The 72,089-nt window shown below is 32.1% G+C and overlaps 4 protein-coding genes and 1 long non-coding RNA gene across 5 annotated transcripts in view; 2 read left to right on the forward strand and 3 right to left on the reverse strand.

Annotated features, from left to right (window-relative positions):
* Nucleotides 1-4,273: 4,273 nt before the first annotated feature.
* WRKY40 (WRKY DNA-binding protein 40) lies at nt 4,274-6,491 on the forward strand. The gene is made up of 5 exons (XM_007023368.3): nt 4,274-4,814; nt 4,922-4,981; nt 5,142-5,465; nt 5,599-5,715; nt 5,812-6,491. Exons 1-5 carry the CDS (start codon nt 4,740-4,742, stop codon nt 6,163-6,165), a joined length of 930 nt encoding a protein of 309 aa, XP_007023430.3. The 5' UTR covers nt 4,274-4,739; the 3' UTR covers nt 6,166-6,491.
* Nucleotides 6,492-7,759: 1,268 nt separating this feature from the next.
* Nucleotides 7,760-12,622, reverse strand: LOC18595431 (DNA glycosylase superfamily protein). The gene is made up of 5 exons (XM_007023370.3): nt 11,762-12,622; nt 9,101-9,158; nt 8,933-9,016; nt 8,607-8,754; nt 7,760-8,365 (listed from the first exon to the last, which is right to left on the reverse strand). The coding sequence occupies exons 1-5, from the start codon at nt 12,270-12,272 to the stop codon at nt 8,036-8,038; spliced, it is 1,131 nt and encodes a 376-aa protein (XP_007023432.1). The 5' UTR covers nt 12,273-12,622; the 3' UTR covers nt 7,760-8,035.
* A 30,466-nt stretch (nt 12,623-43,088) lies between these two features.
* LOC148761995 (uncharacterized) lies at nt 43,089-44,927 on the forward strand. The gene is made up of 3 exons (XR_016026894.1): nt 43,089-43,188; nt 43,837-43,920; nt 44,756-44,927. It is a non-coding gene; the product is annotated as an uncharacterized LOC148761995 (long non-coding RNA).
* An 18,534-nt stretch (nt 44,928-63,461) lies between these two features.
* Nucleotides 63,462-65,668, reverse strand: LOC148761996 (uncharacterized). The gene is made up of 3 exons (XM_088807344.1): nt 65,600-65,668; nt 64,261-64,866; nt 63,462-63,467 (listed from the first exon to the last, which is right to left on the reverse strand). The coding sequence occupies exons 2-3, from the start codon at nt 64,858-64,860 to the stop codon at nt 63,462-63,464; spliced, it is 606 nt and encodes a 201-aa protein (XP_088663470.1). The 5' UTR covers nt 64,861-64,866; nt 65,600-65,668.
* Nucleotides 65,669-70,511: 4,843 nt separating this feature from the next.
* The window catches only part of LOC148761997 (uncharacterized), a 2,229-nt gene continuing 651 nt past the window's right edge, over nt 70,512-72,089 (reverse strand). Inside the window, exons 2-3 of the mRNA XM_088807345.1 lie at nt 71,445-71,938; nt 70,512-70,539 (exon numbers count right to left, since the gene is read on the reverse strand). Coding sequence (XP_088663471.1) covers nt 70,512-70,539; nt 71,445-71,932 — 516 coding nt within the window. The 5' untranslated portion in view covers nt 71,933-71,938. The remainder of the gene's footprint in view (nt 70,540-71,444; nt 71,939-72,089) is intronic.

Below are 72,089 nucleotides of genomic sequence, written 5' to 3' on the forward strand. Positions count from 1 at the left end.
TTTTCTTTCAATTATGGCTGTCGGCTGTCGTTTGAGGACCATTTAGCTACAAACCGGGGGCAGCTTTTTGAGTTCAATTTTTGAAAGATTAGTAAAATGTCAATTAGTCAACTTGACTAATTGGTTTTGTCAAATGTAGGGTCGTGATCCAAGTTACTCCCAAAAGGGAATCTTGATTACCATGTTTCACAAACTTTTATTTATTTAATACGTTTTTATCATTAAATTATCCATCCAAATATATTTATGCAAAATTAAGATCGATAAAGAAACATCTCAATTATCCAAAAACAAAATTAATTAAGTAAAATCATGTCATATGTTAAATTTGTTAGTCAACATAATTATGATTTCATTTTTGATTTTATATTTTTAATTTTTCAAATAATAAATTAACAATTTTATTACATCAAGTGATCTTATTAAGACCTAAAAAAATGTATAATACCCAAAAAAAAAATCCTTGAACTATTTAGTAAAATTCAAATAAATTTTCATTTTTTTATTAGTTTAATTAAGTCATCATATTTTTATTTTGAGCTAAGATTAATAGTTGATTAACTGTTTATGTAATTTGTCATTTTATATTGCGGTGCTCATGTAGTATACTAATATATTATAATTTATAATAATGTAATATGATGACATGATTATATTTATTTTTCATCTTCCACATTAACACCATGTTAGCACCACGTAGGTATAAAATTACAAGTGGTATATTTTGATTAATAGTAATTAATCGACTGCTAATTATAAAGACTTATTTGACTTAAAATAAAAATATATGAGTTTGATTAAAAGTAATAGAAGAATAAAAATTTACTTTTAATTTGAATAGTTTAAGAGTTTTTTCTTTTTCAAATTTTATGTAAAAAAAAAAAAAAAAACCTTAAAGTTAGGACTACATGTATAATTCCCTTGAACAATTATTAAAATTATAGAAATTTTTATAGAGTAATTAATAGATTTAGAATTATGATTCCTTTGAATAAACTGGAAGTGCTATCCAATTAAATCCAATTTCTCCTAAAGCAATAATTACTCAACAATATTTACATTCAAACAAACTTTCAAAGAAAGGAATTAATTAATTAGAAATAATTAAAATGGGCAATAGAAAGAGACCTAACCTACTTGTACGTGAGGAGGGACTTTTGGTTTAATTTTTTGTCATTTTCCTAAAATGTGAAAGGAATAATACATATAAAGTCCAAATTGGTTGATTGATAGGTGCACCTTAATTTTTCTGTGGATAAGCAATAAGCAATTGCCCAAACCTAAATTCTAGATTTGACAAAAAGAGTCAATGAGAAAATAATTTTCAAACCCATGAGACCATTATTTTTGGATTTGTCTTTAAGCATTCTTACCAACTTTGCTCCTAAATAAATTTTACTCTTCTTCTTTTTTAAGCACAATTGAATGAACCTTAAAATTTAAGAGAAATTTGATAATGAAGACTGATAATTTACTATTGAAGTACTAAATTATTAGTATTGGATAGAAATTTTAGCATTTAAATTTAAATAATCAATCATTTTATCATATTTCACAGGATTGATTATTATATAAAAAAAAACTATGTATTGAACATTTTTATGGAAATTTTAACAGCTAAGCATACTAACAATTTCTCGTGTATCAAAAATAAAATATACCATTTCAAAACCATAATATTGAAAGATTTTTATTTTTATTTAAATAGAAAAATAATAGTAACTAATGCCATGGATCACAATAAATATGTTTTAAATGAGATTTTAGATAATATTAAAAAACAAGAAAGTTTACATGCATAATTTTTCAAATGATTTTTATTCAATATATGTTTTATTTAATATTTTAGAAATTCTCCTTGATGAATGATTTCAAATTTTTACATTTAAGATATTATTTTAAGTGGTTATTTGCTTACAAGAGTAATCAAGTATATTGAAAAAGAAATTAATATTAATTTTTTTAATTTTCAACAATTTATATAGTTTCTTTGTACATGTAAAAGCTTATTGAGCTTAGTCTACATGGCAAGAGGTACATTCCTCCCATCATATAAACTCTGACCTTTCTTAATATTCGAATTTGAGAATTTCAAGTTAAAAGTCTCGTGTGTGTAATTTCCCAAAGAATGCAACATCCTATACAATTACTTGAATAATTGCTAAAGTTAATCAGTCATTACCTCATCATATGCACATTTTGGATCACACCATGTTGTTATATGATTGATGGGTATAATCCCATTAATTTAATTGATGTCTTCATTTTGCTAAATCACCTAAAAAAGGAAGAGCATAAGATAAGATCAAGGGGCATAATAAATTATCCATATTACCATCATGTGGAATTCATGTACAAGGTCAAAATGCTTACTGCATTATTCTAATATGCAACTTTACCTTAATTATATTTTTTCCCATTTCATTGAAGCACCTTTTGGAGAGTCCTAGGTCCATACCATAAAAAAGATATTCCCCCATACCTTAAGAAACGAATAATTAACAAATAAAAATGTTCCATTGCCACTTGTTTTAATCAATAAGCATTTTGTTTGGATAAACTAATTTGGTCCTTTCTCATATAAGAGAAAACGTACCACATATTCAAATAATAAAAGTGGGGACGAGATTCATTAAATAGGGTATTTTTTTTCCGCGATTTCTGATCCCAACTCGAATGCTTTTGTAAATTTACCAAAAACATATATCTTTTAATTGACGTATCAAACATATATGATCTAATCATATCGATATGATCTATAAGAATTTTTTATATTTTAAAATTAAATTTTGACATAAATGTAAAATGTTACCTTCTAATATCACGACTCAGACCGAACTAATGACATGTAATAATTTTAGTATTGAAAGCTTACTTGAACTCAATAATAAGGAATCTTAATCTTATTTAATTGAGTTAGGTATTATAAAAGTATCCATAGACATTCTTAATTTTTTTTCTTATTACATGAATTAATTATAATTTCATAATTTATATTTAAAATTAAAAATTTAAAGTTATAACGATTAGAGTCTTGCTAATTATAAAACCATGAGGCCCTTGATTCACCACGACAATATATCTTATCACTTATCTAAAAGCATATTTTTTATAATTTTTGGAATTACAAAGAGCACTAAAATTAATTAAGGTAGCGTTTGGTATGAGGGAAGTGGGAACACATTTTTTGCAATGTATCCAATTAAATTACATTGTAGTGTTTGTTTTGCAATAGACCACTATAATAGAAGATTGTAATGCAATCACATTACAGTCAAGCAATGTAATGTGATTGCAGTATAAAACTAATATAATCACATTACATTATACTCTACAATGTTATTAAAGATATTTTTATCCTTTAACTTTATTACTTTGTTAAAAATATTTTGTAATGTTATAATTAAAATAAAATATATAATATAAAAATAAAAAATTAAAATAAAATAAAATAAAAGAAATTAAATTTATATAATATAGGTAAAAAAATTAAAATAAAATATATAATATAAAAAATTATATTAAAAAATAAAATAAAATATATAATATTATAATAAAAAATGAAAATAAAATATAGACATTAAAAATTTATTTAAAAGATGGTATTATATAAAAATTAATAATAAAAAATACAAGTATATTAAATTTATATTTTAATAAATAAGAGTAATTTTAAAAATTAACATTACATTTTCAATAAAGTATTTGTAAATCAAACGTTACAATGTTATTTTTTTTATATTTTAATCATTATTTTATTTATATATCAAATACTGTAATATTATTTTTTCTACAATCATATTACTTATAATCATATTATTTATAATCATATTATATTATAAAATATCAAATACCATCTAAAGTGTATCCAAGAAAAAGAAAAGAAATAGGAGTATGCATGAGGTAAAGCACATGAAAGTCAAGAAGAATTCAAAACATTCACTCCCTCATCGAGAAGCATAACAATAAAATAGTAGTGATTCATTTAACGTGGAAAATTCCTTGCAAACGTGACGAGAAAGCAAAGCCCACATCCATTGTGATTAATAAATATTTCAAAAAGAAAGAAAAAGCAGACCAAAGACAGGACAGGTATGGGCTCTGTAGACAAAAGATTGGTCAACAATAAACTTCTCTACTTGCTCTTCTTCCCTCCAAAAACAAAACAGCACCCAAGGTTTCATTACGCTTATGGTGTGCTTGACTTTGACAATAAAAAAAACCCCAAAAATACCTTTGTTGTACCCAAGGGATCTCCAAACCTAACCGACAATCTCGTCCATCCCCCCCCTCTCTCTCGACATTTTTTCTTTTATATATGAGCACATTCTCCATGTAATACTACTAGTATATAAATAAATAAAGCCTTATGCTCTTTTTACTCTATCACCACTTTAACCAAAAGCACATGCCAGCATCCTCTGACCTGTTTCCCTTATCTTTCTTCCTCTATTAATTTATTGCTCTCTTTCCACCAAGTTTCCCTCAGCTTGTTTTTTTTTCTTCTTCTTCTTTCTATATATAGTTTTCTAGATTTGGTTCTTTTTGAGCCGATCTGGAGGACTTGGTTTGGAACTTCAGTTGAAGGTTATTGAGCAAAGCTTCTTCTTCTTCTTCTTTTTCTTCTTCACTTGGTCAATTCGAGGCAACTTCCAGCTTTTTGGTGGATAGAATACTTGGTCTGGGTCTTTTGCTAGAAGATTTGAAAGAAATAGTTAGTTCTGGTTAGAGAAAAAGCAATGGATTCTTCTTCATGGGTGGATACTTCGTTGGATCTTAATGCTTCTGCCAGGTCCCTACGACTTGGGACACCGGTACGTTTAAAATTTGATCTGGAAAAAAAAATGAAAAGTTTCTCGCTGTTCTCACACTGTTAGTTGATTTGCTAAACTGAGAAGCTATTTGTTATGTTATGTATCAGAAGAAGGAGTCGACTAGCAACTTAATTGTGTTTGGGAAGAAGCTTTCGGCGACAGAAGAGGTGTGTCCATGGATATTTTATGAAAATTTAAAAGTCTTCTATGAATAGATTTCAATAAAATTAACATCCAGGAGATTTAATTTTATTGGAAACAATCATCAAAAGTTGCTCCTTTTGGGGTTCTTCTTAAGCTAATTTTACTTGTGTTTGTTTTACACAGACTGGTGCTTTAGTGGAAGAATTGAATCGTGTAAGTGCAGAAAACAAGAAGCTAACAGAAATGTTGACAGCAATGTGTGAGAGCTACAATGCTTTGCAAAGCCAGTTGATGGATTTAATGAGCAAGAACCCTGAAAAGGAGTTTAGCCCTTCAAAGAAAAGAAAGTCTGAAAGCAGCAACAACAATGATAATAAGTTTGGCATCATTGGAAATTCAGAGAGCAGCTCAACTGATGAAGAGTCATGCAAGAAACCAAGAGAAGAAATTATCAAGGCTAAAATTTCAAGAGTTTCTGTCAGGACTGAAGCATCTGATACCAGTCTTGTAAGTTAACAAAAATCCCCTCTATATTGAACATAAAATATGGCTCAATTTGATTCTAAGTAGATTAAATTTACTTGGTTATTTAAGTTGATTATACATGTGACTAATTGAGCAATCTTGATTTGTATTTCAGGTTGTAAAGGATGGATATCAGTGGAGAAAATATGGACAAAAGGTTACCAGGGATAATCCTTCCCCAAGAGCTTACTTCAAATGCTCTTTTGCACCAAGCTGCCCTGTCAAGAAGAAGGTAAGCCAAGCTGCACTTCCCCTTCTTTATTTCATGATTACATGACAAATATTTTGAGCAGCACACTAATTAAGCCGATTTTCCTGATGTTTTCAGGTGCAAAGAAGCGTTGAAGATCAGCTTGTTCTAGTTGCAACTTATGAAGGCGAACACAACCATCTCCCCCCGTCTCAAATGGAAGCAACATCAGGTTCAAGCCGCTGTATGACCCTTGGTTCAGTCCCTTGTTCAGCCTCACTTAATTCATCTGGACCAACCGTTACTCTAGACCTCACAAAATCTAAGTCCAGTACTGATGAAGCTAGAAACTCTAAGTCCAAAATGGAGTCACCAGAAGTCAGACAATATTTGGTGGAGCAGATGGCATCTTCTTTGACAAAAGACCCCAATTTCACAGCAGCACTCGCAGCAGCCATATCGGGAAGAATGTTTTCAACAAAGTCCAATTGAAAGAATGGATAAAATATCATCAACATAGATCAATTAGATTTCTCTTCTTCTTCTTCTTTTCTTTCCTTTCCCTTTTAGGATTTGTCTTGCTGGGAAAATATTCCAGCTGACAAAGAGTTGTATGATTTTATGAGCAAAGTAGATGGTTATGAACTTAGAATGTTGTAAATACAACATTGCAAAAGAATTGGGAAAAAGACAACAAAAAAAGAAAAACGAAAAATAGAATTTGGAATCTGTTCAAGCATCAGCCTCTTGTAAATATTCTTTGAAATTGAGTATCAACATCAAGTGTTATGTTCAAAAAAGAAAAATTCGAGCATCAAGTGTTCTCCACAGCTTTATATGTTTTCATGTACAAAACTTTGAGAGAAAATTCTATCATTACTTACGAAATTTCTACCCTTTAATCAAGGAGGGTGCTAGCTTGATGTTTAACGAATGGAAATGAGTTTAAAACTCAGTGAATGATCAGATGTTTTAAGCTCAATTATATTTTGTTCTGAAGGCATAATAGACAGAAGTCAAGCAAATCAAGCTAGCTGTGGTCAACAGTCAATTAGTCTTCCTTGATTTTTGTCTATTAGGAAGCCAAGTTCTGCCATTCATGTTCATTGGTTATGGGATAGTTAAATTAATCTAAATCATCAAGGTTGCAAGGTGAAATTGCACAACAAAAACCAGGGAGACAAAGGATTTATGGCCATAAATAACAGTCATGATCACTCGTCAATATTCACCAGACAAAATCTAGGTAGAAAAATTTGATTTTGCTTTCCTACTAGCTTACATAACAATTACTACTCAAAAATGATTCTTGATTTAGAAGAAGTGTATAGCTATAATTCCCTATTAGTATAAAGTCATCAGACCCGATGCTCGTTTCTTGTTTTTTTTTTTTAGCTTAAATGCTTTTCTTCTTATTTTTTAGATTTTGTATCATTTGAAGAACGAATATATTCATTCTAAAATTGAGAATTTTTCAACTTGTTAATACTAATTTGACGAAAGTTTTTATTAATATTTTAAAGCTTTTGAAGTTTTGTCATTACTATTTATCCATTAAAAAAACGATAATTAATAATAAAAAAAAGCGAGTAATATGATTAAGGAAGTGAACATGGAATGCAAAACACAACATGCTCTCTACGTTTGCAGACTTTCCAAGTTGTGCAATAAGACAGAAAAAGAGAGGACCAAGGCTCCCAACCAAGCGTGTGCGCCCACATCCAACTGTTCCAAGTCGTAAGGTGAAGCCAGCTGGGCACCTCTCTTTGTCATTGATGCAATAACTGCTCCGAAAGCATGCCTAAGCTCAGTCAGCCGACTATTTCTTGTTAAGGGTGCTTTCTTTCTTTCTGGACAATTTCCCAAATAATCTGTCAACGAATGGATTATTCTTACAAAACAACTTGACCTTTCGACTAGAATTAACTATCAATCAGTCCATGTTCTTCAATTAGGTCGCATTTCATTGCCCCACAATGCAGAGGAAGATACCCAGAGTTTCTAGTTTCTAAACTGGAAATATTCCCATTCTGGAGGCGAGGATTTTCCAACCACCACCTCACCTGATATGACAACTCATAAAGGGTTTCTTCAATGCATTTGTGGAAATTTCTATTGATTGAAAAATGTAAGGATCAGCTATCCTTTCCATCATAGTCACGGCATTTATAAGATGCAACATGCTTCCTTCTCCCTAGTTTCTAGACAAGTACACATTTGTACACAAATCATTCCCCAGCACTCACCAAAGAAGGTGTGGAACTCTCAATAAACAGAACAAAATTACAACCTCTCAACAAAAGCCCCATACACACACACACACACACACTTTGAAAGTAACTCCCAGACATCTGGTGATAGGCTATCCCAAGCCAGTTGTCTCCTCAAGTTTTCTGGTTTCACCATTTGCCTCACCATTTCCCTTTTCCCTTGATTCCAATCCCGTTATGCATTCCAGGAATCTAAAGCAACTAATAAGATGGTCATTAGTCAGTCCAGCCACCTGCATAAATGAATATATGACAGTCGGCCCCACGCTCCGGAATCCTCTTCTGACAAGATCTTTGCTTATTACCTCTGATTTTGGACTCTTGACTGGAACCTGGCGAGGGTACCGGAATTGACCAACTAGTGGCTTGTGATTCACAAAGCTCCAAATGTACTTGTCAAATGACCCGAACTCATCTATTACCTATACATAACAGAAAATTGCTGTTGAATCATTAAAGAGCAGTGAATCTCTTTAAACTCATTCTGAAGTTAAGGAATATTAGTTAATTATGACTGATGTTTTTTCTACTATAATGTTTTGCTAGTTAGGGCTTTCTTTGCCATATAATCAATGATTCAGAGAACACTCCAAGAATTTGCATTTTACTTCTGCTATGTAAAATGTAGAGATTCACAAATCAGTAATTAAAATAAGTTCCTACCTTGCATATTTGACGTGCATTTTCAATTATGCCTCGAATCTTCAGCTCTGATAGTGATAGAAGAGAGCTGGCAAGGCTTCCAGGAGCACCTATCTTTTTCTCACTTAGCTTTGAAATGGAACTTGGGTCAAACTCCAGAAAGATTTCCCTGCATACAAATAAAAGTGATGCTGATCAGCATCAGTCACAGGTAAAAGCCCCCCAATACAAATAAGTACTTACACACAATACTCTGGATGAATACTTGAAAGCTGAGGTGACAAGCACTACAGAATTTGCAGTTGACAAACTCTTAGACACAATTATTCATAAAGTATGACCAATACCTAAACATATGCCTTTTCCTAAGGATGGTAGGCCATGTCAGTTCAGCCAAAGCACCTGATAAGCTCAGCAATTCAAACAGTTTCCTGCATTTGCAAAATAATGAGGCTAAGGAAGCCAAGATCTGAAATTTTGTGTAGGCATTTAGAAAAGGTGGAAGACAGACATACCTGTCATCATGAACCGGAACTCCCCATTCTTCATCGTGAAAAGCAGCATAACAAGGATCTTTCAAGGAGCAACAGCAGTTAGTAGTTGCAAATGTTTATAAGATATTACAAGTGACTTAAAAACATACGCTAAAAGCGAGTGGTACATAGTATTGAAGATCAGTATAAGCCTTAGGAATATAGGATTTTCTTGGGGAAAGCAAGTCCCCAAGGCCTTAATGAATTGCAAAGGAGTAAGCTAGAGCAGAAGTATTAGGACTTAGAAGCGGCAAATCATACTTACTAAGAAGGAGCATGGATTTTAAGTAGCTGGATATGATAAATGAATGCATCTTGACACAACATAAATCAGCCTAAAACCCTATATGAAAATTAGCTACAGAAATTCTTTTCCACTACCTTACCCTATCTCTAAATACCACAACCAGTCGTTGTAATTTACATATAAAACAATTAGTAATTATGCTCTACATTTTGCCTTTTTTTTGTCACTTAACTGAAATCAGATAACCCTTCCTATTCACTGGATCCATAGGACTAGACTGCCCCACCATCTTTGGTGACCTTCTCCTTAATGAAGAATAACCATACAAGTTCTGTACAAGATCAGATTATCTGAAATTGCAAAGACAATCTGTAATTTTGGTCTAACTTTCATAATTTTTGTCACTGAATTTCAACGAGATAAGCCCTTCTTATCCAGCGCATTCACAAGTCCAGATTGCTAAAACATCTCTAGTTACCTTAGCCTTAATTAAGAATAATGATATAAATGTTATTCTTAATTCAAATCCATCCAAAATTACTGAGATTAAATGTAACTTTGGCCCAACATTTATGCTATAATTCAATTAACATAACTATACAGTACGTTCTTTGGTCTAAGTTACCAAACCATCTTTAGTAACCTTCCCTTGAAAAATTATATTCATAGTAATTCCATACATGATCTCATCAACCTGAAATTACTGAGATAACTGCAGTTTTATAGCACTCAGAATTCTAATTACAGAAGTTAAATACAAGTCATATTTTACAACTCATGAATCATGCAAACAAATGCACCCAGACGTGCGAGCAGACACAGCTGAGCTGCTGTTCTAGTTGAAAACAACACTGCATATTAAACATGAAGAGAAATGCCCTCTGGTTCTTTTTCTTCACATTTAAAACAAGATGCCCATACAGTTAAGTATGGTATGGAATATTGCAAAAAACAATTAGAGTTAAGATATGCACATTTAGATGCTTGGTGTCTGATAAAACTGGCTCAAAGTATGAGATGGTCCAGATCAGTAATCTAGAAGTTTCAGGATGGGCAAATCAGCGAGCACAGTTCTGGAACAGGTAGTCTACAGAATGATATTTCAGTGATGCTAATTTATCTATTAACTTCGTTATCAGCCATGCTAAAACACCAAATAGCATACTTTCTAGGTTAATCAAATGTTTGGTTCAGATAAAAGCTATCTATTCCACTGCCAAATCTGATACTAGTAGACACAAATGTAACTGAATAAACAAATTTGTGTGTAATGAATGGAAAAATAAAATGAAGGATACAGTCACAAAGTTTTCTTCTTGAAGAAATAGAGATTGCGGGCCCAGAATATAAAACTAAATTTTGCATGGTTTTACTCAATTACATAGGAATCATGTTAGACCCATCCTACATTTTAACAATTACTACTCAAGCCATCCCCCCTAAAACTAACTCTGCCGTAGCTAAGAGAATAGCAACTTTCACCTAAATAAGACTCAAAACCAATAACTTAATCTAAAATTGGACTTCTTAGAATGCCTTAAGAGTAATTATGTTGTCTCCAAAAAGATCCAACATCAAGAAAACTCAACTCCAAGATGTGAAAGAACATAGTATAATAGGAGCACAAACAGCCACATAAAGCATTAATCTTTCTTGTCTCTTTTGTTGTAAAAATCGTACTATAGGTCTAGCACAGTGCTCTTCACATATTACCTACTGATTCTTCCCTGCATATTCACTAACCAATATTTGTTGCTGGTAGTGTTCAAAAAAACAGGAAACGAGAATAAAAAGAAATAAATCTACATTTATATCCTATGGCAATAGAAAGCTACACCTCTCCTAGCAGTATAAAAATTTGTCCATAGGATCCAAAAGTTAAAAGAAAGCCATTCAGTAAAATTTACTTGTATTTCCAACAGAAAGGAGGACAGCTTTCTTAAATAGCTTCAAAGTCCTCAGAATGAAAATGACTGCAGATTGTACCTTCTGAAATAAGTGCCAAATCAGCAATGAGACAATACCAAACTCAGTTAGTAACCAACAAGCAATTTCATTTTGACAACTACTATAAATAATTCACCAAGCTTCGCCCCTTGCTACCCAATAAATAAAAAGACTTGACTGGGCTTAAGTGTAGCTTGTGTCAAGTTGTTTTTCCATTCATCTGTTGAAAATTAAGACCAACAGTAACAAAGTATACTACTTAGGCATATATCTGTTTCAGCCAATTTCCTCAAACTTGTCAGCAAGTTCTAACATAATTCAACTATTTTAACATAAAAATCAACTCCAAACTCCAAACCACTAAAGATATTAGGAATAAGATCATTGCCAATTACAAAAACCATATCATTTCAGCTGGAAAGAACACCAGAAAACATGCAAAAACATACCCGAATATGGTGTGACCCATCCACACCTTTTCTTGTCCTCCAAGCAACCACCGGCCCCTGACTCCACCTCCACCCCACTCTCAACTTTCTCCACTTTCACCCCACTTTGCTTCCTCCTCACACCAACTCCGACTCGAACCCCACCACCCCGCCGCCCTCCTCCAGTCCTCCCACTCGACGACGACCCTGCGGACGAAGACGATGCCCCACCGTCCGACAAACACGACAAGCTCATCGACAAATTCCCCGCCTTCCTTTCCTGCTGCCTCAAAATCGATGCAGTCAAAGTCAACGATTGAGGAACAGGCATTTGTTGCTTTTGTGGGCTCAAAAATTCTTTCTCCTTCTCTTTCTCTTGACGCTCACCAGTTTCTTGAACCGGTTTTTCCGTTTTTTTAACCGATTTAGGGGCCGGTTTTCGCGGACCTTTGTTCCCGGTCGGGCCCAGAACCGACCTCGCTTCCATTTCCGTTGCAATGTTAACCGACCTTACCCTCGGCGGTCCCGACATTTACGGCTCACTTGATTATCATACCAAAATTGCCCCGTAAAAGCTTCTAATTTAGAGCTTTCTGGACTAAACCGTAAGCTTTTACTAAGTAATTTGAGGAAAGGAACGTTAAGAATTGTAGCGCTGAGGTGAGAGACTATGGATGAAGAAGAAAGCTTGCAGGACAGAAATTTCGTGCTGCATTGGTGAGATTAGAGAGCTGTGTTAACAAAATTGGAAGTGGGTTTAATGTGGTTTTCGAGAATGTTGTTGTTTGGGAGGTGGGAAAGTGTGGGAAAGAGTGGGAAAATGGGGTGAGAGACTGAACTACTCCTTTTGGGGTTTGGTGTTTTTTCGATGGTCAGGGGTAGCTTTGGATGTTGGTGACGAAAGCAACGAGTCAATAGGTCGACCAATCAGAGAGCGCCGCGTCAAATTTGGGGTTTGGGTTTTTGAAAAGGTCGTTTTTGTTTTGTCTGACTCCGACCTGAGACGATGTGAACTGTAAAGCATAGCAGCCGAGGCGCCGGGCTATTATTGAATTTTACGAAGCTCTTTTCTTTTGTTTGTAATAATTTATATTGTATTTCCAGTTATAATTAGATCCGTAATTTTGGACTTAGACATGGTAACACTTAACATATTACGAAAAAAATATAAAACAGATTTGAATTTAGTTTTATATGTATTTTGTATTTGAATTGTATCACTCGTTTAAGGAATTAATTTTGTATCTTAAACACATTAAATACAGTAAAATATATTTAATTAATTATGTTAATTGTATTATTTATTTTATGCATATAAATGGACAAACGTATCAATAATAGTAAAAAACTATTGACATAATGTCTAAAAAAATTGTTAAATTATTTAGAAAAGATCAAATAAGTGTTTATTTTTTTTTGTATTCAATTAAGTTTTATATTTTTATTTTGAATTAAATAATTCTTCGTACACGTTTGATTCTGGTTCGTAGAATCTAATAAAATGGAGTATAATGGATATTCTATTAAAATAGAATAAAGTAGAAATATAATGAAAATATTATTATGTAGCTTGGTTAATGGAATGGAATAAGATAGAAATTGTTATTATAATTTATTGCAATATTTGGTTAATAAAACAATTTTTGAAATAAAAAAATAAAAAATAAAAAGATAAAAAAACTTTTATTATAATATCTGATTTTTATTTTTATTTTATTATTTAAATATTAATAAATTATAATTTAAATATTATTTATGATTAAAATAATATTTTTAAATATTAATTTTTTATTTATAATTTAAATATTATTTATGATTAAAATATTAATAATTTTAATTAATTTTTAAATTTAAAATATTAATTTTTTATAATATTTGATTTAAAACTTAAACCCTTTATTTTAAATTTTTTTTTTCATTTCTCTTACTTTTCTTTTGGTTGCCATTAGAGTTGTGGTTAGCGAAACAGTGCGTCGATCTAGTGCTCCTTGTGGCCTGGCCACAAGGGCACCAAATTGGCATTTCCTTTGATCAGATCTAGTAGTGTAGTTGCAAATTTGGCCAAGAGATCTAGTCGAGAAACACTAGATCAAACGTTTCCCGTAACTAGATCTAGCCGTAGATGCTGGATTAGGTGCTTTTCATGGCTCGAAACTAGTCTTCGCCATGACATCCCTTTCTGGTGGTGAGTGAAAGATTAGAAAGAGAAGGAAAAAGGCAAAAGCTGGAATGGAGGGAAAAGAGTGTCACAACCTAAACCTAGGGGCCATGATTGACATAAAGGTATAATGGAAAGGTCCCATTTAACCCAAGCAAGCCTTAAAAAAAAACAAATCCAATTACTTAAATTACATCATGAGGCGCATCACCATGGAATCATTTACAATACATGTACATTTACATATATCAAATATCAAAATATATTAGCTTGCATGATCCAACACTCACAGTGCAGAAGCAAAACATTTCAAAGATCAAAGTATAAACTAACTCATGGCGTATCCAAAATATGGTCACCTTGTGGCAAGTCCCAAAGTATGACATTTATTTACAAAACGTAAGACAAAGTTCAATATCTTATGATAATTCTATTTGATAAAATTATTTTAGTTCTTTTTGTTAGTAAATATTAGCTAAGTCCTCAATTTTTAATTATCATTTACTTAATTTTTAATTGTTTTTATAATTAGTTTATTTTTAAGTGAGTTATTTTAATTTTATGTTATTTTTTTAATTTAATTGTTATTTATTAGTTTTTATATTTTTCGTAAGAACTAAAGAAATTGGACTTAATTTTGGAAAGTAAAGTATTGAAAGACCTAGAAGTTTGCTTGTATATACTTTAGTGTTTTGGCCATATCTCGAGATATAGAACTCCAAATGATACAATTCTTGGACCATTGGAAAGCTAAGAGACAGAGCTACAACTTTTATGAGATAACTTTGCCCAGTTCTGCCTCAAAAATAGAGAAAATTGTATTAAAAAATAGCTGGATGTATTATGCAGAGAATGAAAATTTGTAAAGATTGTCAATTGATTTTTGGGCCTCTCATTACACTTTTAAGCCCAATTAAACCCAAGGTCAACTTGAGGAACTTTGGGTTAAGTTTATTAGTATAAATAGGATATGTTTTGCAACATTAAGGGAGACAACTTTTGGGAGACTCAAGAAGTTAGGAGTTGAGGTTGAAACTTGGAGATCAAGGCGGTAAATATTGTTTTGTTTTCTTCCTTGGCTTTTATTTTTCTTGTTACTTTTAATGGTTGAATTTTATACAATGTTATTTGTCTTTACAATTATGAGTAGCTAAATTTCTTTTTCTAGGATTGCAATTGAACTCACATGTAATCTAAATTATCAATCTCTTTCTTGCTTATCTTTAATGGGATTTGAGTTATTTATTCCAATTTGTTCTTAATGCTTTTAATTGCCTAGCCATCAATTAAATTGATTTAGGAACCTAAACAAACTTGGGAAAGGGAGTTTAGAGTAGACTAAAATTGTGATAGCATATGATCATATTAATTGATTTGCGTATAGGATAAAGATATACCTATAGTCCATATGTAGCCAGATTAGAGCCTGAACTTAATGAGTCTATTTTAATTTCAATTCACATAGGGATATAGTGCTTTAGTTAAAATAGATATTTTTATAAGATTAGTCGGGAGACCTTTATAAATAATTTAGGACTCTAGGTTAGCAATTCAACCCATTGAAATAAGTTAAGGAAGAGAGGAAAGATTAGATGAAGTGTGAGGGATATTGTAATCCTAGGCCTGTTTGATTTGATATTTTCTTAAGTTATTATTATTTTGATTTTTCTTATTGGTTTAAATTTTAGTTAATTAGTTTAGTTGATCAATTAATTTTGAGTGTTTGGATAGGATTAAATTGTTCTAATTTTAGTACTTAGTAAAATTTTAAATCAATTCTCTGTGGGATCAATACTCTACTTGCTAATATACTGTCTATTCGATACGTATACTTGCATAGTAGAATTTTAATTGACATCTTAATAACAAACAAAACCAGACTAGCTAAATACAACTTAAAGCAAATAGGTTAACATTTACTGGATGCCTTATCAAACACCTACCAATATCTAACCAAAGTAACTCCTCCCAAAGGATAGAGAGCCAAGTAACCTACTAATATAAAATAACAAATGCATTCTACATGTATGAGTTATAAATAACTTTGTGAGAAAATATGGGGAGGGGGAACAAGCTAAACGGAAGAATGTTTACCAAATGTAATTTCAAATTAATGCAAGTAAATCATTTTCAAAATATTTACAAAGTCCAATTTTCAAGCGTAATCAAATTTCTAAAGTTTCCAAAGTCTACTTCTTAACAGTAATCAAATTTCCAATATTTTCGAAGTCTGTTTCTTAAACGTAATCAAATTTTTAATATTTCCAAAGTTTCATTTTCAAAGCGTAATCCATCTTTTAAGAGCATGACAAATGAAAACAAAGTATTTGTAGAGTTTAGTAGTTTAAAACAAAACCATTTGTATTTTAAAGTCTTTAAATACATTTTGAATATTAATACAATTTAAACAAGTTTTCAAATATTTCCAAAAATTCACTTCACAACTATAACTCGATCATTGCAAAGTGTTTTCAATAAAATCAAGTGTTTATAAAAATTAATAAGGAAAACAAAATCATTTACATTTTTAAAACTATGAAAATTTGAAAACAAGCTTTAGATATCGATACATTATTCAAATGTACTGATACATTTCAAATAGAATCTCTTCTGGGACTTCCTGGACTCGAGGTATCAATACTTTTGTTCGAAGTATTGATACTTTCCAAATAGAATGCAATTCTAGGAATTTCTAAAGTGTAGGTATCTGTCACGACCTGGAACTCCCCATCGGGCCCGTGACAACCGCCGCGAGGCCTCGACAGACATTCTTCACCCCGAATGCCGATCGAAACCCTACAAGGCTCTCGTATCAGCTTTCGTACTTTCCCGGTGAGCAATAGTTATCAAATATCAAAATTCGAAGGATTACAAATCATTTCCAAATCAGAACATAACATATTGTTTTCTGGCTCACAGGGGCATTTTCGTCATTTTTTTTTCAAAAATCTCAAAACTTGCTAGAAAATGTAGTAGATAAGCAGAAAATATATATTTAATGATTTAAAAACAAATTAAGTATCTAAAATGTTCATTTGAAGTGAAAATTTGACCATTTGAATATAATAAAAATATTCAATAAAATATTCACCCCCCTACGGGGTTTACTTACCACTGTTACTTTCTCCTTATTCTTTTCCGGTTGTTCCCTTACATTTCTCCCACAACCTGGTGGAAAGTGTCGGACTACTGTCACGCTCTTCCTAAAACGAATACCTCCTTCGGCTATCCTTAATTTCCCCATTTCTTTAGCATATTCCTTAGATTCTCTTAAAAGGGAACCTCTCATGCTTACATTAATATTATTACTATCTGCACTTTTTGGACTACTCGGTTCGGGCTGCCATCGGCTCCTAACGGTAGAATCTAGCGATCCCTCGCTAATACTATGAGAGGCGTCGGGACTACCGTCTCTCCTAAACATGATGTGTGTGTCACCAGCGCACCTCAAAACCTATATGCAACCAAGTAGTAATTACTTAATCATTCATGTATCCCAAAAGTAGGTAGGTTTCTATATGTAGATGCATGCATTCTATTTAATCTAACCTAACTTAACTTATCTTAACTTAACTGGACTTGGGGCCACGTAATGTCAGTGTGGATTTCTTAAAACAACCTTAAAATCAAAAACTTTAAAATCCAAAGCTTTAAAATCAAAATATCTGATCTTTAAACCATGCTCTGATACCAATCTAAATTGTCACGACTCGGAACTCCCCATCGGGTCCGTGACAACCGTTGCGAGGCCTCGACAGACATTCTTCACCCCGAATGCCGATCGAAATCCCGCAAGGCTCTTGTATAAGCTTTCGCACTTCCCCGGTGAGCAATAGTTATCAAATATCAAAATTTGAAGGATTACAAATCATTTTCAAATTAGAACATAACATATTGTTTTCTGACTCACAGGGGCATTTTTGTCATTTTTTTTCTCGAAAATCTCAAAACTTGCTAAAATATGTAGTAGGTAAGCTAGAAAATATATATTTAATGATTTAAAAATAAATTAAATATCTAAAACGTTCATTTGAAGTGAAAATTTGATCATTTGAATATAATAAAAATATTCAATAAAATAAACTATTTTCTTATAAAATAATTTTCATAAAACTATCAGTACATAATTCTTATAGCGTAAAAGTTAATTATATTCATATATACTATAAAGCAAATCACCAAAGCATAAAATTTCTTTTACAGTGACACATGGGCCCACATCTAAACAAAATGCATCGAAAGCTGAAAACCTACAGCTTTTACCAGCTTGAGTCCAAATGAAGATCCTTGTCAAAGTCAGCTAACTATGAAATTCTCCGAGCCTAAAATGTGAGCAAATGAGGGTGGTGAGATTATAAAATCCCAATGAGTAAACAGATACCATCTAAACTACCTAAAGTCGAGTAAATGGAGACAATTAAAATAAGTCATCATACTGTAATTTCATTACCTTTCAACTCATTTCAACCAATTAAAATCAATCCGTATAAATCGAGTAATCAACTTGGCTTATGAATTTCTTAAAACTTTGGTTCGTGCCAAAACTCATACTCGGTGATACCTTACGCAGGGCATCCAACCGAGTCCGCCAAGGCTGTTAAAATTTTTGTATACACTTAAAATATATTTTTAGTTTGAGAAAAATACAGCCGTTCTTTGGCGTTGGCTGAGTTCCCCTTCACGTGGTGGTTTGACGTGAAGTGAACCCTAAACTTTACCCCAGGAGATACCTTACGCGCCTTTCCGTTCGAGGTAAGAATATAATGGAGTTTACTGTGCCCCTCTAATAGGCTGGTCCACGGAACCCCCTCTACAGTGAATAATTAATATATAATCCACCAATCAATAAAATTTATTCTAGCATGACATGGCAATTTATCGCAACCTAGCCTCTCAAGGCTGAATACACAGTATAAATAATTCTAACACCAAAATTAGTTTAGCCATTCATGCTCATATATTGTCATAAGCCATTCAATTTAAAACCATAAATTTGCAACACAAGCAGGCAGTCTCCAATTACTCTATTTTCAAAACCAGTATTCGATTTTCTAGAAAATTTATAAAATCATTTTACAAAATCACAATTTTTCCTAAAACATAGCAATTTACCATTTAAACCCATTTTTCATAAAATCACACAATTGTATAAAACTACTCTAGATAATTAAGACGATAATAAGTTCACTCACAATTTTAGGAGTCGATATACTCCTAATCCCAGTCTCCAAGCACAATCTCTGTACTTTTACCAGTGTACTTTGCTCACCATCTATCCACAATGTATAATACATAATTCACCACATCAATGCTTGACCATTATAAAATCAATTTAGGCTCGGTATATATGCATGATATGATATACAACTTATCCGATTACCGCTTAAATGTGGTGCTGACCTAATTCGGCCTATTATCTCCAATTTAACTCTAAATCAATTCTTCTCACTTTCTACACTCCAATTATACTTAAATTATCTTAATGACTGTGAATGAGATTCAATTTATCAGTCTCGGTAGTAAATTACGAAAATACCCCTAGTGGGTAAAAATTCGTATTTTTGCTTTGAAAATTTCCATTATTTTTCTAGGCTCATAATTCATCATTTCTTAACCAATTCTCCTAGAATGAAAATCAAATTCATCCTCACTCAACACATGATAAATTCGGCCATTAAGGGTTGTGGGAGAAAATAAATTCTTTTCTTGTTGTTTTGTTTCTGAATATGCTAAACTAACTTAAAACACTAACATAACTTAAAATCAAATTAATCTAACAACTTTCTCTCTCCTAACCCATTTTTTAGAATTGAATTCATCATAATAACTCAATATTCAACCATGGAAATCAAGAACAAAAGCATGGGTAAGCTAGGTATCAAGGAGAACTAAAGAAATTCTAACTTACCTAGCTTGTTTCCTTGATTTCTTCACTTTTTTTTTTGAATTTTCACCTAGGATTTCTTGTTTTTCCCTTTGTTCTTCCTCTCTCTCTCTCTCTCTCTTCCTTGCTTGGCCGGCCATATGAAGAAAATGGGCTGATTTTATGCCTTTTTATAAAGAAACAATAAAATAATAAAGGTATGACACATGGCATTTTCTTATTGGTCCATTTTTAAAATTTTAAAATTTTAATCCTTTTTATCTCCACCACACAATTAGTCAATGGTCAAAATGAGGATAAAGGAAGACCATGTGCTGGAAAAATGTCCTGGTGGTGGAAAATTACAATTTTGCCCCTAGGGTGACAAAATTACGATTTTACCCTTTTACTCCAAATTATACCGAAATTAAAATTTTTCACTTCTAAACCTCAAATCCTACTCCAATAAGTCAAATGGGGCCAAAAAAATCTTTTCTAAAATTCCCATTTTGTCCTCAGGTGGCAAATGACCATTTTACCCCTAGATAGCAAAAATTTCGGTTTGACTCCAAATTGATCCTCGAATTCAGAATCACCATATTAAACCATTCTAGGACTTTAAAATTCTTAATTTCATCGTGAATTCTCTATTTGATCTAGTTCGAGGCTTAAATCAACTTTGTTGTACGTCTAGGTACAATACCGACTTTTGTAAATTTTTCGAGACTCTCTTAGCATGGAAACATACTATCCATCAGATGTATGTCATGACAAATATTTTTATAGAGTCGGGCTTGTTATCTTCTCCCCCACTTGGATCAACTATATGATCCTTCTTCATAACTGATTTCGACATCAGGCTAAATATTAATATTTTAATATTATTTCATTAATAAAATATTATTTTATTCTAAAAATTTTATCTTGTCTCCTTGGTACCCAAAATATCTTATTATGCCTCACTTGACTTCCAAATCGCCTTTTATCTCACAAATTCTCCTCCGATAAAATTATTATTATTTTATTACTATTTTCTCACTTGCAAAATATTTTATCCTAAACTACTCCTTTCGTGTTTTATCACTTTTAAACATTTTAATTGACCTCAATTTGTATTCGATCAACTTTATTTATCACCATATCAAAGTATGGGGTATTTCAATCTCCCTCACTTAAATAGAATTCATCCTCGAATTCCCGTCGATGTTGCGTTATCAATCTCCTTCTATGATCCTACTCCTTGTTCCTTCTATAGGGACATTCAATTTATTTACCCCGTTCACCTTCAGTTCAATTAAATGCTTTATTTATGGCAATTATCATCCTTTGGAACCGGATCAGTAATACTTTTCACAACCATGATCTCTTATATCGAGACACTAAGCATGCCTTTATCACCATTATTAAATTTGAACAATAACTTCATCTCAATTATACCGATTTTGATCACATATCATACTTACTTATGTATATTTAATCATCATTTTATTAATTTGCTCCATACCAAATTTCTCAACCTTAATTCATTCATCTTATATTGGTCCATACCCTTCCTTTAATAGGGTTCCATTAAGAACTTAAATAATCCAATGTTTACCTTCAAAGTCATTCACAATTTTAATCGTTCATTACATGTCCGTTAACACTTTAGCTCACTAACCTCTCTGGACACTATTTCAAAATCTCCCAATTATTGAGAACAATTCTTCACCTTAGTTAGTCAAATTATCAATTTCATATATACATGTGTACATGTATTTTCAAATGTCAACATCTCTCGTTATGTATAGAGATCCATGTGTTCACATACCTTGGACTACATTTCCCTTTATTCATCTGCATTCAAATCCTAGTTTCAATATAACGATTCTTATAGTGCATGTCAACCTTCTTATTATGCTTGCATACAACTTCATATCATTCATATCTTTTCCAACCATATGTTTGAGTTTCCTTATACTATATATCATTGCATCACAATGTCATCTCCATTGAATTATAATTTATTATGCGTGTATGCTTTATAATCCTATTGATGCCTCGAAGATTTATCTTAACTTGATCATTGCATCTCATGCAATACCATAATTCCTAAGAGTCATCCTTTTGTCTTTAATCATCTTTCATGCCTCCATATTACCTTGTATCTTTCTTGCATTACGATATTGATTTGTCACTTAAGACTCGAACCCATTTGAATCATGTATGCCTTAAGCATTTTCGAATTCCAATTTCCATAATATATTAGGAAAGTTTCATTATCTGACTTCATTTTTAGGGTCAACTTCTATCATCCTTTGTTCCACTCCTTCATATGAACATAACAGCATTCTTCCTTAACCAATTTATAAATTGTACTTGAAATTGTAAAACTTAAAACTAGATTTTCCTTAAGTATTTTTCAATATTAATACTAATATCACTCTCAGCTTACAGCTTCCTTTTTATAATAACATAACTTAGTGCTTGCTTTAACGAGATCTAGAGTAAAACTTCTCTTGAGTATTTCCTTGGGAATATCTATCTTAAACTTATGTCTCATAACATGTGATCCCTTAACTTGTGATTTAGCCGTTAGGCTTCTCAGCAAGTTTTAAATATTTTACGTTTCATACTTGCTGTGTATGATTAGAATCTCTTCTCAAATATGTTTATGTATTCCTAAAACACTTACTCTTAAAGATATATAAATACGTACTCATCCATTCAATCCCTAACTCATCTTCATAGGTTTCTAAGGTGTCACACAATTAGCCTTATGTTGTTCCTAACTCTTGTCATTTTATTGTATTAAAACAGATATTACAAATTCTTGTAATGATATTCTATATAAACTGATTTTCTATACCAGTCTCGTAATTCTTCCTTCACACTTTCATTATTTGGTATCTCATCTCAATATAGTCATTTCAAGAATCTTTCAATTTTTCTTTTAATTATATGCATATATACAAGGCAATAAAGAAGTTTTTCAATTCATTTGGGTAAACATTCTCCAGAATATTTAAAACTCCCAGATAACAAAACACAATGACCAATAACCAAAATTCAATTTGTAAGCTAATTATCATGTCACTCCCATCTTACTCATGCATCATAAGCATGAGGTATTCGAAGCATTACAGCGTTGAACAGTCAATGCTAAAGTACTATAGCTATTGAAAATTTTCTCATCAAAGCTATTTGTCTGCATTCAAAGTCACCACATCAATCATTCTCAACCAGTGGTTTCCCTTCTAGATATATATCATGAGTTCCATAAGTATAGGTACCTTTTATTTTCTTGTCATACACACTAAGCCAAGTTAATACTTTCATCTCATGTCATCTTTTGACTTTTATCAACATTCATAAAATTTCACCTCAAAACATCCTTTCCATACAGTGTAATAAATTCATGATACATATACCACTCCACACATAAGTTGCTTACTATCTACAACTTTCCTCAAATTTATTGTCATCCCTATCCAATTATCTTCTTTGTCTTATTCTCCAATAATTTTATTGACTTTCGGTATAATTAACTACGAAAACAGCCCAGCTTCCTCCTCACTTTATTCTCAATCCTTATTGAATCAAAATTTTATATTCCCCATATTCCATAATTTAACTTCATTGGGGTATATTTATGCCAAATTATTACCTCATAGTATCATGGCATCACTGAGTAATCCCCTTCATGCTTAAATTACAATAATCAACTTAATTACGTTACCCATTTCGAATGTCATTTATAACCTTATTGCTTCCTTCTATAACCTTCCTCAATAATTATATTACCAATTTATCTCTGTTATATTAAAAGATTCCCATACATATCTAATTATTTAAACAGCTATTTTACATTTCGTTCGAGTCATACAAAATAAAAGCCACTCCTAACTCCTTTATACAGGTAACTATCACATTTTCCCTTAAACGACACTTGCCTAGATTTATGATAATACAACTTCAACTAAAGTATTAAACATCTTTAGGTTCCTCATTGTCTTGATCCGGGCACATCAATGGATCCTCTTTCTCTTGAGATTTTCTCTTTTGTTCTTCAATCCAGGCTTGTTGCATTCTCCTACGTTCCTCATCACTTATCGGTGCAGCATTTCTTCCACAACCAGGAGGAAAATATCGTACAACGTTCACCCCCCTACGGGGTTTACTTACCACTGTTACTTTCTCCTTATTCTTTTCCGGTTGTTCCCTTACATTTCTCCCACAACCTGGTGGAAAGTGTCGGACTACTGTCACGCTCTTCCTAAAACGAATACCTCCTTCGGCTATCCTTAATTTCCCCATTTCTTTAGCATATTCCTTAGATTCTCTTAAAAGGGAACCTCTCATGCTTACATTAATATTATTACTATCTGCACTTTTTGGACTACTCGGTTCGGGCTGCCATCGGCTCCTAACGGTAGAATCTAGCGATCCCTCGCTAATACTATGAGAGGCGTCGGGACTACCGTCTCTCCTAGACATGATGTGTGTGTCACCAGCGCACCTCAAAACCTATACGCAACCAAGTAGTAATTACTTAATCATTCATGTATCCCAAAAGTAGGTAGGTTTCTATATGTAGATGCATGCATTCTATTCAATCTAACCTAACTTAACTTATCTTAACTTAACTGGACTTGGGGCCACGTAATGTCAGTGTGGATTTCTTAAAACAACCTTAAAATCAAAAACTTTAAAATCCAAAGCTTTAAAATCAAAATATCTGATCTTTAAACCATGCTCTGATACCAATCTAAATTGTCACGACTCGGAACTCCCCATCGGGTCCGTGACAACCGTCGCGAGGCCTCGACAGACATTCTTCACCCCGAATGCCGATCGAAATCCCGCAAGGCTCTTGTATCAGCTTTCGCACTTCCCTGGTGAGCAATAGTTATCAAATATCAAAATTTGAAGGATTACAAATCATTTTCAAATTAGAACATAACATATTGTTTTCTGGCTCACAGGGGCATTTTTGTCATTTTTTTTTTCGAAAATCTCAAAACTTGCTAAAATATGTAGTAGGTAAGCTAGAAAATATATATTTAATGATTTAAAAATAAATTAAATATCTAAAACGTTCATTTGAAGTGAAAATTTGATCATTTGAATATAATAAAAATATTCAATAAAATAAACTATTTTCTTGTAAAATAATTTTCATAAAACTATCAGTACATAATTCTTATAGCGTAAAAGTTAATTATATTCATATATACTATAAAGCAAATCACCAAAGCATAAAATTTCTTTTACAGTGACACATGGGCCCACATCTAAACAAAATGCATCGAAAGCTGAAAACCTACAGCTTTTACCAGCTTGAGTCCAAATGAAGATCCTTGTCAAAGTCAGCTAACTATGAAATTCTCCGAGCCTAAAATGTGAGGAAATGAGGGTGGTGAGATTATAAAATCCCAATGAGTAAACATATACCATCTAAACTACCTAAAGTCGAGTAAATTGAGACAATTAAAATAAGTCATCATACTGTAATTTCATTACCTTTCAACTCATTTCAACCAATTAAAATCAATCCGTATAAATCGAGTAATCAACTTGGCTTATGAATTTCTTAAAACTTTGGTTCGTGCCAAAACTCATACTCGGTGATACCTTACGCAGGGCATCCAACCGAGTCTGCCAAGGCTGTTAAAATTTTTGTATACACTTAAAATATATTTTTAGTTTGAGAAAAATACAGCCGTTCTTTGGCGTTGGCTGAGTTCCCCTTCACGTGGTGGTTTGACGTGAAGTGAACCCTAAACTTTACCCTAGGAGATACCTTACGCGCCTCTCCGTTCGAGGTAAGAATATAATGGAGTTTACTGTGCCCCTCTAATAGGCTGGTCCACGGAACCCCCTCTACAGTGAATAATTAATATATAATCCACCAATCAATAAAATTCATTCTAGCATGACATGGTAATTTATCGCAACCTAGCCTCTCAAGGCTGAATGCACAGTATAAATAATTCTAACACCAAAATTAGTTTAGCCATTCATGCTCATATATTGTCATAAGCCATTCAATTTAAAACCATAAATTTGCAACACAAGCAGGCAGTCTCCAATTACTCTATTTTCAAAACCAGTATTCGATTTTTCAGAAAATTTACAAAATCATTTTATAAAATCACAATTTTTTCTAAAACATAGCAATTTACCATTTAAGGCCATTTTTCATAAAATCACACAATTGTATAAAACTACTCTAGATAATTAAGACGATAATAAGTTCACTCACAGTTCTAGGAGTCGATATACTCCTAATCCCAATCTCTAAGCACAATCTCTGTACTTTTACCAATGTACTTTTGTAAAACCCGACCTTATAAAATACTATTCATGACATACCTGTGATGATAGCATGATTGCATGCTAGGAGAGTCCCGAAAAATTTACAAAAGTCAGTATTGTACCTAGAGCTACAACAAAGTTGATTTAATCTTTGAATTAGATCAAATAGGAATTTTAAGGTGAAATTAAGAGTGTCACAGTCCAAGGATGACTCAAAATGGTAATTCGGAGTTTGAGGATCAATTTGGAGTCGAATCGAAATTTTCACTATCCAGGGGTAAAATGGTCATTTGCCACCTGAGGACAAAACGAGAATTTTAAAAAAGATTTTTTTGACCCCATTTGACTTATTGGAGTATGATTTGAGGTTTAGAAGTGAAAAATTTTAATTTCGGTTTAATTTGGAGTAAAAGGGTAAAATGGTAATTTTGCCACCCCAGGGGCAAAATTGTAATTTTCCACCATCAGGACATTTTTTCCAGCACATGGTCTTCCTTTATCTTCATCTTTGACCCTTGACTAATCATGTGGTGGAGATAAAATGTTTAAATTTTTAAAATTTTAAAAATGGACCAATAAGAAAATGCCATGTGTCAAGCTTAGGATATTTTATTATTTAACTAAAAAATCAGCATAAATCAGCCCATTACTCTTCAAATATTCGGCCAAGCAAGGAAGAGAGAGAAAGAGAGGAAGAACAAACCCTAGGTGAGGAATTTCAAGAGAAAAAGTGTGGAAAATCAAGGAAAACAAGTGAAAAAGGTAGGATTTTTCAACTTAAGCTTGAAATCTATTTTCCTTAAGCATTTCTCCTTATTTTCCATGCTTAAATTACATGTTTATATGATGAATTGTTGGCTGATCAAAATGGGTTAAGAGAGAGAAAGTTGTTAGATTAATTTGATTTTAAGTTATGTTAGTGTTTTTAGTTAGTTTAGCATATTTAGAAACAAAACAACAAGAAAAGAATTTATTTTCTCCCACAACCATTAATGGCCAAATTTACCATGTATGAGTGAGGATGAGTTTGATTTTTATTCTAGGAGAATTGGTTAAGAAATGATGAATTATGAGCCTAGAAAAATAATGAAAATTTTCAGAGCAAAAATATGAATTTTTACCCATTAGGGGTATTTTCGTAATTTGCTATCAAGACTGATAATTTGTACCACACCGAGGGACATTAAGTCAATTTGGGTGCAATTGAGGTATAGAAACTGAAAAAAATTAATTTGGGATTAAATTGGACGCATTAGTAATTTAATCGGGTGATAAGACGAATTAGGCCAATGCCGAGTTTAGATAGTTACTAGTGTATTTTTGCATTCCATATTATGCATTAATAGTCTAAATTAGTTTAATTTCAATTTAGTACTAATGTAGTGAATTTCTCGATTTTGTACTGTGTCAAGGTGGTGAGTCCTCCGATAAAGGCCAGAAAATTACATCCGAGGACCAGTAGATAGAGTGCGTCGAAAGTCTGCATTCTAGACATTGTGAGTAAACTTACTGTCATTTTAATTATCTATGGTGATTTTTAGATGATTTCATGAATTTTATGAAAAAAAGAATTTAAAAAGGTAAATTTTCATGTTTTATGAATAAATGTGTTTCAATGAAATTAAATTATAAATTATTTTGAAATTAATAGTGATTTTGAAAAATAGAGTACACGGAGACTGTTAATTGTGGCAATTTGATTGTTTAAATTGATTGGCTTATGATAAATCGGGCATGATTGGTTAGTTGGCAATTGTATTGAAATACGAATTGTTTGGTTGCCTTGAAAGACTATGAATTACAAAACTGCCATATCATGTTATTGAGTTTTATTGTATGGTGGATTATATATATTAATTAATCACTGCAGTAGGGGGTTTCTGTGGACTAGCCTTTTAGAGGGGCACGGTAAACCCCATTATATTCTTACCTCGAACGAAGAAGCGCGTAGTGTCAAGCCCGACCTTATAAAATACTTTCCATGTCATTCATATGATTGACAATATGCTTGCATACTTGGAAAGCCCTGAAAGAAAAATCGTTAAAAGACGACAATGTACCAAATGGTACAATTAAGTTAATTTAAGTCTCGAACTAGATCAAATAGAGAATTTAAAATGAAATTAAGAATATTAAAGTCCCAGAATGGTTTAATATGGTGATTTGGAGTTCGAGGATCAATTTGAAGTCAAACTAGAATTTTTACTGTCCAGGGGCAAAATGATCATTTGCCACCCAAGGACACAATGGGAATTTTTAGAAAAGATTTTTTTTTAGCCCCATTTGACTTATTGGAGTATGATTTGAGTATTGGAGTATAATTTGAGGGTTTGGCAGTGAAAAAGTTTAATTCCAGTGATTTCTAGAGTGTAGGGGCAAAATTGTAATTTTGCCACTCGCGGACAAAATTTGAGATTTTGAGAGAATTTAGATCAAATTTGACAAATTGGAGAATGGTATGAGTATAAGGGATGAAAAATATGTCTATGGGCAATTTTTCAATTTTTGGGGCAAAAATGTAATTTTTGACTTTTACGGGGGTAAAAGTGTAAATTTCAAAAATTACTCCACCAAGACTTTGGATAAGTCTGAGAATTTTACCTAAGCTATGGATATTTGGGACAAGTGTATGGTGAAAATTTGGAAACAAATGGATGGCTAGAATTTAAGGAATTAATAAAACATTAAAAAAATAAATAAAATAATATTATATTATTTTAGCCTTTAAAAAGGTAAAAATTCCGGAATTCTCATCTTCTTCAGCTGTCCAAACCAGGGGAGAAAAGGGGAAAAAAAAAAACAAGAATCCTACCTGAAAAATTTGGAGAAAATCAAGAGAAATCAAGAAATCAAGCATTAAAAAGGTAAATTTCATTGATTTTCCTTGTGATTTTCACTACCCATGCATTTTTTTCTCATTTCCATGCAAAATTAGAAAGTGGGTATGGACACCCATGCTGGCCAAACCTCCATGGATGAGTTTTGAGCTTGATTTTTGGTTGATTTTAATTGAATTAAGTGATTTTAGTTAAGTTATATTGAAATATAGCAAAAATAAGCTAGAAATATAATTTTCTCCCATTGAAACCCATTATGCTGAATTTTCTAGGGGAATATTGGCTGCTGATCTTGATGGTTATTTGAGGAATTATGATGAATAATGATGAATTATGAGCCTAGAAAAATAATGGATATTTTCGGAGCAAAAATACAAATTTTTACCCACTAGGGGTATTTTCGTAATTTGTTATCGGGACTGATAATTTGCACCACACTGAGGGACATTAAGTCAATTTGGGTGCAATTGAGGTGTAGAAACTGAAAAAAATTAATTTGGAGTTTAAACGGACGCGTATATCAATTTATCGGGTAAAAGACCGAAATAGGCTAACACCGCATTTAGGCAAAAATTTAGACATTTTTGCATTCCATATCAAGCATTAGTAGTCTAAATTAGTTTAATTTCAATTTACTACCAATGTGGTGAATTTCTCGATTTTTTTACTGTGTCAAGGTGGTGAGTCCTCCGATAAAGGCAAAGGAATTGCACCCGAGGACTAGTAGTCTGAGTATTTCAAAAATCCCCACTCTAGACACGGTGAGTAACCTTACCATCATTTTAATTATCTAAAGTATGTTTTTATTCGGTTTTGGTGAATTTTATGAAAATGAGTTCAAATGGTAAATTTTTATGTTTTGTAAACAAAATGAGTTTAAATGAAAATATTTTATAAATTGTCTTGAAACGAAATAACGATTTTGAAAATAGAGTAATTGGAGACCACTGATATGTTGTAAATTTAAAATTGAATTAATGGCTTATGTTATTGTATTGGCATGACTGGCTGGGCTGTGTTTTTTATGAATTATATGAATTGCTTTATTTTACCCTTGCAGGCTGGGTAGTAATATATTAGCCCTGTCATGCTGTCAAAATTTTATTGTATGGTGGGTTTGACCTGCTGCAGTGGGCTGGATTCTGTGGACTAGCCTATTAGAGGGGCACGGAATCCTGTTATATTTTTACCTCGGTTGGAGAGGCGAGTAGGGTAACTCCTGAGGTATAACTTTTAGAGTTCACTTCACGCCAAACCACCTCGTGAAGGGGAACTCGGCCAACGCCAAGGAATGGCTATGTTTTCAAAATAAAAACATGACTTTCTAATAGCCTTGGCGGACTCAGTTGGGATAGCCCTCGGCCAAGGTATCCCAAATAACTGAGTATGATAATAATTTTTGGCATGAGCCAAGCTTTTTAAGAAATTCATAAGCCATACTGGTTACTTGCTTTAAATAAATTGATTTCATTTGGTTGAAATAAGTTGAAAGATGATAAATTACAGTTTGATGAAATGTTTTAATAGTCTCATTTTACTCGACTTTAGATATTTTGAGTGATGTTTGTTTACTCACTGGGATTTTATAATCTCACCACCCTCATTTCCACCCATTTCAGGTTCAGAATAGATTGTAGATAACTGATATCGGCAAGGATTACAGTTGAACTTGCCACATCCAAAGACTGTAGGTTCATTTCTTTTGATACTTTTGATCATTCGTGGGCCCACGTGTCACTGTAAATTAAATTCTATACTTTGGTTATCTGTATTACGGTATGTAAGAATTTATTTTGCTTTTACGCTATAAAAATTATTTATGCAGTGTTCTTAAAATATCGTTTTATGTGAAAATTGAATATTTTATTGAATATTTTTATTTTATTATAACAGTCATAATTCCATTTTAAACGAATGTTTTAGACATCCAAAATTATTTTTGATTAAGAAATATGTGTTTTCCACTTACATACTATATTTTTAGATGATTTTTGAGATTTTTGGGATAAATGACAAAAATACCCCTGTGAGACGGAAATTATTATTTCATTTGTTTAAGTTGGAAACAGTTTAAAATCTTTTAAAATGTGGTATTTGGAAACAGCTACCCACAGGGGAAATGAGAAGCTGATATTAAAGCCTTGCGGGGTCTCGGTTGACATTCTGGGTAATGAATGTAAATTGAGACGTCGCGGCGGTTGTCACGGGCTCGATGGGAGTTCCGGGTCGTGACACGTAGGGTATCTCCTGGGGTAAAGCTTAGGGTTCACTTCACGCCAAACCACCACATGAGGGGGAACTCAGCCAATGCCAAGGAATGACTCTGTTTTCAAAACAAAAACATGATTTATATGAAATGTGAATTTTAATAGCCTTGGCGGTCTTGGTAGGATGCCTAGGCCAAAGTGTCCCCTAGAATAGATTTATGGAACAAGCCTAGTTTTTATGAGATTCATAAGCCTCTTTACATATTTTAAATGAAATGTATTCTTATGCTGTGACCCAGTTTACGATGATTTATTTTATTGTCTCCATGTACTCAACTTTAGATATTTATGATGATGTCTGTTTACTCATTGGGATTTTATAATCTCACCACCCTCATTTTCACCCATTTCAGGTTCAGTATAGGCTGTAGATAACTGATCTCATCGAGGACTACCATTGGATCTGCATTTTCCAAATCGTAGGTTCACAGTCCTCTTTACTTTTATTTATTCGGGGGCCTTCTTGTTATTGTAAATTAAATTAAATATTTTGGCTTACTGTATTTAAGTATGTATAAATTTATTTAGCTTTTACATTATAAAAATTATTCACGTATAACTCTATAAATATTGTTTTATAAGAAAATAGAATATTTTACTTAATATTTCTTTTATTTTCTTATTATATTCAAATAACCATAATTTCGTTTTTAATGAAGATTTTAGACTTTAAACTCATTTTGAATATGAATTATGTGTTTTTGTACTTGTATATTACGTTTTAGCCAGTTTCAAAATTTTTGAGAAAAATGACCAAAATACCCATTTGAGACGAAAAATTAATATTTTATTTGTTTAAAGTTGGAAACAGTTTAAAATCTTTTAGAACACGATATTTGACAATGGTTGCTCACAAGGGAATAGAGAAACTGATAGTAAAGCCTTGCGGGGTTTCGGGTTGACATTTCGGGCAATGAGTGTCTACCGAGACACTGCGGCGGTCGTCACGGGCTCAAGGGGAGTATCGGGTCGTGACAACTTTGCTCACCACCTATCCACAATGTATAATACATAATTCACCACATCAATGCTTGACCATTATAAAATCTGTCACGACCCGGAACTCCCCATCGAGCTCGTGACAACTACCGCGAAGCCTCGACAAACATTCTTCACCCCGAATGTCGATCGAAACCTCGCAAGGCTCTCGTATCAGCTTTTTCACTTCCCCGATGAGCAATAGTTATCAAATAATCAAAATATGAAGGATTACAAATCATTTCCAAATCATAACATATTGTTTTTTTTTTTTGCTCACAGGGGCATTTTCGTCATTTTTTTTTGAAAATCTCAAAACTTGCTAAAAATGCAGTAGGTAAGCAAAAAATATATATTTAATGATTTAAAAACAAATTAAGTATCTAAAACGTTCATTTGAAGTGAAAATTTGACCATTTGAATATAATAAAAATATTCAATAAAATAAACTATTTTCTTGTAAAATAATTTTCATAAAACTATCGGTACATAATTCTTATAGCGTAAAAAGGTAATTATATTCATATATACTATAAAGCAAATAACCAAAGCATAAAATTTCTTTTACAGTGACACGTGGGCCCATATCTATCTAAAATGCATCGGAAGCTAAAAACTTACAGTTTTTACCGATTCGAGTCCAAATGAAAGTCCTTGTCAAAGTCAGCTAACTATGGAATTCCCTGAGCCTGAAATGTGAGGAAATGAGGGTGGTGAGATTATAAAATCCCAGTGAGTAAACAGATACCATCTAAACTATCAAAAGTCGAGTAAATGGAGACAATTAAAATAAGTCATTATACTGTAATTTCATTACCTTTCAGTTCATTTCAACCAAATAAAATCAATCCATATAAATCGAGTAATCAACTTGGCTTATGAATTTCTTAAAACTTTGGCTCGTGCCAAAACTCATACTAGGTGATACCTTGCGCAGGGCATCCAACCGAGTCTGCCAAGGCTATTAAAATTTTGTATACACTTAAAATATATTTTTAGTTTGAGAAAAATACAGCCGTTCCTTGGCGTTGGCTGAGTTCCCCTTCACGTGGTGGTTTGGCGTGAAGTGAACCCTAAGCTTTACCCCAGGAGATACCCTACGTGCCTCTCCGTTCGAGGTAATAATATAATGAAGTTTACCGTGCCCTTCTAATAGGCTGATCCACGGAACCCCCTCTGCAGTAAATAATTAATATATAATCCACTAATCAATAAAATTCATTCTAGCATGACATGATAATTTATCGCAGCCTAGCCTCTCAAGGCTAAATACACAGTATAAATAATTATAACACCAAAATCAGTTTAGCCATTCATGCTCATTTATTATCATAAGCCATTCAATTCAAAACCATAAATTTGCAACACAAGCAGACAGTCTCCAATTACTCTATTTTCAAAACTAGTATTCGATTTTCCAAAAAATTTATAAAATCATTTTATAAAATCACAATTTCTCTTAAAACATAGCAATTTACCATTTTAAACCCATTTTCCATAAAATCACACAATTGTATAAAACTACTATAGATAATTAAGACGATAATAAGTTTACTCACAGTTCTAGGAGTCGATGTACTCCTAATCCCAGTCTCCAAGCACAATTTCTGTACTTTTACCAGTGTACTTTGCTCACCACCTATCCACAATGTACAATACATAATTCATCACATCAATGCTTGACCATTATAAAATCAATTCAGGCTCGGTATATATGTATGATAGGATATACAACTTATCCGACTATCGCTTAAATGCGGTGTTGACCTAATTCGGCCTATTATCTCCAATTTAACTCCAAATCAATTCTTCTCACTTTCTACACTCCAATTATAACTAAATTACCTCAATGATTGTGAATGAGATTCAATTTATCAGTCTCAGTAGCAAATTACGAAAATACCCCTAGTGGGTAAAAAATCGTATTTTTGCTCTGAAAATTCCCATTATATTTATAGGCTCATAATTCATCATTTCTTAACCAATTCTCCTAGAATGAAAATCAAATTTATCCTCACTCAACACATGGTAAATTCAGCCATTAATGATTGTGGGAGAAAATAAGTTCTTTTCTTGTTGTTTTGTTTCTAAATATGCTAAACTAACTTAAAACACTAACATAACTTAAAATCAAATTCATCTAACAAGTTTCTCTCTCCTAACCCATTTTTTCAGAATTGAATTCATCATGAAAACATGTAATTTAATCATGAAAAATAAAGAGAAATGCTTGGGAATAAGAAAACTCAAGCTTAATAGAAAAAATCTCACCTTTTTCACTTAATTTCCTTGAAAATTCACACTTTTTCTTTGATTTTCTCTCTCTAGGGTTTTGTTTTTGTTTTCTCTCTCTTCTTGCTGGTTTGGCCAGCCATGGGGTGGAAGATGAGCTGATTTTTGTGCCTTTTAAAAAGAAAAATAATAAATTAATAAAGGCATAACACGTGGCATCATGTCATTGGCCCGTTTTTAAAACTTTAAAAATTTTAATCCTTTTTATCTCCACCACACAATTAGTCAATGGTCAAAATGAAGATAAAGGAAGACCATGTGCTGGAAAAATGTCCTGGTGGTGAAAAATTACAATTTTGCCCCTGAGGTGACAAAATTACCATTTTACCCTTTTACTCCAAATTATACCGAAATTAAAATGTTTCACTTCTAAACCTCAAATCTTACTCCAATGAGTCAAATTATACTCCAATAAGTCAAATGGGGCCAAAAAAATCTTTTCTAAAATTTCCATTTTGTCCCCAGGTGGCAAATGACCATTTTGCCCCTAGATAGCGAAAATTTCGGTTTGACTCCAAATTGATCCTCGAACTCTGAATCACCATATTAAACCATTCTAGGACTTTAAAATTCTTAATTTCATTGTAAATTCTCTATTTGATCTAGTTCGAGACTTAAATCAACTTTATTGTACCTTTAGGTACAATACCGACTTTTGTAAATTTTTCAGGACTCTCATAGCATGCAAACATGCTATACATCACATGTATGTCATGATAAATATTTTTATAGAGTCGGGCTTGTCATCTTCTCCCCCACTTGGATCAACCATATGATCCTTCTTCTTGATTGACTTCGACATCCGGCTAAATATTAATATTTTAATATTATTTTATTTATAAAATATTATTTTATTCTAAAAATTTTATCTTGTCTCCTTGGTACCCAAAATACCTTATTATGCGTCACTTGACTTCCAAATCGCTTTTTATCTCACAAATTCTCATTCAATAAAATTATTATTATTTTATTGTTATTTTTTCACTTGCGAAATGTTTTATCCTAAACTACTCCTTTCATCTCTTATAACTTTTAAACATTTTAATTGACCTCAATTTGCATTCGATCAACTTTATTTATTACCATATCAAAGTATGGGGTATTTCAAAATCAATTCAGGCTCAGTATATATGCATGATATGATATACAACTTATCCGATTACCGCTTAAATGCGATGCTGACCTAATTCGGCCTATTATCTCCAATTTAACTCCAAATCAATTCTTCTCACTTTCTACACTCCAATTATACTTAAATTACCTTAATGACTGTGAATAAGATTCAATTTATCAGTCTCGGTAGCAAATTACGAAAATACCCCTAGTGGGTAAAAATTCGTATTTTTGCTCTGAAAATTTCCATTATTTTTCTAGACTCATAATTCATCATTTCTTAACCAATTCTCCTAGAATGAAAATCAAATTCATCCTCACTCAATGCATGGTAAATTCGGCCATTAAGGGTTGTGGGAGAAAATAAATTCTTTTCTTGTTGTTTTGTTTCTAAATATGCTAAACTAACTTAAAACACTAACATAACTTAAAATCAAATTAATCTAACAACTTTCTCTCTCCTAACCCATTTTTTAGAATTGAATTCATCATAATAACTCAATATTCAACCATGAAAATCAAGAACAAAAGCATGGATAAGCTAGGTATCAAGGAGAACTAAAGAAATTCTAACTTACCTAGCTTGTTTCCTTGATTTCTTCACTTTTTTTTTGAATTTTCACCTAGGCTTTCTTGTTTTTCCCTTTGTTCTTCCTCTCTCTCTCTCTCTCTTCCTTGCTTGGCCGGCCATATGAAGAAAATGGGCTGATTTTATGCCTTTTTATAAAGAAACAATAAAATAATAAAGGTATGACACATGGCATTTTTTTATTGATCCATTTTTAAAATTTTAAAATTTTAATCCTTTTTATCTCCACCACATAGTTAGTCAATGGTCAAAATGAGGATAAAAGAAGACCATGTGCTGGAAAAATGTCTTGGTGGTGGAAAATTACAATTTTACCCATGGGGTGGTAAAATTACCATTTTACCCTTTTACTCCAAATTATACCGAAATTAAAATTTTTCACTTCTAAACCTCAAATCCTACTCCAATAAGTCAAATTATACTCCAATAAGTCAAATGGGGCAAAAGAAAATCTTTTCTAAAATTCTCATTTTGTCCCCAGGTGGCAAATGACCATTTTACCCCTGGACAGCGAAAATTTCGGTTTGACTCCAAATTGATCCTCGAACTCCGAATCACCATATTAAACCATTCTGGTACTTTAAAATTCTTAATTTCATCGTGAATTCTCTATTTGATCTAGTTCGAGGCTTAAATTAACTTTGTTGTACGTCTAGGTACAATACCGACTTTTGTAAATTTTTCGAGACTCTCTTAGCATGCAAATATGCTATCCATCACATGTATGTCATGACAAATATTTTTATAGAGTTGGGCTTGTCATCTTCTCCCCCACTTGGATGAACCATATGATCCTTCTTCATGACTGATTTCGATATCAGGCTAAATATTAATATTTTAATATTATTTTATTAATAAAATATTATTTTATTCTAAAAATTTTATCTTGTCTCCTTGGTATCCAAAATACCTTATTATACCTCACTTGACTTCCAAATCGCCTTTTATCTCACAAATTCTCCTCCGATAAAATTATTATTATTTTATTATTATTTCTCACTTACGAAATATTTTATCCTAACCTACTCCTTTCGTGTTTTATCACTTTTAAACATTTTAATTGACCTCAATTTGCATTCGATCAACTTTATTTATCACCATATCAAAGTATGGGGTATTTCAGTATCGATACTTCATCTTGAAGTCTCGATACCTTCTTCACAGAACATAGTTTTTGTATATAGAATACCATTCATTCTAAGTTCTTAAAACAAGTCCAGAATCATTCCAATTCAAAGTCATCAAAATTTAAATATCGAAATCGATACAAATACCAAGAATTTAATCCAAATACTAATCAAATAACCATTTAAATAGATTGTGGACAAATAGTCAAGAAGAACAATTAAACAAAGTGGGTACGGTGCATTAAGCCATCGACCCTATAACAAAGGGTAGGATTGCATTAACTACCAAGCAAAACAAAGTGTGCCATAATAGTAACATGGTCATGTACATATTGTTAGCTTTATCATTGATCATTTTTTTTAATATGACAAATGCTAATGATCAAAATATTGAATGCCTAGTGCACTGAACTTTAAAAAAACCCTATGACTTTAATTAACAAATAGGCTAGGTGCTTAAGTTCAATATTTGTTAAGAGGCTAAAACTAACTTGAAGTATCAAGACCTCGAAAAAGGGTGTAAAGCCCGACCTTATAAAATACTTGTCATGACATACATGTGATGGATAACATGTTTGCATGCTAGGAGAGTCTCGAAAAATTTACAAAAAAGTCGATATTGTACCTAGAGGAACAATAAAAGTTGATTTAAGCCTCAAACTAGATCAAATAGAGAATTTAGGGTGAAATTCAAAATTTTACAGTCAATGAATGACTTAAAATGGTGATTCAGAGTTCGAGGATTAATTTGGAGTCAAATCAGAATTTTCACTATCTAGGGGTAAAATGGTAATTTTGCCACTTGAGGATAAAATTGAAATATTGGAAGAAGTTGTTGATCACGATTGATCACATTTGACTCATTGGAGTATAAATTGAGGTTGATAAGTGAAAAAAAATTGTAATCCCAGTATTTTCGGAGCATAGGGGTAAAATGGTAATTTTGCCACCTCAAGGGCAAAATTGTAATTTTATACACCCGGCACTTGTCCAGCACATGGATTTTATCCAATATTATCATGGATAATTGAAGGAATTTAAGTGGTGGAGAGAGAAAGCTTAATAGTTAAGAAATTAAAAATGGACCAATGAGATGGTGACATGTGTCAAGTTAATATCCATTTATTTTTTTAGCTTTAAAATCAGCAAAAATCAGCTTATTTTCTCTTCATGTGGCCGGCCATAGCAAGAACAAAGAGAGGAAAAGAAAATCAAGAAACCTAGGTGGGAAAATTAAAGAAAAAGTATGGGATTTCAAGGAATCAAGCAATCAAAGGTAAAATTTCTTGATTTTGACTTGTGATCTATCTTTCCCATGCTTTTCTCCTTATTTTCCATGGTTAGATTTCATGTTTTCATGGTGAATTCATGGCTGCCCAAATGGGTATGGAGAGAGAATGAAGTTAGATTGATTTGATTTTAAGTTATGTTAGTGTTTTAAGTTAGTTTAGCATATTTAGAAACAAAACAACAAGAAAAGAATTCATTTTCCCCCATTACCATCATTGGCTGAATTTCCTAGGGAGAATATTGTGGCTGAATTTGATGATATTTCATGATATTTTGGTGATATTTGATGTTTGGTGAGGATAGAAATTAAATGGGAAATTTTGGTACGAAAATACGAATTTTTGCTCAACATATGGACATGTGTAATTATTGACCCGGGATCGATAAATTGAACCTCATTCACAGTCACTAAGGTAATTTAGGTATAATTGGAGTGTAGAAAGTGAAAAGAATCGATTTGGAGTTAAATTGAAGATTTTAGCCGATTAGACCGAGAATAGTGGGAATTAGGTCGAATATTGTATTTAAACGGCTATTCAGACATTTCTTTTTGCATTCCATATCATGCATTAGTAGCCTAAATTAGTTTAATTTCAATTTAGTATCAATGTGGTGAATTTCTCAATTTTGTATTGTGTCAAGGTGGTGAGTTCTCCGATAAAGGCAAGGAAATTGCATCCGAGGACTAGTAGACAGAGTACTTCGAAAGTCTGCATTCTAGACATTGTGAGTAAACTTACTGTCATTTTAATTATCTAGGGTGGTTTTTATATGATATCATGAATTCTATGGAAAAATGGATTTTTAAAAGGTAAATTTTCATGTTTTATGAATAAAAGTTTTCTAATGAAATTAATTTATAAATTGTTTTGAAATTAATAATGATTTTGAAAAATAGAGTACACGGAGACTGTTAATTGTGGCAATTTGATTGTTTAAATTGATGGCTTATGTTATATTGGTATTGTGTTGGCATGATTGGCTGTGTTGTGTTTTATGAATTATATGAATTGTTTTATTTTACCCTTGCAGGCTGGGTAGTATTTCATTAGCCCTGTCATACCGTCAAAATTTTATTATATGGTGGATTATATATTAATTAATCATTGCAGTAGGGAGTTTCTGTGGACTAGCTTTTTAGAGGGGCATAGTAAACCCTATTATATTCTTACCTCGAACGGAGAGGCGTGTAGGGTATCTCTTGAGGTAAAGCTTAGGGTTCACTTCACTCCAAACTACCATGTGAGGGAAAACTCAGCCAACTCCAAGGAACGACTATGTTTTCAAAACAAAAACATGATTTATGTGAAATGTGAATTTTTAATAGCCTTGGTGGTCTTGGTAGGATGCCTCGGCCAAGGTGTCCCCGAGAATGGATTTATGGCACAAACCTAGTTTTTATGAGATTCATAAGCCTCTTCACGTATTTTAAATGAAATGTATTCTAATGCTGTGACCCAATTTACGATGATTTACTTTATTGTTTTCATGTACTCAACTATAGATGTTTATGATGATGTCTGTTTACTCACTGGGATTTTATAATCTCACCACCCTCATTTCCATCCATTTCAGGTTCAATAGACTGTAGATAGCTGATCTCATCGAGGACTATCATTGGATCTGCATTTTTCAAATTGTAGGTTCACAATCCTCTTTACTTTTGTTTATTCGGGGGCCCTCTTGTTATTGCAAATTAAATTAAATATTTTGGCTTATTGTATTTCAGTATGTATAAATTTATTTAGCTTTTACACTACAAAAAATTATTTACGTATGACTCGAAAAATATTATTTTAAGTTGGAAATGAGAAGTTAATATTAAAGCCTTGCGGGGTCCCGGTTGACATTCCGGATAATGAGTGTCAATCGGGATACCGCGATGGTTGTCACGGGCTCGAGGGGAGTACCAGGTTGTGACAAAGGGTATCAAAATTAGTTTGTTTGTGTATTCCTAAAGAAACAACCAAAGAAAAAAAACGCATTAAGACCTCAATGGACGGTATCAACACTCCACTCAAGAAGAGTTAGATTTCCAAAAAATAAAAATTAAAGTATCAAGAGCAAGAGCATCAAATATTGAGACAACTTCTTAGCAGTACAAAATTCCATAAAGCAAGGATTTGTGTATGGAGAAACATTTTTAGAATTTTGATACTATGCCTTCAAAATTCAGATTCAAGAGAAGAAGTCCAAATGTATCGAGAAGAAAAATCTTCAATATCGAGACAACATTTTCAGAGAGTGAACAATAGAGAGGAAATGCCTAAGTACCGAGGCACATTGGATCAATATCGAGATCAGAACTTCAAAATTTAAAATTCAAAATCGCCAAGTAAATCATTATCGAGATCAATTTGTAAGAGTATTAAAATGACATCTTATAAGGCAAATTCCAGATAGCAAACTGAAATGAATCAAGACCAAGGGAATATGGTATCAAGAGAAGGCTTAGTCAAAATTGTGCATGAAACATAAAGTATCAAGAAAGACATCTAAAGTATTGAGCCATTAACAAGAAAAGAACTTAAAGTATCGAGACTCAGATCGCAAGTATCAAAACATCCCTTTAGACAAGCTAGAAAAATACACGGTTAACTGTCAGAATTTTGAAATTCAAAAGCTTAACGGCTAATTTGAGATCTTTAAATATAAAAGAAAGGCTAAAATTCCTTTGTGAGAGAAGAGCGCACATTGAGAAGAAATATTAGGCAAGAGTGAATCCTCCAAGAAAAATTCTTCCTTCTTATTCTTCAAACTTAGTGTTTTCATCTTTTGTTGATTGTTGAGCTGAACTCTTACTCCTTCATGAAGCCTTGAAGATCTCCTATATGATATTCATAGTTGTATTCTGCTTATTTAAAGGCAAACTCCTTGAGCATCATTCTTATTCTTTGTAATCTCTTGAAAAAATTATACCTTATTCTTGAAAAGGTAAATAACTTAGAAGTGGTTATACCTTAACTCTTGAAAAGATAGTTGTATAGGTTTTGCTTGATCCTTGCAAAAGCAAGTTATAAGTTTTGCTTGATTCTTAAAAAACCAAGTGTAAGGGTTATGCTTGAGCCCGTGAAAAAGTTCTTTCTGTAAGTTATATTTCAGCCTTTAGAAAATATTTGAGTTAGTGGATTTTTAACTCCTTGGTGAGCCAAAGGAGAGGACGTAGGCATTAAGGCCAAACCTCTATAAATCTCTTGTGCCCTTTTTGCTTACTTGATTTTCTTACTTATGTACTTACATGCTCATTATTTCAAAGCTTTCCAACAAAAGGCACTTAAAACTCTTTTTGCTTGATTTCTAATGGCTTCTTGTGTTTGATTTACAAAAGAGTTTTTTATTTACACAAAAAAGGAGATTTTTTAAATAGATATCAAAACACTTAATTCACCCCCTTCTTGAGTTTATTCTTTTAAGCTTAATAATTCTAACAATTGATATCAGAGCATTGGTGTTAGATTTATAAGTTTAAATACCTTGAGGAAAGATCCATAAAGCTCAAAGATCATGGCAATAGCTCTTACGACCACTCCTCTAGGTGAGGGACAATCTCTAGTAAAACTTTAATTTTTTAATGGTGAAAATTATCCCTATTAGAAAAAGATGATGAAAATGTTTATTCAAGTTCACGATCTTAATATTTATTCAAGCTTGTTTGGGTTTGTAAGCCTTCCTTTATGTCAAATTAGGCTTGTAAGCTTATTTTCTACACTCCCGAAGATGTCTTCTTTTTTTTTTTCATTCTAACATAAAACAAAATGCGTCATTTGTAAAAGGTATAGTACGATGTCTTAGGTTAGCTACACATCAGCTTTTTTTTTTTTAATTTTTTATTATTATTGCTCCTAAATTTTTTGTCACTTTTTTTCTCTTAAAATGTAAAGCCCGACCTTATAAAATACTATTCATGACATACATGTGATGATAGCATGATTGCATGCTAGGAGAGTCCCGAAAAATTTACAAAAGTCGGTATTGTACCTAGAGGTACAACAAAGTTTATTTAATCCTCGAACTAGATCAAATAGGAATTTTAAGGTGAGATTAAGAGTTTCATAGTTCATGGATGACTTAAAATGGTAATTTGGAGTTTGAGGATCAATTTGGAGTCAAATCGGAATTTTCACTAACTAGGGGCAAAATGGTCATTTGCCACCTGGGGACAAAATGGGAATTTTAGAAAAGATTTTTTTGATCCCATTTGACTTATTAGAGTATAATTTGACTTATTGAAGTATGATTTGAGGTTTAGAAGTGAAAAATTTTAATTTCGGTATAATTTGGAGTATAGGGGTAAAATGGTAATTTTGCCACCTCAGGGGCAAAATTGTAATTTTTCACCACCAGGATATTTTTTCCAGCACATGGTCTTCCTTGTCTTCATCTTTGACCCTTGACTAAACATGTGGTGGAGATAAAATGTTTAAATTTTTAAAATTTTAAAAACGGGCCAATGACATGATGCCATGTGTCATGCCTTTATTAATTTATTATTTTCCTTTTTAAAAGGCACAAAATCAGCCCATCTTCCACCCCATGGCCGGCCAAACCAGCAAGAAGAGAGAGAAAACAAAAACAAAACCCTAGAGAGAGAAAATCAAAGAAAAAGTGTGAATTTTCAAGGAAATTAAGTGAAAAAGGTGAGTTTTTTCTATTAAGCTTGAGTTTTCTTAATCCCAAGCATTTCTCTTTATTTTCCATGATTAAATTACATGTTTTCATGATGAATTAAATTCTGGAAAAATGGGTTAGGAGAGAGAAAGTTGTTGGATTTATTTGATTTTAATTTATGTTAGTGTTTTTAGTTAGTTTAGCATATTTAGAAACAAAACAACAAGAAAAGAATTTATTTTCTCCCCCAACCATTAATGGCTGAATTTACCATGTAGTGAGTGAGGATGAGTTTGATTTTATTCTAGGAGAATTGGTTAAGGAATGATGAATTATGAGCCTAGAAAAATAATGGGAATTTTCAGAGCAAAAATACGAATTTTTACCCACTAGGGGTATTTTCGTAATTTGCTATTGGGACTGATAATTTGCACCACACTGAGGGACATTAAGTTAATTTGGGTGCAATTGAGGTATAGAAACTGAAAAGAATTAAATTGGAGTTTAAACGGACCCGTTAGGAATTTAATCGGGTGATAAGACGAATTAGGCCAATACCGGGTTTAGATAGTTACCAGTGCATTTTTGCATTCCATATCATGCATTGGTAGTCTAAATTAGTTTAATTTTGATTTAGTACCAACTTGGTGAAACTCTCGATTTTGTACTGTGTCAAGGTGGTGAGTCCTCCGATAAAGGCAAGGAAATTGCATCCGAGGACCAGTAGACAGAGTGCTTCGAAAGTCTGCATTCTAGACATTGTGAGTAAACTTACTGTCATTTTAATTATCTAGGGTGGTTTTTAAATGCTTTCATGAATTCTATGGAAAAAGGAATTTAAAAAGATAAATTTTCATGTTTTATGAATAAATGAGTTTCAATGAAATTAAATTATAAATTGTTTTGAAATTAATAGTGATTTTGAAAAATAGAGTACACGGAGACTGTTAATTGTGGCAATTTGATTGTTTAAATTAACTGGCTTATGATAAATCGAGCATGATTGGCTAGTTGGCAATTGTATTGAAATGCGAATTGTTTGGTTACCTTGAAAAACTACGAATTACAAAATTACCATATCATGTTATTGAGTTTTATTATATGGTGGATTATATATTAATTAATCACTGCAGTAGGGGGTTTCTGTGGACCAGCCTTTTAGAGGGGCACGGTAAACCCCATTATATTCTTACCTCGAACGGAGAGGCGCGTAGGGTATCTCCTGGGGTAAAGTTTAGGGTTCACTTCACGCTAAACCACCACGTGAGGGGGAACTCAGCCAACGCCAAGGAACGGCTATGTTTTCAAAACAAAAACATGATTTATGTGAAATGTGAATTTTAATAGCCTTGGCGGTCTCGGTAGGATGCCTCGGCCAAGGTGTCCCCGAGAATGGATTTATGGCACAAGCCTAGATTTTTATGAGATTCATAAGCCTCTTTACGTGTTTCGAATAAAATGTGTTCTAATGCTATAACACAGTTTATGATGATTTACTTTATTGTCTCCATGTACTCAACTCTAGATGTTTAGGATGATGTTTGTTTACTCATTGAGATTTTATAATCTCACCACCCTCCTTTCCACCCATTTCAGGTTCAGTATAGACTGTAGATAGCTGATCTCATCGAGGACTACAGTGGGATCTGCATTTTTCAAACCGTAGGTTCACAGTCCTCTTTACTTTTGTTTATTCGGGGGCACTCTTGTTATTGTAAATTAAATTAAATATTTTGGCTTACTGTATTTAAGTATGTATAAATTTATTTGGCTTTTACGTTATAAAAATTATTCACGTATAACTCTATAAATATTGTTTTATAAGAAAATAGAATATTTTACTTAATATTTTTTTTATTTTCTTATTATATTCAAATAACCATAATTTCGTTTTAAATGAAGATTTTAGACTTTTAAACTCATTTTGAATATGAATTGTGTGTTTTGTACTTGTATATTACGTTTTAGCCAGTTTTAAAATTTTTGAGAAAAATGACCAAAATACCCTTGTGAGACGAAAAATTAATATTTTATTTGTTTAAAGTTGGAAACAGCTTAAAATATTTTAGAACACGATATTTGACAATGGTTGCTCACAAGGAAACAGAGAAACTGATAGTAAAGCCTTGCGGGGTTTCGGGTTGACATTCCGGGCAATAAGTGTCTACCGGGACACCGCGGCGGTTGTCACGGGCTCGAAGGGAGTACCGGGTCGTGACATAAAACCCTAGATTTGGTTTATCATCATTGAGTTGGATGATGATGGCTTTCGACTTTACAAGTTTCCTAGACATAGTTTTGATCTTTTTGAGATAATGCTAGTAATGACACTGTGGTGTTGCATCTACTATATACAAGTTTTCATCTTTTTGAGATAATGCTAGTAACGACATTGTGGTGTTGCATCTACTATATACAAAAGTTTACTTTATTCGCTTTTAATGATAAAGTGAAGGAATATAGAAAGGACAATGTCAAATATTTGGTTTTAACACGATCTTGGTGATAGTGTTTTTTGTTCTTATCTATGGTGAGACCAATGTGTTTTGACGATTCTCTTGACTAATTCGATGTTGATGGTAAGCACGGGTCGAGGCTTCCTTTGATCTTTTTTTCTAGAATTGAATCTTGTTTATTACCACTTTACTTTGCCTTGGTATTAGCTATTTCTCGCTTATATTTTTTTTATTCTTGGAGTGAAGGAAAATGTCAAATACTGTAAAATGATCGAACTTTGGTACTTTGCAATGTTTCAATTTTTTTTATGGGAACAAATAAATGTTTTCATTATCTAGCATCCAATCAAGGAAAGCTTGGCATTGCCATTTTTAGTTTGATTTGCTGAAAATCTAATTATGGAGGTAGAGATTAGTTTTTTCATGCTTGAGATTTGCATGTAATTGGAAGTGGAACACTTTAAGTACATTATAATTTAGTATTTATTTTGCACATGAAATTTTGCACATGGATAGAAACTTATTGTCATATCATCTTATTCTAATATATATGTTAAGATTTAATATATATAAATTGAAAGATCTAGTGTTAGAAGGGAGTGGTAGGTTATGGTCAAGGATAAAAAAACTTATCCTCACGTTTGCATTTTCATGAGAGAAGATAATAGCTATCACCTTTATCATCATGATATGTTGCTTAAAAATGTTTCCATTGGTGGGAAGGAATAATTAGAGTAGCCATGCAAGGCCTGCAATTCAAGCACTTGTTCACACAACCATGAGGCTTTGACCCCAACACCATTTTAATTTACTGCACCATGCTCTCATTATGTCCCAACTAATAGAGGCAAAACTATAATAGAGAAAATGGAAGTCACAATAATTGCAACTTTCATGTCATTGGGGCAGATCTTAATAGAGCCATAACTATTTGAAGATTTTTTGTATGTGACGAAGTTGGTTTGCTTCGAAGAAAAGGATGTTAAGGGAAAATGGATGTTTGAAAGAATCAGGGTGATTGATACGAATGCAGTGTTTCAATTTGGGTACTGCTAACCATAATAAACTTTTAGTTAGTGCTTAATTTTTTCTTGTTTTCATATGAGTGTGGTTATTGTCTATTGATATTTTGCTTATTTTATATTGGGGTTTTAAGCTTATTGTGGTATGCAATAGAGAAAATGGAAGTCACAATGATTTCTTAATTGTTGTTGTGAATGGATCTAAAACCAAAACTTTGAGAGAATAAAAAAAATACTTTTCTAAGAGAAAAGCTAAAACTAGAGAAGAAAATGAAAATGCTTTGTAGTAAAATGGTGCAGAACCTAACATTTTCTTCATGCAATTCCTTTTTTGTAGTATCAGGTTACATGAGATAGAAAAAATAAGAAAATAAACATAAAGGACAAGTGGACAAACAATGATAGCTAGGTGAGCCATTCCAAGTTTGGTTCCTTGCATTGGAAATACAATCAAGCCTTAAACACATGGAAGCTATCGTAGCGTTGTAACTAATAGAAAAGATATCAACAAGGAATAATAAAATGAAAAATTAAAGATAAAAGAAATTGACATAGTAAGTAAGTCACAAGATAGCAATCACATGACTTTTTCTTTCTTAGCTCAAAATTGTTTTGGTGTGGGACTCCATTGTTGAGTAGTATTCAAAAAACTTAGTGCGAGTATAGAAACCATTTTCAACAATTGTTCTATTTGTTTTCAGAATGTGTATCTTGTTGTGTAGAATAAAAATATCTTATGAAAATTATGGATTAAAAGAAAGATCACTTTCATAAGTGGGAGGATAAGATGTTAAAAAAAGGCGTTAGTTGTTTACATATTAAGATTAAATAATTAGACTTTTATTTTTTAAATTATAATTTTATATTTTTTTAGAAATACAAATAGCTAAATGGTATGTTAATGGACTAATACTACGTGTATTAAAGTGAGGAGTAAAAATTATTCAAAGATTTTAAAAAAAGGTTCTCATGTGATAAGGTATGGTATTAATTTTTTCAAATTTATCATATATATATATATATTGATATTTTTCTATTTTATTCTTAAAAAGGTATTTTTGCCTTACATGTTTTTAACATGAGGCATGGATTTATTTAAAAAGGTGACATAATCGATAAAATTTTTATTAACAATGAAGAGGTTTAAGTTAGGGTTGAAGCAGGTTATTGTGAACATAAAGAGTTTAAGAATTATTTTTTAGTTGTATTTTTTTTCTCGTTAATTGCATACATCTCCTTTTGTTTAGAATTATTATTAACATTATAATCTAAAATTGTTTAAAATTATTTTTTATTCATTTTAATCTCGTGCAACACTCGTGTAATGCTATTTTTGAAATTTACAGTGACTTAAGTTGGCTATATAACAAATGAAGCTTGTTATTTGTAAAAGATATAATTCAATATCGTAGGTTATCTTATTGTTCTTTTGTTTTGCTCCTAGAATTTTTCACTTTCCTCCTCTTAAACCCTAAATTTCGCTTTTCATCATTGACTAGCGACGGCGATCGTGATCAGCTTTCTAAAGTTTTCTAGATATGTTTCGATTTTTATGAGAAAATGCTAATAATGACACTTTGGTGTTACATCTACTATATAAAAAAGTTTTACTGCACCATGATCTCACTATGTCCCAGTTGATGGAGGTGAAAATTTAATTAGGAAAATAGAAGTCAGAATGATTGCAACTTTTAGGCCATTGGTGTAGATTCTTAATAAAGTCATCGCCATTTAAAGACTTTTGGTGTGAGACAAAATTGGTTTGCTGTGAGGAAAAGAATTTTGATAAAGAAGAGACATTTGTAAATATTAAGGGTATAGATACAAATGCAATATTTCAATTAAGTTATTGCAAACCACAATAAACTTTTGGTTAGTGTTTAATTTTTTTTTTGTTTTCAAGTGACTGTGGTTATTGTCTGCTATTATTTTGCTTATTTTATGTGAGAGTTTTAAGTTCATTGTGGTATTGGTTGCGTTTAGATGGATTGTGTTTGTGTAATTTTATCAATTTGCTCGGTTGTTTTTTCATGTCGAGTCTGTTTGTATTATAAGACTTCATGGTGTTTTTTGATTGTAGGGATCTCGATTATTTTTAGAATGAGGTGGGTTTTACCATCGGTTGTGGGGGTTTTATTATTGATATAAATAGAGATGGTAATAGGTACCGGTTATAGGGTACCCACGAATATTCGACCCAATTATATATGGTTAGGGTATTCTATAACTAGGTTTGAGACAGGTTCGAGTAGTGATTTCACTACCCGTATCGGGTTCAGGTAGGGTTTGTGTACCACCTCTTGGGTATCCGTTACCCGAACTTGATTACTATTTATAACTATTTTATTATTATTTTAATAATTAAATTAAAAATTTATAATTTTTACTAACTTTACAAGCAATTTTTTTTGTTGGAAACTAACAAATATATGAAAAGTATTATTACTCTAATTATTAATATGATGACATTAATATATTTAAATTAAAAAATTATTAGATTGTTAATTATGTTTAAATAATTTGAATATTATATCATATTATAAAGAAATATAATTACTATTATATATATACTTTTAATAATAAATATATTTACTTTTTATTTTGTTTTAACATTACAAAAATTATGACTTATAAAATTATTAATTATAATATATATATCATTGTTTATATAATCTTATAATATATATACTTAAAGAAAGCTTTTAAGATTATAATAGTTTTGGAACCTAAATGTTTTTTTTAATTTCATGAAATTAAGAAAAAATCCTTATAATTAATTAAATTAACTCTTGAAACTATTATTATTAATTAACTTGTAATGTCTTTTAATATATATATATATATATTATATTATGTTAATTTATAAGAAATATAATTACTATTATATATATTAAAATATTTGTAGTATATATATTCTTTAAATATAAACATATTTACTTTTTATTTTGTGTTAACATTACAAAATTATAACGTATAAAATTGTTAATTATAATATATATAACTTTGTTTATATAAACTTCTATAAACCTAAAGAGAAGTTGTGAGATTAGAATAGTTTTAAAACCTAATTATTTTTTTTATTTACGTAATTAAAGACGAACTCGTATAGTTAAATAATTCATGAAACTATAATTATTAATTACCTTGTAATGTCTTTTAATATTATATATATATATATATATATATTAGATTCATTTATAAGGAATATAATTACTATTTTATATATATTAAAATATTTTTTATGTATGCGTGTGTGTGTGTATATATATATATATACACTTTAAATATGAATATATTTACTTTCTATTTTGTGTTAACATTGTAAAAATTATAACTCATAATATTATTAATTACAATATATATACCTTTGTTTATATAAACTTATAACATATAAATCTAAAGGAAAGTTATGATATTAGAAAAGTTAATTAGGTAATTGGGTACCTATGAAAAAGATTTTAATAATTTTTTATGTAATAAGGTATTTGAATAGGTTAGGATAATTATAGGGTAGTGAGAATATATTAGGGTTAGGGTAGTAATTTTTAAAATTATTCGAGTCGTTAATAGAGTTAGGGTATTTGATTTTTAATAAGGTTAGAGTTCGGGTACTTCAAAATTAACGAGTACTCTACCCGTTCACATCCCTAGATATAAATAATTGATTGTTTAACCAAAAAATGCTTCAATGCTTTTCGACTTAGTTAGTTATTACTAGTTTTTGTTTTACTTTTAATTTTCTATTTTTCGATTATCCTAATATGATATCTTTTTACAAATATCTTTCAGTTTAGTGATATTTTTTGAAAGGTAATTTTTTTATTATTATTAATTTAGAGTTTTTCTTTAGATTAGGATATATATTTGTTATATTTTTTAATTATTTTATTTGTTTTCAGAATTTGTATCTCACTATGTTGGCTAAAAATATCTTTTTAAGATCTTCGATAATAAAGAAAGATAATCTTCATATGATGTTAAAAAAAGAATGAGTTGCTTACGTAATAAGATTAAATAAGTAGACTTTTGTTTTTAAAATTATAATTTTATAATTTTTAGGAAATACAAAGTATGTTTGTGAACTATACTATATCTATTTAAGTATAGAGTGAAAGTTATTTAAAGATATTTAAAAAAGGTGCTTATGTCATAAGGTATGCTATTAATTTTGTCAAGTTTATCACACACACACACACACACATATTTATATAAATTTATATTGATATTTTTTTATCTTATTTTTAAAAGGTATTTATTACCTCAATAGTTAATAACAAGAGTTATGGAATTATTAAAAAAAGTGTTATAATAGACAAAATTTTTTCTAACAATAAAGAGGTATTAAAGAAAATTATTGTGAATATAAAGAGTTTAAAAATTATTTTTTAGTTGCATGATATTTCTTATCAATTAAATGCTTTTATTTTATTTACAATTAATATTAACATTATAGTCAAGAATTGTTTAAAATTATTTTTTTCTTATTCATTTTAATCTTGTGCAATACTTGTGCAATGTTATTTTTGAAACTATAATACATTTTTTTAGGTCGACTATGCAACAGAAAAATAAAATATTTCATTTATAAAAGATATAGTATAATATCTTAAGTTGGCTATTGAATAACTTTTTATTAATTTTTTATTTTTATTTTTGAAATTTTCGTTATTTTTTATCTCCTCAAACCCTAAATTTCACTTTTTATTATCAACTTGTAACGATAGTCGTGCTCGGCTTTTAAAGTTTTCTAGTCACGTTTCGATTTTTTTGAGGTAATATCAGTAATAATGTTTTGGTGTTGTATTTAATATGTAAAAAATTATTAAATTTGCTTTTAATAGATAATGAAGGAATATTTAAAGGAAAATGCCAAATGTTTAGTTTAACATTATCATTGGTGATGCTGTTTTTGTTCTTACTTGTGGTGATGTCTGTACGTTTTAATAATTCTCTTATCAAATTCGATATTTATGGGTAAACATGGGTTAGAATTTGTCTTATGTCTTTTTTTAGAATTGAATCTGTTTGTTGGCACTTTGATTTGTTTTGATATTAGCTTTTTGTCGCTTATTGAATTTAATATATATATTTTTGTTTAGCATTATTATTAGTATTATATGTTAGAATTGTTTAAAGTTATTTTTTCTTATTCGTTTTAATCTCGTACAACACTTGTGCAATACTGGTACAATACTTATGTAATGCTAGTTTAGAGAATTGATTTTACAAAAATAATATACACCAATATTAGCATTTACTTTCTTGAGTTTTATTTTTTTATTTATCTTAATTTAAGTGTTATAAATTAGAATATATATCATAACCCGTCCTGAACCTAATAAGTAAGTTCACTTGACCCAAGCAAGCCTCAAATACCAAATCATCTAAATATCCAAATATAACATTTGGAGAAGACTTTATCTTATTTAATATACATGTTTGCGTATTTATACTCAAAACATTATATTTTCTTTGTAAATTTATAACATTTTTCCAAATACAAGTATATGTGTAAAATTATTAAAAACCAAGAAATTCACAAATTCATATCTCAACATATAGTGCATTGACCAATGGTCAGATATAAGCATTTATCAAAGTTTTAGTCAATGAAAAGTATGACTCGAATTTAGACTTAACAGAGCAACTTAACTAAGGTGGGTAACCTTTACGGGATGCCTTGATATCCACTTATCAAATGCTAATTAAAAGAAGACTCTTCGAGTAAGCCAACCAAAGAACTACGGATTTGAAACAAAATAGAATTTACGTGTGGTGAGATATAAAATCTTAGTGAGCAAAAACAGAAAGGTGATGTCATGACCCGGTACTCCCCTCGGGCCCGTGACAACCGTCGCGGTGTCCCGGTAGACACTCGTTGCCCCAGAATGCCAATCCGAAACCTCGCAAAGCTTTATTATCAGTTTCTCATTTCCCTTGTGAGCAACCATTATCAAATATCGTGTTCTAAAAAAATTTTAAACTGTTTCCAACTAAAAACAAATAAAATATTAATTTTCATCTCACAGGGGTATTTCGGTCATTTTTTTCTAAAAAATTTTGAAACTAGCTAAAATGTAATATACAAGTACAAAACACATAATTCATATTCAAAATGAGTTTAAAAGTGTAAAATCTTCATTTAAAACGAAATTACGGTTATTTGAATATAATAAGAAAATAAAAGAAATATTAAGTAAAATATTCTACTTTCTTATAAAATAATATTTATAGAGTTATACGTGAATAATTTTTATAGCGTAAAAGCTAAATAAATTTATACATACTGTAATACAGTAAGCCAAAATATTTAATTTAATTTACAATAACAAGAGGGACCCCGAATAAACAAAAGTAAAGAGGACTGTAAACTTACGGTTTGGAAAATGCAGATCCAACGGTAGTCCTCGATGAGATCAGCTATCTATAGTCTATACTGAACCTGAAATGAGTGGAAAAGAGGGTAGTGAGATTATAAAATCCCAATGAGTAAACATACATCATCATAAATATCTAGAGTTGAGTACATGGAGACAATAAAGTAAATCATCGTAAACTGGGTCACAGCATTAGAATACATTTCATTTAAAATACATAAAGAGGCTTATGAATCTCATAAAAACTATGCTTGTGCCATAAATCCATTCTTAAGGACACCTTGGCCGAGGCATCTTATCGAGACCGTCAAGGCTCTTAAAATTCACATTTCACATAAATCATGTTTTTGTTTTGAAAACATAGTCATTCCTTGGCGTTGGCTGAGTTCTCCCTCACGTGGTGGTTTGGCGTGAAGTGAACCCTAAGCTTTACCCCAGGAGATACCTTACGCGCCTCTCCGTTCGAGGTAAGAATATAATGGGATTTACTGTGTCCCTCTAAAAGGCTGGTCCACAGAAACCCCCTACTGTAGTGATTAATTAATATATATAATCCACCATACAATAAAACTCAATAACATGATATGGCAATTTTGTAATTCACAGTCTTTCAAGGCAACCAAACAATTCGCATTTCAATACAATTGCCAACTAGCCAATCATGCTCGATTTATCATAAGCTAATCAATTTAAATAATCAAATTGCCACAATCAACAGTCTTCGTGTACTCTATTTTTCAAAATCACTATTAATTTCAAAACAATTTATAATTTAATTTCATTGAAACACATTTATTCATAAAACATGAAAATTTACCTTTTTAAATTCTTTTTTCCATAGAATTCATGAAATCATCTAAAAACCACCCTAGATAATTAAAATGACAGTAAGTTTACTCACAATGTCTAGAATGTAGACTTTCGAAGCACTCTGTCTACTGGTCCTCGGATGCAATTTCCTTGCTCTTATCGGAGGACTCACCACCTTGACACAGTACAAAATTGAGAAACTCACTACATTGGTACTAGATTGAAATCAAACTAATTTAGACTATTAATGTGTAAAACCCGACCCTATAAATACATGTCATGACATACATGCACTGAGTAGTATATTATTGTGTTAGGAAAAGCACCTAAGAATAGACGAAACTCGGTATTGTACTTAATGGTACACTTGAGTTGATTTAACCTCGAACTAGTTCAAATAGGAATTGTAGGATGAAATTTAATATTTTATAGTCTAGGAATGACTAAAAATGATTGTTCGGAGTTCGAGTGTTCATTTGGGGTAAAATTGGAAATTTTGATGTTCAAGGGCAAAATCGTCATTTTGCCACTTAAGATAATAATTTGATCATGGAGTGAAATTTTTGACCAAGATTAACTATTTGGAGTATAATTTAATGATAGGAAGTGAAAAAGTTTAATTCTGGTGATTTCTGGAGTGTAGGGGTAAAATCGTAATTTTGCCACCCACAGACAAAATTTGAGATTTTGAGAGAATTTAGATCAAATTTGACAAATTGGAGAATGGTATGAGTATAAGGGATGAAAAATATGTCTATGGGCAATTTTTCAGTTTTTTGGGCAAAAATTTAATTTTTCACTTTTACGGGGGCAAAAGTGTAAATTTCAAAAATTACTCCACCGAGACTTTGGATAAGTCTGAGAATTTTATCTAAGCTATGGATATGTGAGACAAGTGTATGGTGAAAATTTGGAAACAAATGGATGAAATTTTAAAAATGGGCCAATGGGAAAGTGACACGTGGTATTTTTTTAATAAAATAATATTATTTTAATGAAAAGTCAGCCCATTTAAATCCCATTTTAAGTGCTGGCCGGCCATAAGGAAGAACAAGAGAGGAAATAGAGAGGAAAGGAAGAAAAGAAGAAAAACCAAAGAGAAACAAGAAAATTCAAAGGGAAATTCACGATTTTCGACCGTTTACGCGTCTAATGGTAAGATTTTTCGATTTTAGCTTGATTTCTACCTTTCCTATGCCTTTATTTCCATTTAGCATGCTTGAGGAGAGAGATCAAAAGGTGATATCAAGGGCTGGACGAAATTCTAGGGGAGAGAAATTGAAATTTTTAGGTTTTGATTTTTAATTAAATTGATAGTTTTAGTTAGTTAAATGTGTTTAGAAATTAAATTGGGCAAGAAATCATTAAATTTTCACAATACCCACTCTTGGCTGGATGCTCAATGCTGTACAATGATGATGAATTGATTTTATTCTAAGGAAAATGAAGAGAAAATGATGAAAAACGATTAAACGTGATAGAAAAACAAAGTAGAAAATTAACCGACTTAATGTCCCATTTTTGGCCGAATTTTTCAAGGAAGGGAGTGAGCTGATTTTGTTGTTTTTAGAAGGTTATTGGCTGATATTTAATGGTTAGAAATGTTGGAGAGAGAATGGGATGATTTAGAGCTAAAATGGAGCGTGTTAGCAATTTATCGAGCAAAGTGCCAAAAATAGGTTAATACCGCGTTTAAGCCGTTTTAGGCTATTGCATTTCATACCATGCATTAGTATAGGATTTAAGTTAATTATATAGTGATTTAGCATCAATGTGATGAATTGTATAAATTTTTGTAATGTGTCTAGGAGGAGAGCCTTCCGGAAAAGGCAAAGAAGTCGTACCCGACGAGTAGTGATCGGGGCGCTTAGAAAGCTTTTAGTTTGTACAAACGGTGAGTAAACTTATTATTATTGTAAATTATCTAGAGTTTATTTTTAAATGCCCTTTATGTATTTTATGAAATGAGAACGAGATTAAAACGAGATTTTTGATGTTTTAGGAATAAATGTGACAAATAAAAATATATTGTATTTGTAAAACCCGACCCTATAAATACATGTCATGACATACATGCATTGAGTAACATGTTATTACGCTAGAAAAGCACTTAAGAATAGACGAAACCTGATATTGTACCTAACGGTACACTTAAATTGATTTAACCTCGAACTAGTTCAAATAGGAATTGTAGAATGAAATTTAATATTTTATAGTCCAGGGATGACTAAAAATGATTGTTCGGAGTTCGAGGGTTCATTTGGGGTAAAATTAGAAATTTTGATATTCAAGGGCAAAATCGTCATTTTGCCACCTAAGATAATAATTTGATCATGGAGTGAAATTTTTGACCAAGATTAACTATTTGGAGTATAATTTAATGATAGGAAGTGAAAAAGTTTAATTATGGTGATTTTTGGAGTGTAGGGGCAAAATCGTAATGTTGCCACCCACGGACAAAATTTGAGATTTTGAGAGAATTTAGATCAAATTTGACAAATTGGAGAATGGTATGAGTATAAGGGATGAAAAATATGTCTATGGGCAATTTTTCAATTTTTGAGGCAAAAATGTAATTTTTGACTTTTACGGGGGCAGAAGTGTAAATTTCAAAAATTACTCCACCGAGACTTTGGATGAGTCTGAGAATTTTATCTAAGCTATGAATATATGAGACAAGTGTATGGTGAAAATTTGGAAACAAATGGATGAAATTTTAAAAATGGGCCAATGGGAAAGTGACATGTGGCATTTTTTAAAATGATATAATATTATTTTAATGAAAAGTCAGCCCATTTAAACCCAAATTTTAAGTGCTGGCCAGCCATAAGGAAGAACAAGAGAGGAAATAGAGAGGAAAGGAAGAAAAAAAGAAAAACCAAAGAGAAACAAGAAAATTCAAAGGGAAATTCGCGGTTTTCGACCGTTTAATCGTCTAACGGTAAGATTTTTCGATTTTAGCTTGATTTTTACCTTTCCTATGCCTTTATTTCCATTTAGCATGCTTGAGGAGAGAGATCAAAAAGTGATATCAAGGGCTGGACGAAATTCTAGGGGAGAGAAATTGAAATTTTTAGGTTTTGATTTTTAGTTAAATTGATAGTTTTAGTTAGTTAAATGTGTTTAGAAATTAAATTGGGCAAGAAATCATTAAATTTTCACAATACCCACTCTTGGCTGGATGCTCAATGCTGTACAATGATGATGAATTGAGTTTATTCTAAGGAAAATGAAGAGAAAATGATGAAAAACGATTAAACGTGATAGAAAAACAAAGTAAAAAATTAACCGACTTAATGTCCCATTTTTGGCCGAATTTTCCAAGGAAGGGAGTGAGCTGATTTTGTTGTTTTTAGAAGGTTATTGGCTGATATTTAATGGTTAGAAATGTTGGAGAGAGAATGGGATGATTTAGAGCTAAAATGGAGCGCGTTAGTAATTTATCGAGCAAAGTGCCAAAAATAGGTTAATACCGCGTTTAAGCCGTTTTAGGCTATTGCATTTCATACCATGCATTAGTATAGGATTTAAGTTAATTATATAGTGATTTAGCATCAATGTGATGAATTGTGTAAATTTTTGTAATGTGTCTAGGAGGAGAGCCTTCCGGAAAAGGCAAAGAAGTCGTACCCGACGAGTAGTGATCGGGGCGCTTAGAAAGCTTTTAGTTTGTACAAACGGTGAGTAAACTTATTATTATTGTAAATTATCTAGAGTTTATTTTAAATGCCCTTTATGTATTTTATGAAATGAGAACGAGATTAAAACGAGATTTTTGATGTTTTAGGAATAAATGTGATAAATAAAAATATATTGTATTGATTATGAAATTGAGTAATTGGAGGCTACAAATTGACTTGAAAAATATATATTTTCCTAGGAATGGCTTATGAGAAATGAGTATATGTGGCTATATTTTGTGAATGCATTGGGAAATTTATGTAAGTTGTTTTACTATGCAGGCTGGATAAATAAATAAAAGCCACGTTATACTGTCGAAATTTTATTAAAATTGGTGGGTTAGTCACTGCAGTGACGGGTTTCCGTGGACTGCCTATTAGAGGGGCACGGTAAACCCAGTTATATAGTTACTCCGGTTGTAGAGGCGAGGAGGGTAACTCCTGGGGTAGTATTAGAGCTCACTTCACATCGAACCTGTCACGACCCGGAACTCCCATCGAGCCCGTGACAACCGCCGCGACGTCTCAATTTACATTCATTACCCAGAATGTCAACCGAGACCCCGCAAGGCTTTAATATCAGCTTCTCATTTCCCCTGTGGGTAGCTGTTTCCAAATACCACATTTTAAAAGATTTTAAACTGTTTCCAACTTAAACAAATGAAATAATAATTTCCGTCTCACAGGGGTATTTTTGTCATTTATCCCAAAAATCTCAAAAATCATCTAAAAATATAGTATGTAAGTGGAAAACACATATTTCTTAATCAAAAATAATTTTGGATGTCTAAAACATTCGTTTAAAATGGAATTATGACTGTTATAATAAAATAAAAATATTCAATAAAATATTCAATTTTCACATAAAACGATATTTTAAGAACACTGCATAAATAATTTTTATAGCGTAAAAGCAAAATAAATTCTTACATACCGTAATACAGATAACCAAAGTATAGAATTTAATTTACAGTGACACGTGGGCCCACGAATGATCAAAAGTATCAAAAGAAATGAACCTACAGTCTTTGGATGTGGCAAGTTCAACTGTAATCCTTGCCGATATCAGTTATCTACAATCTATTCTGAACCTGAAATGGGTGGAAATGAGGGTGGTGAGATTATAAAATCCCAGTGAGTAAACAAACATCACTCAAAATATCTAAAGTCGAGTAAAAGGAGACTATTAAAACATTTCATCAAACTGTAATTTATCATCTTTCAACTTATTTCAACCAAATGAAATCAATTTATTTAAAGCAAGTAATCAGTATGGCTTATGAATTTCTTAAAAAGCTTGGCTCATGCCAAAAATTATTATCATACTCAGTTATTTGGGATACCTTGGCCGAGGGCTATCCCAACTGAGTCCGCCAAGGCTATTAGAAAGTCATGTTTTTATTTTGAAAACATAGCCATTCCTTGACGTTGGCCGAGTTCCCCTTCATGAGGTGGTTTGGCGTGAAGTGAACTCTAAAAGTTATACCTCAGGAGTTACCCTACTCGCCTCTCCAACCGAGGTAAAAATATAACAGGATTCCGTGCCCCTCTAATAGGCTAGTCCACAGAATCCAGCCCACTGCAGCAGGTCAAACCCACCATACAATAAAATTTTGACAGCATGACAGGGCTAATATATTACTCCCCAGCTTGCAAGGGTAAAATAAAGCAATTCATACAATTCATAAAAAACATAGCCCAGCCAGTCATACCAATACAATAACATAAGCCATTAATTCAATTTTAAATTTACAACATATCAGTGGTCTCCAATTACTCTATTTGCAAAATCGTTATTTCGTTTCAAGACAATTTATAAAATATTTTCATTTAAACTCATTTTGTTTACAAAACATAAAAATTTACCATTTGAACTCATTTTCATAAAATTCACCAAAACCGAATAAAAACATACTTTAGATAATTAAAATGATGGTAAGGTTACTCACCGTGTCTAGAGTGAGGATTTTCGAAATACTCAGACTATTGGTCATTGGGTGCAATTCCCTTGCCTTTATTAGAGGACTCACCACCTTGACACAGTACAAAATCGAGAAATTCACCACATTGGTACTAAATTGAAATTAAACTAATTTAGACTACTAATGCTTGATATGGAATGCAAAAATGTCTAAATTTTTGCCTAAATGCGGTGTTAGCCTATTTCGGTCTTTTACCCGATAAATTGATATACGCGTCCGTTTAAACTCCAAATTAATTTTTTTCAGTTTCTATACCTCAATTGCACCCAAATTGACTTAATGTCCCTCAGTGTGGTGCAAATTATCAGTCCCGATAATAAATTACGAAAATACCCCTAGTGGGTAAAAATTTGTATTTTTACTCCGAAAATTTCCATTATTTTTCTAGGCTCATAATTCATCATTATTCATCATAATTCCTCAAATAACCATCAAGATCAGCAGCCAATATTCCCCTAGAAAATTCAGCATAATGGGTTTCAATGGGAGAAAATTATATTTCTAGCTTATTTTTGCTATATTTCAATATAACTTAACTAAAATCACTTAATTCAATTAAAATCAACCAAAAATCAAGCTCAAAACTCATCCATGGAGGTTTGGCCAGCATGGGTGTCCATACCCACTTTCTAATTTTGCATGGAAATGAGAAAAAAATGCATGGGTAGTGAAAATCACAAGGAAAATCAATGAAATTTACCTTTTTAATGCTTGATTTCTTGATTTCTCTTGATTTTCTCCAAATTTTTCAGGTAGGATTCTTGTTTTTTTTTTCCCCTTTTCTCCCCTGGTTTGGACAGCTGAAGAAGATGAGAATTCCGGAATTTTCACCTTTTTAAAGGCTAAAATAATATAATATTATTTTATTCATTTTTTTAATGTTTTATTAATTCCTTAAATTCTAGCCATCCATTTATTTCCAAATTTTCACCATACACTTGTCCCACATATCCATAGCTTAGGTAAAATTCTCAGACTTATCCAAAGTCTTGGTGGAGTAATTTTTGAAATTTACACTTTTACCCCCGTAAAAGTCAAAAATTACATTTTTGCCCCAAAAATTGAAAAATTGCCCATAGACATATTTTTCATCCCTTATACTCATACCATTCTCCAATTTGTCAAATTTGATCTAAATTCTCTCAAAATCTCAAATTTTGTCCGCGAGTGGCAAAATTACGATTTTGCCCCTACACTCTAGAAATCACTGGAATTAAACTTTTTCACTGCCAAACCCTCAAATTATACTCCAATACTCAAATCATACTCCAATAAGTCAAATGGGGCTAAAAAAAATTCTTTTCTAAAAATTCCCATTGTGTCCTTGGGTGGCAAATGACCATTTTGCCCCTGGACAGTAAAAATTCTAGTTTGACTTCAAATTGATCCTCGAACTCCAAATCACCATATTAAACCATTCTGGGACTTTAATATTCTTAATTTCATTTTAAATTCTCTATTTGATCTAGTTCGAGACTTAAATTAACTTAATTGTACCATTTGGTACATTGTCGTCTTTTAACGATTTTTCTTTCAGGGCTTTCCAAGTATGCAAGCATATTGTCAATCATATGAATGACATGGAAAGTATTTTATAAGATCGGGCTTGACAACACTATCCCCCTTAAAATAAAATTTTGACCTCAAAATTTCATGTACTGAACTCAGAGAAAATGTGGGGGTATTGTTTTCTCATATAATGCTCAAATTCTTATGTCTTCTCCTTTATAGGGAATTTCGATTTGTTCACCTCATTTACCTCCAATTCAACTCAAGTATTTCGCTTATGTCTATTATTATCCTTTAAAATCAGATCAACAATAACCTTCACAATTATGATCTCTTATATTGAGACATTAAGCATGGTTCTATTACTATCATTAAGCTTGAACCATAACTCCATCTCAATCATACCAATTTCGATCGCATTTTATTCTTATTTAGGTATACCAATCACTATCTTATTACTTCATTCCATATCAAACTTCTCGACTTTCATTCATTCATCCTATCCTCATACACTATTGTGTAGTTTACAACATTATTAACACGCCATACTCATTCCTGTACATATCCTCAGCGTTCAGGAAAATTAATGGCTTTAATTATTTCTACATATTTCATGTTTACTTTGCATTTAGGAAATTTCAATCTTCTTAATCCTATTAATCCATCTCATATGGCTTAATCGTACTATAGATTATATTCCCTTAACTATTTTTCCAAAATTCCTTAGGTCACCATAAATCGTCTTCTGATAAGATTCTTAATCGTTACATTATCTATACAACTCATCAAATATATTGAGTTCAAATCTTGAACCACTAAAACCATTATTCATTTAGTTGGGTACATCACTACTCCACACATACATATACATATACATTCAAATGTCTATATTCCTCATTATGTATACGAGTCTCTGTTTTCAAATGCCTTCAGACTAATTTCTCTTAATTCATTCCCATCCACAATCAAGATTCAATAGAATAAGCTTCATAATTCATACAAATTCTCATCATGCCTGTGTATAGTTCTTCATCATTTATATACTTATATTCTCTTCTTATCGCTTCCAATTATATGCTTAAGTTTCCTTGTACTGTATATCATTGCATCACAATGTCATCTCCATTGAATTATAATCTATTATGCGTGTATGTTTTATAATCCCATTGGTATCTCAAAAATTTATCTTGACTTGATCATTGCATCTTATGCAATACTACAATTCCTAAAAGTCATCCTTATTCCTCGATTATCCTTCATGTCTCCTATATATTGTATCCTTATTGCATTTCGATATTGATTTGTCACTTAAAACTCAGATTCATTTGAATCATGTATGCCTCACGCATTTTCGAATTCCAATTCCCATAATATATTAAGAAAGTTTCATTATCTGACTTCATTATCAAGGTTAACTTCTATCATCCTTTATTCCACTCTTTCATATGAATATAACATCATTCTTCCTTAACTAATTTACAAATTGTACTTGAAATTACAAGACTTGAAACTAAATTCTCCTCAAGTACTTTTTAATGTTAATACTTATACCACTCTCAGCTTATAGCTTCCTTTTTATAACTACATAACTTAATGCTTGCTTTCACAAGATCCATGGCAGAACTTCTCTTGAGTATTTCCTTAGGGATATTTATTTTAAATTTATGTCTCACAACATATGATCATTTAACCCGTAACTTAGCCATTTGGCTCCTTAGCAAGTTTCAAAGTCACACATCTTATGCCCATCATGTATAACTTATAATTCTTTCTCATGGGCGTGTAAACATTCTTGAAACACTTAATCACCTATTTACTCTTTTATACACCAAGTATATCATTTCCATGAAGGCATGCCCAACTACTCATGCTTCAATTTATCTCCATGGGTTTCTAGCATGTCACCTAGTTTACTTGTGTTGTTACTAATCCTTTCCTTTCAACAAGGTCAAGACAAGATCAGTATATTCTCATAACAATATTCTATATAAACTCATTTGCTATATCATTATTGAAATCTTTATTTACATTTTCCTCACTTGCTATTGACATCTCTTATCAGTATCTCATACATTCATCTAACCTTTCGCTCGCTTCCTCTTTAGTCTTTAACAAGACTTAATCTCTTGTCTTCTTTATTTCTTAAGATTTGACTTCAGTCATCATCTTATTCATCTTAACACTCCACATGTTAATTTATTTTTATGTAGCCATCTCAAAAATTCTCTAACTTTTCTTCCTCTTACATGCCAATATATATAAGGCAATAAAATAAAAAAAAAACTTTGTAATTTCACTCATCATCTTTATCTTAATACCTCCCAATGCACTTAAGACTCCAAACAACAAAGCTTAGCATGAAAACCAATGACCATTCTTCAACTCGTGAGTTTCATCTTCATGCCACTCTCAATTTGCTCTTGCTTGTTAGCCATTAGGGGTTCTTAACGCGACAGTGTTTGAGAGTCAGTACTGTGGCGTTGCAACTATTTGATTTCACTTTATCCCAGCAACTCTTCTACCCTTAAAGCTACTACCTCAATTATTCACAATCGTGTGGCTTCCCTTCGAGTCTATACCACAATTAGTAAGACTAACTTTCTATCACAAGTTTACGATCAAAACATTGATTTAACATATTTATTTTGCCACTAGCATTCATATATCTTTACCATAACATTTAATACACGTTTGCTTAAGCAAAAATCTCCAAATTTATTCATAGCTACATGTATCTCAAATTGCTCATCACTTATCATCAGTCAATAAATCCCACTCGAAAATACCCTTTCCATATTGTATAGTGATTTCACCATATAGCATCACTGCACGATGTTCCTCCATTCTACTATCATGGATACTCCATAGAAATTAATTAAAAGATTTACGTACCCTAACTAATGCTAATTCCATTTAATCATATCTTAAATACTTCAAACTTGTAAATTACAACTCCAAATGTATGTCCATATATTGATAATCTTTATATATTTCATGATCATGAAAACTACAACTTACAAACTAGCTTTCTATCATACGTACTTTATTAGAGCACTAATTTCAACTTATTTAATCTACCCTTGGTGGTATGTCAAAATCATCCCTGTCTCGGTTGCAATCTAGAGGAATCTCTCCTCTGTATATCCGTATGAGCTGGTGGAGATGGAGCAGCTACCGTAGCCCGTCCTAACTGTGGACAATCTCTTCTAATGTGACCCAGTTGATCACAATGAAAACATCGTGCAGGCCCTCTGCACGGCCCAACATGATAATTCCCACAATTTTTGCATCTACGTGAACTTCCTGAAACAGAGGAGTCTTTGCCCCTTTTTGGTGGCTGACTAGAAGATACACTCAGATTTCTCCTTTTTGCTAACTCAGCTCGCAAACTCCTATTTTCATTCGCAAGCTTCTCAGCTCTTAAAGCCATTCGCACCACCTCTTTAGCCACGGTTGCGTCCGACTCACCCATAAAAGAAACACAACTATGTTGCCTAGCCTCTTTAAGCTTCTTAGAATCAGAAACATCCAGCACTGGTGGTGGGACAGGAGGTGGGGATGGTGGTACTGAAGGAGCAGCCAGAGGAACTGTAGGAAGAGCTTGACCAGCCTGAGCCTGGCCAACAATAGCAGTAAAGAAGGCTGCTAATGCCTGAACTGCCTCAAGAGGCATAGCAGGAATACTAGTAAGTGGTAGAGGAGGTGGAGGATGTGGAGGAGTCTTGGTTTGTTCAGCAGTAGGTGCTGCCCGAATGGTGGATGCAGTCAATTCCTCCTCTATTGCACCTAACTGACGACGTTGGAAACGACCTCTTCCCCTTCCAGCTGATCTAGTGAAAGGTGGTTGTTCGCGTCGAGGAGACATAATAATCTATAATAGGGAACAAAGTGAGTTTAGGCAACCTCAGGCTCTATATGCTTATGCATGTATTTTATTCAACCTAACCTAACTTAACTCGGGGCCACACTGACACTGTAAATTTTTAAAACAGCTTTAAAATAACTTTAAACCCAAAACTCTAATCTTTCAAACCAACAGCTCTGATACCAACTTAATTGTCACGACCCGGAACTCCCATCGAGCCCGTGACAACCGCCGCGACGTCTCAATTTACATTCATTACCCAGAATGTCAACCGAGACCCCGCAAGGCTTTAATATCAGCTTCTCATTTCCCCTGTGGGTAGCTGTTTCCAAATACCACATTTTAAAAGATTTTAAACTGTTTCCAACTTAAACAAATGAAATAATAATTTCCGTCTCACAGGGGTATTTTTGTCATTTATCCCAAAAATCTCAAAAATCATCTAAAAATATAGTATGTAAGTGGAAAACACATATTTCTTAATCAAAAATAATTTTGGATGTCTAAAACATTCGTTTAAAATGGAATTATGACTGTTATAATAAAATAAAAATATTCAATAAAATATTCAATTTTCACATAAAACGATATTTTAAGAACACTGCATAAATAATTTTTATAGCGTAAAAGCAAAATAAATTCTTACATACCGTAATACAGATAACCAAAGTATAGAATTTAATTTACAGTGACACGTGGGCCCACGAATGATCAAAAGTATCAAAAGAAATGAACCTACAGTCTTTGGATGTGGCAAGTTCAACTGTAATCCTTGCCGATATCAGTTATCTACAATCTATTCTGAACCTGAAATGGGTGGAAATGAGGGTGGTGAGATTATAAAATCCCAGTGAGTAAACAAACATCACTCAAAATATCTAAAGTCGAGTAAAAGGAGACTATTAAAACATTTCATCAAACTGTAATTTATCATCTTTCAACTTATTTCAACCAAATGAAATCAATTTATTTAAAGCAAGTAATCAGTATGGCTTATGAATTTCTTAAAAAGCTTGGCTCATGCCAAAAATTATTATCATACTCAGTTATTTGGGATACCTTGGCCGAGGGCTATCCCAACTGAGTCCGCCAAGGCTATTAGAAAGTCATGTTTTTATTTTGAAAACATAGCCATTCCTTGACGTTGGCCGAGTTCCCCTTCATGAGGTGGTTTGGCGTGAAGTGAACTCTAAAAGTTATACCTCAGGAGTTACCCTACTCGCCTCTCCAACCGAGGTAAAAATATAACAGGATTCCGTGCCCCTCTAATAGGCTAGTCCACAGAATCCAGCCCACTGCAGCAGGTCAAACCCACCATACAATAAAATTTTGACAGCATGACAGGGCTAATATATTACTCCCCAGCTTGCAAGGGTAAAATAAAGCAATTCATACAATTCATAAAAAACATAGCCCAGCCAGTCATACCAATACAATAACATAAGCCATTAATTCAATTTTAAATTTACAACATATCAGTGGTCTCCAATTACTCTATTTGCAAAATCGTTATTTCGTTTCAAGACAATTTATAAAATATTTTCATTTAAACTCATTTTGTTTACAAAACATAAAAATTTACCATTTGAACTCATTTTCATAAAATTCACCAAAACCGAATAAAAACATACTTTAGATAATTAAAATGATGGTAAGGTTACTCACCGTGTCTAGAGTGAGGATTTTCGAAATACTCAGACTATTGGTCCTTGGGTGCAATTCCCTTGCCTTTATTAGAGGACTCACCACCTTGACACAGTACAAAATCGAGAAATTCACCACATTGGTACTAAATTGAAATTAAACTAATTTAGACTACTAATGCTTGATATGGAATGCAAAAATGTCTAAATTTTTGCCTAAATGCGGTGTTAGCCTATTTCGGTCTTTTACCCGATAAATTGATATACGCGTCCGTTTAAACTCCAAATTAATTTTTTTCAGTTTCTATACCTCAATTGCACCCAAATTGACTTAATGTCCCTCAGTGTGGTGCAAATTATCAGTCCCGATAATAAATTACGAAAATACCCCTAGTGGGTAAAAATTTGTATTTTTGCTCCGAAAATTTCCATTATTTTTCTAGGCTCATAATTCATCATTATTCATCATAATTCCTCAAATAACCATCAAGATCAGCAGCCAATATTCCCCTAGAAAATTCAGCATAATGGGTTTCAATGGGAGAAAATTATATTTCTAGCTTATTTTTGCTATATTTCAATATAACTTAACTAAAATCACTTAATTCAATTAAAATCAACCAAAAATCAAGCTCAAAACTCATCCATGGAGGTTTGGCCAGCATGGGTGTCCATACCCACTTTCTAATTTTGCATGGAAATGAGAAAAAAATGCATGGGTAGTGAAAATCACAAGGAAAATCAATGAAATTTACCTTTTTAATGCTTGATTTCTTGATTTCTCTTGATTTTCTCCAAATTTTTCAGGTAGGATTCTTGTTTTTTTTTTCCCCTTTTCTCCCCTGGTTTGGACAGCTGAAGAAGATGAGAATTCCGGAATTTTCACCTTTTTAAAGGCTAAAATAATATAATATTATTTTATTCATTTTTTTAATGTTTTATTAATTCCTTAAATTCTAGCCATCCATTTATTTCCAAATTTTCACCATACACTTGTCCCACATATCCATAGCTTAGGTAAAATTCTCAGACTTATCCAAAGTCTTGGTGGAGTAATTTTTGAAATTTACACTTTTACCCCCGTAAAAGTCAAAAATTACATTTTTGCCCCAAAAATTGAAAAATTGCCCATAGACATATTTTTCATCCCTTATACTCATACCATTCTCCAATTTGTCAAATTTGATCTAAATTCTCTCAAAATCTCAAATTTTGTCCGCGAGTGGCAAAATTACGATTTTGCCCCTACACTCTAGAAATCACTGGAATTAAACTTTTTCACTGCCAAACCCTCAAATTATACTCCAATACTCAAATCATACTCCAATAAGTCAAATGGGGCTAAAAAAAATTCTTTTCTAAAAATTCCCATTGTGTCCTTGGGTGGCAAATGACCATTTTGCCCCTGGACAGTAAAAATTCTAGTTTGACTTCAAATTGATCCTCGAACTCCAAATCACCATATTAAACCATTCTGGGACTTTAATATTCTTAATTTCATTTTAAATTCTCTATTTGATCTAGTTCGAGACTTAAATTAACTTAATTGTACCATTTGGTACATTGTCGTCTTTTAACGATTTTTCTTTCAGGGCTTTCCAAGTATGCAAGCATATTGTCAATCATATGAATGACATGGAAAGTATTTTATAAGATCGGGCTTGACAACACTATCCCCCTTAAAATAAAATTTTGACCTCAAAATTTCATGTACTGAACTCAGAGAAAATGTGGGGGTATTGTTTTCTCATATAATGCTCAAATTCTTATGTCTTCTCCTTTATAGGGAATTTCGATTTGTTCACCTCATTTACCTCCAATTCAACTCAAGTATTTCGCTTATGTCTATTATTATCCTTTAAAATCAGATCAACAATAACCTTCACAATTATGATCTCTTATATTGAGACATTAAGCATGGTTCTATTACTATCATTAAGCTTGAACCATAACTCCATCTCAATCATACCAATTTCGATCGCATTTTATTCTTATTTAGGTATACCAATCACTATCTTATTACTTCATTCCATATCAAACTTCTCGACTTTCATTCATTCATCCTATCCTCATACACTATTGTGTAGTTTACAACATTATTAACACGCCATACTCATTCCTGTACATATCCTCAGCGTTCAGGAAAATTAATGGCTTTAATTATTTCTACATATTTCATGTTTACTTTGCATTTAGGAAATTTCAATCTTCTTAATCCTATTAATCCATCTCATATGGCTTAATCGTACTATAGATTATATTCCCTTAACTATTTTTCCAAAATTCCTTAGGTCACCATAAATCGTCTTCTGATAAGATTCTTAATCGTTACATTATCTATACAACTCATCAAATATATTGAGTTCAAATCTTGAACCACTAAAACCATTATTCATTTAGTTGGGTACATCACTACTCCACACATACATATACATATACATTCAAATGTCTATATTCCTCATTATGTATACGAGTCTCTGTTTTCAAATGCCTTCAGACTAATTTCTCTTAATTCATTCCCATCCACAATCAAGATTCAATAGAATAAGCTTCATAATTCATACAAATTCTCATCATGCCTGTGTATAGTTCTTCATCATTTATATACTTATATTCTCTTCTTATCGCTTCCAATTATATGCTTAAGTTTCCTTGTACTGTATATCATTGCATCACAATGTCATCTCCATTGAATTATAATCTATTATGCGTGTATGTTTTATAATCCCATTGGTATCTCAAAAATTTATCTTGACTTGATCATTGCATCTTATGCAATACTACAATTCCTAAAAGTCATCCTTATTCCTCGATTATCCTTCATGTCTCCTATATATTGTATCCTTATTGCATTTCGATATTGATTTGTCACTTAAAACTCAGATTCATTTGAATCATGTATGCCTCACGCATTTTCGAATTCCAATTCCCATAATATATTAAGAAAGTTTCATTATCTGACTTCATTATCAAGGTTAACTTCTATCATCCTTTATTCCACTCTTTCATATGAATATAACATCATTCTTCCTTAACTAATTTACAAATTGTACTTGAAATTACAAGACTTGAAACTAAATTCTCCTCAAGTACTTTTTAATGTTAATACTTATACCACTCTCAGCTTATAGCTTCCTTTTTATAACTACATAACTTAATGCTTGCTTTCACAAGATCCATGGCAGAACTTCTCTTGAGTATTTCCTTAGGGATATTTATTTTAAATTTATGTCTCACAACATATGATCATTTAACCCGTAACTTAGCCATTTGGCTCCTTAGCAAGTTTCAAAGTCACACATCTTATGCCCATCATGTATAACTTATAATTCTTTCTCATGGGCGTGTAAACATTCTTGAAACACTTAATCACCTATTTACTCTTTTATACACCAAGTATATCATTTCCATGAAGGCATGCCCAACTACTCATGCTTCAATTTATCTCCATGGGTTTCTAGCATGTCACCTAGTTTACTTGTGTTGTTACTAATCCTTTCCTTTCAACAAGGTCAAGACAAGATCAGTATATTCTCATAACAATATTCTATATAAACTCATTTGCTATATCATTATTGAAATCTTTATTTACATTTTCCTCACTTGCTATTGACATCTCTTATCAGTATCTCATACATTCATCTAACCTTTCGCTCGCTTCCTCTTTAGTCTTTAACAAGACTTAATCTCTTGTCTTCTTTATTTCTTAAGATTTGACTTCAGTCATCATATTATTCATCTTAACACTCCACATGTTAATTTATTTTTATGTAGCCATCTCAAAAATTCTCTAACTTTTCTTCCTCTTACATGCCAATATATATAAGGCAATAAAATAAAAAAAAAACTTTGTAATTTCACTCATCATCTTTATCTTAATACCTCCCAATGCACTTAAGACTCCAAACAACAAAGCTTAGCATGAAAACCAATGACCATTCTTCAACTCGTGAGTTTCATCTTCATGCCACTCTCAATTTGCTCTTGCTTGTTAGCCATTAGGGGTTCTTAACGCGACAGTGTTTGAGAGTCAGTACTGTGGCGTTGCAACTATTTGATTTCACTTTATCCCAGCAACTCTTCTACCCTTAAAGCTACTACCTCAATTATTCACAATCGTGTGGCTTCCCTTCGAGTCTATACCACAATTAGTAAGACTAACTTTCTATCACAAGTTTACGATCAAAACATTGATTTAACATATTTATTTTGCCACTAGCATTCATATATCTTTACCATAACATTTAATACACGTTTGCTTAAGCAAAAATCTCCAAATTTATTCATAGCTACATGTATCTCAAATTGCTCATCACTTATCATCAGTCAATAAATCCCACTCGAAAATACCCTTTCCATATTGTATAGTGATTTCACCATATAGCATCACTGCACGATGTTCCTCCATTCTACTATCATGGATACTCCATAGAAATTAATTAAAAGATTTACGTACCCTAACTAATGCTAATTCCATTTAATCATATCTTAAATACTTCAAACTTGTAAATTACAACTCCAAATGTATGTCCATATATTGATAATCTTTATATATTTCATGATCATGAAAACTACAACTTACAAACTAGCTTTCTATCATACGTACTTTATTAGAGCACTAATTTCAACTTATTTAATCTACCCTTGGTGGTATGTCAAAATCATCCCTGTCTCGGTTGCAATCTAGAGGAATCTCTCCTCTGTATATCCGTATGAGCTGGTGGAGATGGAGCAGCTACCGTAGCCCGTCCTAACTGTGGACAATCTCTTCTAATGTGACCCAGTTGATCACAATGAAAACATCGTGCAGGCCCTCTGCACGGCCCAACATGATAATTCCCACAATTTTTGCATCTACGTGAACTTCCTGAAACAGAGGAGTCTTTGCCCCTTTTTGGTGGCTGACTAGAAGATACACTCAGATTTCTCCTTTTTGCTAACTCAGCTCGCAAACTCCTATTTTCATTCGCAAGCTTCTCAACTCTTAAAGCCATTCGCACCACCTCTTTAGCCACGGTTGCGTCCGACTCACCCATAAAAGAAACACAACTATGTTGCCTAGCCTCTTTAAGCTTCTTAGAATCAGAAACATCCAGCACTGGTGGTGGGACAGGAGGTGGGGATGGTGGTACTGAAGGAGCAGCCAGAGGAACTGTAGGAAGAGCTTGACCAGCCTGAGCCTGGCCAACAATAGCAGTAAAGAAGGCTGCTAATGCCTGAACTGCCTCAAGAGGCATAGCAGGAATACTAGTAAGTGGTAGAGGAGGTGGAGGATGTGGAGGAGTCTTGGTTTGTTCAGCAGTAGGTGCTGCCCGAATGGTGGATGCAGTCAATTCCTCCTCTATTGCACCTAACTGACGACGTTGGAAACGACCTCTTCCCCTTCCAGCTGATCTAGTGAAAGGTGGTTGTTCGCGTCGAGGAGACATAATAATCTATAATAGGGAACAAAGTGAGTTTAGGCAACCTCAGGCTCTATATGCTTATGCATGTATTTTATTCAACCTAACCTAACTTAACTCGGGGCCACACTGACACTGTAAATTTTTAAAACAGCTTTAAAATAACTTTAAACCCAAAACTCTA

Source organism: Theobroma cacao, chromosome 6 (genome assembly GCF_053813885.1).
Source record: "Theobroma cacao isolate CCN51 chromosome 6, ASM5381388v1, whole genome shotgun sequence".
In the NCBI taxonomy this organism is placed as follows: domain Eukaryota; kingdom Viridiplantae; phylum Streptophyta; class Magnoliopsida; order Malvales; family Malvaceae; genus Theobroma; species Theobroma cacao.

Excerpts from the sequence above, each read along its gene's own strand:
- WRKY40 (XM_007023368.3), top strand. The coding sequence starts at position 4,740 with ATGGATTCTTCTTCATGGGTGGATACTTCGTTGGATCTTAATGCTTCT. Across the intron at positions 4,982-5,141 it reads AGCTTTCGGCGACAGAAGAG|ACTGGTGCTTTAGTGGAAGA; the intron begins GTGTGTCCATGG and ends TGTTTTACACAG. Across the intron at positions 5,716-5,811 it reads GCTGCCCTGTCAAGAAGAAG|GTGCAAAGAAGCGTTGAAGA; the intron begins GTAAGCCAAGCT and ends TGATGTTTTCAG.
- LOC18595431 (XM_007023370.3), bottom strand. The coding sequence starts at position 12,272 with ATGTCGGGACCGCCGAGGGTAAGGTCGGTTAACATTGCAACGGAAATG. Across the intron at positions 9,159-11,761 it reads ATGGGTCACACCATATTCGG|ATCCTTGTTATGCTGCTTTT; the intron begins GTATGTTTTTGC and ends GCTCCTTGAAAG. Across the intron at positions 9,017-9,100 it reads GTTCCGGTTCATGATGACAG|GAAACTGTTTGAATTGCTGA; the intron begins GTATGTCTGTCT and ends TTGCAAATGCAG.
- LOC148761996 (XM_088807344.1), bottom strand. The coding sequence starts at position 64,860 with ATGTCTCCTCGACGCGAACAACCACCTTTCACTAGATCAGCTGGAAGG.